General features: G+C 42.1%; 2 protein-coding genes and 1 long non-coding RNA gene across 6 annotated transcripts; 1 reads left to right on the top strand and 2 right to left on the bottom strand.

The window, feature by feature from the left end:
- Positions 1–2059: 2059 nt before the first annotated feature.
- On the bottom strand, positions 2060–34315 carry LOC113946189. The gene is made up of 3 exons (XR_003527337.1): positions 33818–34315; positions 33136–33247; positions 2060–3320 (listed from the first exon to the last, which is right to left on the bottom strand). It is a non-coding gene; the product is annotated as an uncharacterized LOC113946189 (long non-coding RNA).
- Positions 34316–34994: 679 nt separating this feature from the next.
- On the top strand, positions 34995–44161 carry TMEM14A (transmembrane protein 14A). Of its 3 annotated transcripts, XM_027641172.1 has the most exons (6): positions 35043–35048; positions 35479–35493; positions 36300–36385; positions 38063–38164; positions 42493–42580; positions 43571–44161. In XM_027641172.1, exons 3-6 carry the CDS (start codon positions 36310–36312, stop codon positions 43608–43610), a joined length of 306 nt encoding a protein of 101 aa, XP_027496973.1. In that variant the 5' UTR covers positions 35043–35048; positions 35479–35493; positions 36300–36309; the 3' UTR covers positions 43611–44161. The 3 variants fall into 3 exon arrangements, with proteins under 3 accessions (XP_027496974.1, XP_027496973.1, XP_027496972.1); XM_027641173.1 differs by lacking the exon at positions 35479–35493 and having other exon boundaries at positions 34995–35104; XM_027641171.1 differs by lacking the exons at positions 35043–35048; positions 35479–35493 and adding an exon at positions 35711–35733.
- A 2140-nt stretch (positions 44162–46301) lies between these two features.
- On the bottom strand, positions 46302–58432 carry LOC113946187 (glutathione S-transferase). 2 transcript variants are annotated; one of them, XM_027641169.1, is made up of 9 exons: positions 58344–58432; positions 57943–58023; positions 57174–57271; positions 55381–55487; positions 53958–54009; positions 52063–52195; positions 50820–50961; positions 47374–47505; positions 46302–46635 (listed from the first exon to the last, which is right to left on the bottom strand). In XM_027641169.1, the coding sequence occupies exons 4-9, from the start codon at positions 55468–55470 to the stop codon at positions 46513–46515; spliced, it is 672 nt and encodes a 223-aa protein (XP_027496970.1). In that variant the 5' UTR covers positions 55471–55487; positions 57174–57271; positions 57943–58023; positions 58344–58432; the 3' UTR covers positions 46302–46512. The 2 variants fall into 2 exon arrangements, with proteins under 2 accessions (XP_027496970.1, XP_027496969.1); XM_027641168.1 differs by lacking the exon at positions 57174–57271 and having other exon boundaries at positions 58344–58430.
- Between the last annotated feature and the right edge of the window lie 837 nt (positions 58433–59269).

The following is a 59269-nucleotide window of genomic DNA, read 5'->3' as shown; positions in this document are numbered from 1 at the left end:
AGACTAGACGTACCCCTGAAAAATAGTGACTTGTTCCTGGGTCGTATTTGTGATGTGAAAGTTCAGTTAGTTATGCCTGTACAAACTATTTCACAGCCATTCTGCCTGTGAAGGACATTCTGATGCCTCTGTTTGTGTTCTCTGGGTGACTTATTGGAACCAGAGCCTTTTCAACCTGTTTGCCCGACTGGCCCAGAGAACCTACAGAGGATGCTGATGTTCAGGGGCAGAAGTTGCTGCCAGTTCTCTTGGCCATGCAGTGGCCGACAGAGCTGCTGGTCTGAGCTGCCAGGCTCCCCACAAAGCCTCTGCAGAAAACAGGCCCCTCAAGTCCCAGTCCCACCACTACAGACTAAGACAGGCATCACCATCACTGGGCTGCCAGTACCAAGGGGTTTGGAGAATGGTAGATCCTAAAACACTCTTGGTTTGTTTGCAAAGTATACAGGATATGGTGTTCTCTCCATAAGATGGGCTGGGGCTCATTGGTTCTTTGAAACATGGATGAGGAACAGGTTGGAGGGTTATGCCTACTTTGGGCATCAAAGCACAGTCACTGGAATGGGAAGTAGGACATATGGTCTCAAACAACTCCTGGCCTGAGAAAGACCAGAGCTGTTTTACTTTCCCCAGCACTCCATATCCTCAGGGCATCCCCAGTGCTGCTTTTCACCTCACAAGGTTGGAAACGATTTTAAGATTTGTAGGGCCAGCATGACTGTAACTGGTGCCAAAGACACTGGCTGGGTGTATGAATTTCTGCATTCAGCTTCAGCCCTGGGACATTTCTGAACTGCCCTATGAACAAGGTGGAACCAGAGATGGCCCACAGCTCACACCAGTGTGCAGGCAGCTGTAGCCTCCAGGCTGTGCTTATAGAAAGAGGAAAATGGGAAGGGTTCCACCCTAAAATGCCATATATTTGAAGTGTCTTTCTATGTTAGGAGTGAGCCTGACACTTCATGGGCACTAGCAGACCTTGTCACCACTATGGCTGTTGTGGTCCCACACTCCACACCAAGGCCCTCCTTCCCTGCCTCCTTCAGAGACACGAAGGCTGAAATTGCCAAAGCAGTTTTCAATTTTTGGATATAGCTGGCCCCTGGCCTTACTCAGCTGTGCAAAACTTTCATCCATTTGGGACCACAGAGGAAACAGCTACAGAGAATTTAATTTGCAGTTGGCCAAGATGGGAGAGTTGACACTGTAATGATCCCAAAAGTATCAAATGCTGTTCAACATTGTTAGGCACAAATAGAAGAATATGCAGAGTACTCAAGGCTGAAACCTGAACTGGAGGTATTAAGTTAAATTACTTTTCATGCTGTATGCATAACAGTCCCTCGTTAAGGTTGTCACTTATGGTTTAACAGGGATTTGCATTTCCTATAGTATCCTATTGCACTTTTAGCATAAACACTGTAGGTTCAGAAAATGACATTGCCTTTATGCTACTTTGCACCCAAGTTTTTTAAAGTCTTGTGTGATAAAGAGACTATAAAGATTTGCCTCTAGTCTGTAGAGTCTGTGAACATTATTTGGCTTCTGTAAATGAAGAAGTCATCACTTCTTGTTGTGCAAGGTATAAAAAAAGTTGGTTTGACATCAAGGTGCTTTAATAAATTCCTGTTGATTGCAAAGGATTGCATTAGTATGGTCACATACTGACAAGTGTTGAAAAGACTTTTAAAAAACACACACTGTTTTTACAGCCAGGGAAGTTAAATTATAATGCAGAAATACTTCTTTGTGGAACCACGCACTTGTAGCTAGGACTTGGTTGTAGTCATAGGTGAATAACCTGATTCACACAACTGTTTAAAGACAGAGAAGTAGAAGCTGCTGGAGAAATAGTGTTTTTATTATCCAGAAAAGGAAAGGTATTTCAAAGAGCTGACAAATAATTTTGCATAGCCCTTAGTAGTCCTGTTGGCACAGGATACAGTATTGTTTTCTAAGTTTAAACAGTAATAAGAGATTGTGCGTACATATCCTGATATGTCAATTGTATTCCTGACAAAACCACAAGAGATTCAAGAAGTCAAAATACTTAGAACACATCCCCTTTTGCACCACAGGATTGGAAATGCCAAGTGGCTGCTGTCACTAGCTCATCCTGTGCATCCCTTTGGAATGCCTGTTGCTGCTTTCAGCGCCGGTTTAAAACTAACAATTATTCTTGACAGCACAACATGTATGAAAGCAAAGGTGTGAACTGGGACATGTACCATCACTGAGGATGCTGGAGACAGTGATAAAGCCTAGGTGGTTCATCAACCAGCTCTGCAGAAGCCAGGAAAGGGAACTCAAGGCAAACCAGGGAGCTGCAGTCACAATGAGACCACAAAGTGCCTGTTTGAAGACAGAATCTCAGCGCAAGCAGTGGGCACTGGCAGTGCCACAGGGTTACAGCATGTGCATGGCAGAGGCAGCGGCTCCAGGGGCCACACCACGCTCAGCTGAAGTAAATGGGGACTTCAGATTCCTTTTTTGATAGGACAAATTCGAAGCCTTAAAAGAAAAACTCTCTCGAAATTATATGACATCCTGGAAAGGAAGGACTGCTCCTGAACCCTCAAAGTCTGGAGTAACTTTAGTATCAAATGATGCCATAGAATAATTGGGTAAGGGTCTGCCACGCTGCAGATTCTCATCCCTCCCCTCTTCCTCAGCTCAGGCCAAATCTTTCCTCATGCACGGAGGTGAAGTTTTGCATCCCTTATTCCTTAGATGCCTGACCTAAATAAAGCATAGCTAACAGAAGAATTTAGGACTTGCAGCTGCTGTAGAAGGCAACAGGAACATATAAAGAACATGCATACACCACTGTACAGCAGTCTCCTCGTACAACAAATGTACTTCGTGGATTGAATAATCAGGAAATAGTTCCAGGCTCTGGTTTTCTGTTTGTAATATGATGGCAATGCTGTTCCTTGCATTTTAGGGGTGTTCAAGAAATACTTTATTTTGTGAAGTTTTGGTGCTTTTTTTATAATGTTCACCATGACAGTGTCAGAAGGAAAGGGAAGGCCTTCTGAGTGAGCTCAAGTGTTCTTAAGTGAGCTCAGAATAATGTGCAAAGAGAGGCTAAAATTAGTTCCTTCACATCCTTTCCCCATATGCCACTTCCCAGTTGCCTTCGTTCTTTGCTGTGCTTCAGTCTCCTCATCATCCTTTGATTTCCACCCCAGTCTTCACATACTCCGTGTCCCCCCAGCTCTCTGCCAGGGTTCCTTTTGTCTGTTCCAAAGTCTACTTTTCCAAGTTATCTCCTCCTCTTCCATGTCTCGTCTCCTCTGAATGCAGTCACTTCATGTAGCCTGGAAACAAACAGTTTGAAAAAACAACTAAAAATCCATACTTTCAAGTATCTGGATTTAGAGTTGCTCTGGCCCGAAGCAGTTAGAAAATGCAAGTTCTAGGGAAGTCCCACTCCAGGCCCTAGAGCATATCCCATGCTCATGAACTCACCAGAGAACGAAGCCTGCAATCTCTAGCTGGCTTCTGATGAGCACATGTGAACTGCAGCTGGCTTGGTTTTTATCCAAAGCCCTGTGAATTGGCCAAATTTTCAGAGAGACTAGAAAAAGTCTATTTCAGCAGTAAGGTTACTGTTTTGTCCAGTTCCAAGTCCCTCTTCCAATAAAAAAAAAAAAGCACCACAGCTTTTCAAAGATTGCTGGAGTATTGGGAGGGGGATGTGGGCTTTTGCTTGTCTTGAACCTGGCCATGATTACATTAAGGAAAAAAGGTGCTCTTAGACACATGAACTGTTTTGGCTGAAAACTTTGAAGAAAACCTAGCCTGCAAGACACACCTGGCAAGCAAAGCTCTGGCTTTTTGCTAATTGGGCAATTAGTTTTTTGCTAACTAGCTTTTTGCTAATTGGGCAAAGGTAAAAATTAATAAAAATAAATATGTATAAATGATAAATAAACCCAGGATTGAGACGGCAAGATGCATTAGGCAGTCCAAAAACTTATGTTGCACTACCAACTACGTATGTAGCTTGCATCTTTCCTTCCCTCAGCCTTGAACTCTGAGAAAATTTAGACTCAAGGATCAACGTGGGACTGGTTGTGGTTTGGATGAGTCTTTTTTTTTAACTGGGTGACTTCTGTGAATCTGTTTTATGGCTGCACATATCTCAGATTTGCTTTCTGTGTAATAAAGTTTGGCTACTTGAGCCAAACCCCAGTAATATGCCAAGACAGCTTGGCTATACAAATGAGGTTACAAAGGTTTAACTGAATTGGAGGGCTAAAGCAGAGAGTAGCTAAGACATGTACAGAATATCTTAAGTGTTTTGTTTCCTCGTGTAAGCAAAGACTGTGTTTTGTTCACTCAGTATCAGTTTCTAACAGCAGCTCCTGAGTATCATCCAACACCAATGTGCTTCTAAAGTGCTCAGAACTGGTCCTGCCACCCAAGTGAAGTCAGTATTGCTATAACCAAACTGGCTGGCTGATATTACTAACTTCTGCCTGGAAGAATTTTGACAGTTTGATTATAAAATGCATTAGAAAAGAAACATGAGATTTGATGCTGCAGGAAAGAATGCAGGCTTTAATTTAAAAGAGAAATGATTCTTTTCATGAAGCAGACACAGCAGCACACAGTTCCTCAGTCATACCGTATGTCAGTATTACGTGTTAGCAACAGCCACGTAGCTTGCATGTTCAGGCTCATTTCTGGGGGGTTTCAGTATCCCCTGTAGCCCCTCAGACAAGCTGGCCTGCCAGGGCAGCTGAAATTTGCATCTTCCTGCTGTGCAAGTCAGTTGTGAGAGGCAGGGCTGTAAGACCCCAGTGCTCTGCCAAGCCTCCTGTCCTTCTCTGTTCTGGATCCAGGAGTTCCTCTTACACCACCTGCCACCTAAGTCACTCTGTTGAGTTTGCACAGGAGCAGAGCCAAGGAGCAGCTCCACACAAACAGCAGAGATCTCGGTCAGGAGGCAACTATGAGCTGAGAGGCTTGTCCGGTGTTGGTTAAGATCTAATTTGTTCACAACAGCAGCAGCTCAGTCAGCATCTTGGATTAAACCCCAGAATTTGGGCCCAGCTGACACGGGTGGTGTGCATGCTGTCTTACAGGTTGCCTGACGCAAGCCTCCCCTTGCTCATATCCACTCCCAAGGCACTTGGCTACCACAGTCCTGTGGGGTTCCCTCCTTTGTGTACTTTGCCTTTGGGTCATCTCTGATGTCATCACTGAGCAGACTGCAGTGATGAGCATTGGGGTACCAGCTACTCTTCTCTGTGCAAATGAACTCAAACTCACCTGTCCTCTCAGCAAACCACAGTCACTAGCAGGTGACACCCTGTCCCTGCAAGCTCAGCCTCCTTTGGAGGCAGGAACCTGGGGGTGGATGTCCCATCTGATCCTGCTCTCCATCCCCAGGACCCCTGCAGTGATATGGGTTATCTGATTCTTTTGGAAACATTTCACACCAAATTCTTACCTGGGAGAAGCTCTTGCATTGAACTACATTGAAGAATAGGAAGAGATATTACAGTTTATAAGCCATTGGGTCGGGGTTGTAAGGGGTAGTTACTATCCAGCAGCAAGCACATGCTGGTGCCGAGCACACTCCAGGACTCTGACAGTGCATCTCCTGGCATCTGCCCTGGCGCTCTGGCCAGTGCATGCCTGGCATGCCCACAGGAAGCACACCAACATACAGGGGAATGAATATGTGTTTGGGTATAAGAATGGTAGCTTTTTCTTTCCATTATCTAATGTTTTTCCACATTGAACTGCAAATACAGAAGGAACATACTGGTTTTCATTGCAGAGAAAAAGTCAATCCTAGATCTTTCTGTGTGGTTTATAATGAAGCCTCAAACCTGAGCTGTCCTGCTTGCACAGCTTTTGTAATGTGGTAGCTACCCTGAGGAAGCCAATGCATATTAAGAAGGCACTTTCTGTAGGACAGATGTTCCCTAAGGAGTCCTGTGCCAGAGCACTGGGCAGCCTGGGGTGTGAGACGGACTCTCTCTGCCTGCCCTTTGCAGATAATCCTGCTTTGCCCAAACAAGTCCCATGAGCAGCGGCTGGCTCGGGGAGGGCAGGGCTGGGATACGGCTTGGGATATGTCTGGCTCGGGGAAGGAAGGGCAGCGGGCGCTCGCAGGCAGCTCCAGCCCAACGCTTTGCATCTACCACCATCTCGTGGAGAACCAGCAGATCCCAGCGCCGGGCTGTTCCCACCATCGACAGGAAGGGAAAGGGGCAGAGAGCTGATCCTCACGTTTTACAGTCAGTGCTGCCCCTGTCAACCCCGGCGCAAAGGAGATGCCGCGAACTCACTGAACGGGATTGACCAAGAGTGAGGGAAAGCATCAGCAGGTTCATTCCCCGGAGATCACATGTGATGTGCAATACGTGCCTTCCAAAGAGCCCTTGGCCCTGAGGGATGCTGCAAGAGGACATGATGCTTCTCCTGCAACACTGGCACAAATGCTCTATATTTGCAGGGAGGAAAAAAACATCCTGCCTGCTCCCTTTCACCGTGGGATGGTCAAATATATGAAATCAGCGACGGTAGCAAGACAGATTCTCAGTGAAAGGAATTATGGAAATCAGCTTAGAAGACTGAATTTCATGGGAGGGCAGAGAAGGAAGAGGCCTGCCAAAATGATGGGGAAGATTTATGATTTCCTACTGAAAATATGTGAAGTGGTTTTGAGATTTGGTTAAGCTGCTTTTAGAAACCAGTGACACAGTAAAAAGCCTTAATGCACCATGTTTTATGTAGGAAACTGACTTAATGCACCATGGACTAATTTCTACATTTCAGATTCTCCCCAGCCTGATAATGAATCAGAAGAGGCCTTGGGGTGTGTGTGATGTAGGGGTTAGCGAGCTACAGTCTAAGCCAGACAGAAGGGAGCTGAGGACTAAGGCAATGCAAACTCAGTGATGCTTACTGTGTCCTCAGAAAACAAAGTAAGTATCCAAACAAATGCTGGTTGTTTCACATGTGATTTACCCCTACAGAGCTTAGTCAGCTGGGCTTCAGGTTCAGTGTATTGACTAACCTGTGGCCTACAGAAATAAACTCCTTTTTTTTCCCCTCTATCTCCTACTTTGCTGCAAAACTAGGGAGAGGAAGAGAGATCCCTGTGCTTTGATTTCCATATCCTCCAGAAAAAAACAAAGACTCTCTCATTTTTTGAGGAATTCCTAGTGTGGACTGTTTTAAGCCTGTGGATCCTGTGCCAAGCCCTCTGCATTCCTTTGCTCAATTCTTGGCTGTCACAGCTACAAAAAGGGTGTCTGATTTAAATCTGTGCGTGGTCATCAGGAGGTCCTTAAGCTATAGCTGTGCAGGCAAAGCATTTGGCATCACACTTGTCTCAGATATCTTGAGACACCCACAATATACACAGCTACAGCTGACCTGAACTCCCTTATAGGGGACAGAGGAGCCCAGACCCTTTTACTTCTCTTTAATGTCAGTCAAGAAATAAATACATGTCCAGTGTTTCCTTCTTCTGAACAATTTTAGGCATTGATTCCAGGATGAGATGAAAGAGAGCCTAGCTTGATTAGTTATATTGACTGTATGTCTGCAGGCTGCAAGGAGAGCCCAGCCTGAGCAGCTCAGGCGCAGACGCCCATGCTGGAGGTCGACTCCACTGATCCAGGTGGATGCTGGCCCTTTTCCCTCTCCCTCCATCGAGGCACTGGACATACCTCAGCACCTGCAGCTCAGGGGGAAGGGCTGCAGGCAGTGTAGCCACCCCTGAGCAGAGGGGTCATCTCCTGCCATTCTCTGCCCCTCGCCTGGGACAGAGAGGTTGACATGGGGATGCCACCCTCCCGGGAGTTGTTAAAAATTGAGCTGCCAAAACACCTGCAATGAGTGTGTGGTTTGGCTTCTGTATCTTGATATACTCTCACAGGGTGTCCCACTCTCTTCCCTTTTGGGGATAGGCCTGGAGAGAGATATGCTCTCTTGTCAGGTCTGCTTTCTCTGCCTCTTTGGTTTTTTTGATATCCAGCTCTTATTGAGCTACCTGTGTTGTCCTGTGGAGACCAACAGAAGCTGAGTTATATTTAGCAATGTTGCCATACAAAAGATCAGTCTTGTTAGGCAATGTTGGATGTACTGCATCTAGTGAACTACATGGCTAAATGCCATAGTTTGATCCAGAAATTTCTATTGCTCAAGGAAACAGGAAGCGCAGAACGTGCAATTATGTGCCTACTTTTAGAAGAAAAAATCTAAACCATGGTTAGATCTATTTCTACCTTACTTCAGAAACTTCTAAAATGCGTTTCAGGGCAGTCAGTGTTGCACTTAGAGGATGACCAAGAAAACAACCTCCAAAGCTTAGCACCGTTATTTATACTGAGAGCTCAGCACAGTGAGATGGTTTGGGCTGTAGATCCTACACAGGCTTCAGCTGTGACATGTCATTCCCACTGGGTTCAGAGTAGATTGCTCCTATTCCATTCTCAACAAAGTTGCATTAAAATCACTGGATTGTTACAAGTTTTATTTCTCCTCTCAGGCAAGAACACTTGCTCTTTGGTGTTAATGATCTCCTAAGGTTCCTGTTGTCTAACTCTTCATGCGGGGTAATGCACAACGAAAGCAGAGTTGTATATTATATTATATTATATTATATTATATTATATTATATTAAGTGTTTCTCAGACTGCTATAATAAAATACCTGCAGCAGGGCCAGAATGTCCGAGGTATCCTAGCGTATATTCAACATCATACCGTACAGAGCTGTGCATGTTTCTACCTGTGCAGCCCACAGTTAAAGAGAACTAAAGAGCAAAAAACGGAGGAATTGTTTTGGTCTGACATTAGAGGACACGGCTCTACAGGAAACCCGGGTTTATTTGCAGGCCTCCTTGGGGCCTGTCTTCTTGATGAACTGTGGAAGGACAGACAAACAGGAATCACTTCTGTAGAAACAGGCCATCATTGTGTAGCTTCTGTCCTTGCTAATATACTCACTGTAATTTACAAGCTCCCTCACCTCCACATTGTCCCCCTTATTGTCAGGATAAACCACAGGCTTTTACTGCTCACACAGAACATAACTCATATCGCCAACAGCTCAGTTTATATTTAGTCATTATTAAAGTGGGGGAAGCAAATGAAAGACACTATTGGCTCTGAGAAGCTCTCTGCTCTGTAGGCAGTCAGATGAGATGACCTTGAGAGCTCCTCCATTGCTGGTTTCTGCAGCAATCAATGCTGCTGAGAAAATGAGCCTGAACAGGATGAATTCAGCACACACTTTTATTACAATTTACTTTTTTTTTTTTTTTTTTTGGAAAAGCCTCCCAGATTCTCAGCTTTCAACTTTGTTTCTCTGTTGTTCACTTGTCCTAAAAGTTTCTATCCTCCCTGCTTCATGCTGTCTTCCCTCTTTTTGTTCCCTTTCTTATGGTTTCTAGAACATTTCTCTCTTAGTCAGATACACAGTTTTTCTCTTTGTGTGTTGTTTTGTTGTATCTTTGTTACTTCTGTTACTTTATCTTGGCCCTTCCCTTTGTCTGTTACCTCTCTTCACTTTGAGGTACTATTTTCCCCATCAATTTTGCCTTGTGCTTTTTGTATCCTGGATTACAAACTGTTACTTGGACTGGATCTTTATTGTTGCATGTAAAACCCATTGCATTTCTTTAATCTTCTCTATAACAACCTCACCATCACTTATACTACATTGACCTCATTGATTTCAGGTGTACTGGAAAGAATAAGAGGATAATCCAATTTGGAAGAGATCAGGAGCCAGATAGAACAAAGTGGTAAAATGAGGAAGAGAAAGCTTAAGTTAGATGTTCCTGTGTTGCAAAGAGAAAACTCTGCCAGGTGTCTGGATCTGCTAGACCCAGGAGCAGACCTGCTGGCATGTGCAGTGTGCAGGCTGGGCATGCCATAAACTCATTTGAGCTTTCCAGAGCCAGGTAAATGCAGCATCAGGTCCCACACGTGACTTCCCAGCATTCATATGGAAAAGCAATGTATTCATGCACTAGGCACAGTCCCACATTAGAAATGAATTTTGGCCTACAGATGTGTGGGGAAACACACATTATGCAACCTGTGTTTGATCGTCTTTTTCCCCCACATCAGTGATAGAGACCTCTTCTTTTTCCTACTATATCTGTCTCTGGGCTACGAAACACAAAGAACATCTCTCCCTTTGTCCAAAGAATCTGCAGATACAATTTGTTAAAGACAGAGAAGTATTGGGATTAGGGGGAGTATTTCTATTCATGAAAACAGTGCTCTCAGCCCAGTCCCTGGCATGAGGCAGTTATACAGCTCAGCAGCACCTTATATTGCTGTAGTTTATGCCTTGGCTTGTACTTGGCTCAGCAGGACAGCAGCTTAATTGCCAGACTGTGTGAGAGAAAATGTAAGAGCAAAATTAAAGGATCAGATCTAATAGCAATGAGTGTCTGAGCCAGGCTGTCAGTTATTTCCATCACCTTCCTGATGACTGAGCTCTCAGGGCTGGCAATGCTGCCAGCAGCGTGACTGCAAGTAGGGTGAGGCTTCTATGGCAAACAGCAGTTTATTAGTATGCATCCATAAAAGGTTGCATCTAATCCAGCCTAATATAGTCACAATGTTTTAATATCTCAAACATGTGTATCCTATATAGTTCCCATTATGTTTAAAACTCCTTATGTCATTCAGAGCCCCTTCAACATCCCCAAGACATCATGATAAGCATATCCTCTCACTGTTGCTGCAGAGTAAGGCTCTTCTTTTTTGGCCTCAGTCAAAGAACAATTTTCAAGTGTTCTAATGCTCTCTCCAACATAGTGATTGAAAAATCAAAACAAAACCAGAAGGAAAAGAACAACATAAACTAGTAGGCAGGCCCTGTAGATGGTAATAGCCTGAGGTGGTCCCGCTCAGCCCAATGGATGCTGGCCATGCCATGGGTCTCCATCAGCTTCTGATCCCCACAAATGCAGAGCACAACCCACCCCAGTGGTGACAGGAACTAGCAGTGATCACACTCTGTATTTCACATTGCTGCTAACACAATCAGAATGGCTGTCAACACTGAAATTGCTATAAAGTTGAAAAGTGGATAAAGTGGATAAAGCTAAGGAAGTGGATACAATGTGGAAGTATATTAAATCATGTCTTTTGTAATTGCATGGTATTACAAATTTCTCAAAATAGCTGCACTAAAAGTTGTCTTGACAATATTCCCAGTAAAAATGCAGTAATTTTATCTACTTTACCTAGAGTAGATTATAATGGGGAATATACCATCCCTCAGACAGAATTGCCAGCTCTTTTACTAAAATAAATTGCTCCTTTGCACTTTACAATGGATATATTTTTCATAGCAGGCATGTTCAAGGGCTAATTTTCCTAACAAACACAGACAGCAGTATGGCTTTCCCATGCTGCCCTGGAAATGCAGTATTGACTTATATTTTGCTGTCTAAAGCTGTCAGAATTGCATGTGCTGGCGGAACTGGAATTTTGCTTTCAGCTTTTCACCCATCCTCATGCATGTCCCCATCATTTCCCATCTTTCCATCAGTTCACAAAATTTCTCCTGCTGCCCAGGTGCAAAATGGTGCTGGGAGCTGTCCTTGGCCAAGTGCATAAGGGAAAGTAATATTTTCTCCTATCTGCCTTTTCTCAAAGGAAAAATAGACCAAGGTCTGCAGAGAGGCTTCATTTAGGCACCAAATATGCTCAAGGGGTTAAAAAACAGGTTTTACAATCAGTGACACAGTTCAAACTCTACCTCTACAACTCTCAACTTAAGTTTCTTAACTCCTCTTGCCTCTCTCACAACAGAGCTCAGTGCTTACAAATTCACAGAAAAGTTGAGGTGGGAAGGTACCTCAGAAGATAATCCAGTCCAAGCCCAGGGTCAGCTACAAGGGGTAGCCTACAGCAGGTTTCCCAGGACCCTGTCCAGTCAGGTTTTTAATATCTCCAGTGCTGGTTCATGGGGTGCTAAGGTTTCGTGTACTGCTTTGGTGGCAGTTCCTGTGCTGGGTGTCTGAGTTGCTCGGTGAGCCCCTGCATGCAGGCCAGCAGCTGACAGACCCCTGTTCTCCACCCTGCTTCTGTGGCAGGAGGGCACTGACATTGCAGCTGCTCCTGAGTCTGGCTGCAGAAGGTATGAGGCAGAAAAAGTAGGAAACATGGATTGATGTGGGAAAAAATAAGGGCAGAGACAGGTGAGATAAGGGATCTCACTGGTGAAGCAAGAGGGGGAGGTTGAGGTATGTTAGGAATTCCAGAGTAGCAGGTAGGAGATTATGATCCTGGACTGAGAGGGGGTTGCTAATAAGAGAGGGGTATATGGGTTTTATGTTCTAGTGTAGTGGGATAACATTATATTAAAGAAAAGGTAGGATTGGAAGGATGTCTTCTTTAGTGCTTTTCTGCAGCCCATCCAAGGCATATTTGGAGAAAAGACATTTTCTTTCCTCCCCTTGGGCTTCCTCTGAAGCCTGTGCATGCCTAAACGACAAGGTCCCAGGGTTAGGACTCTTTTGTGTTGCCTCACTTTTCCTTCCTGGGATCTGTTTTCTTCTAAGTTTTTTACTTTCAGATATTTTAGCTGTAACAATTTTTATCATGCTCATATCATGCAGAAAGCCTGACAGTGCATCAACCTTTCAACCACCAGCTGTTTGATCAGGTGCACAAAGGTAGCAGAGAGAATTCAAATAACTCTCTGTCTGTACAATAGCTATTTTTTCCTCTATCTCCCAACCCCAGAGCTAGAAAAGAAAGATGTTGTTTCCCATCTTTGCTTCTAAAAGCCAGGGTTTTCAACCAACCTTTTGATCTGACTTTCACTGACTGTCAAGGCAACCAGTTCCTGTCTTGCATACAAAGAGCGCTTGCTCTCCCTTGCCTACTTGGGTCATTAAACTTCAGGGCCTAATTCGCTGCTGTTGTTTGCTTTAAGTTGAGAAACTACTGCTGCGAGGTAGGTTTATAAGGCTACTGTGTCATCTTTATAAAGTTTCATTTCTGCTTTTCAAAGCAACACATAAATCCATAGAGAGCTGTACCTCAAGTATTAATCAGAGATTAGCTCAGTTGGTTAGAGCATGGTTCTAATAATGCCAACATTGTGGGTTTGATCCCTGTAGAGGCCATTCACTGAAGAGCTGGGCTCGATTCTTATGGGTCCCTTCCACCTCAGAATGCTCTGTGACTCTGTAATTTCCTAGTCAATGAATTGCATCAACAAAACCATCTCTCCATCATTTCAATGTGACATAAAGTATGTCTCAAGAAAACCAAAGCATTGGTCATGAGAGCAAAGAATAAGGAAGAGTGGACAGATAAAATAGTGTGGCCTTGATGGTTTTAAAACTCCAAGAATGTGAGAAGTCTGCATCTGATTAAGAAATCCATTCCTCTCATCTTCTCTCTCCTTTGCTCAGCTTATGGCAAAGGAGAAAATTCATCCCTGCTGTAAGCCAACTGAAGTCATTCTGATCTCGCTGTTTTTAATGCTTACTGCTGTGCTTTTTGTATTTATATGCAGAAATAGCATAAAGAAAGGAAAGAGAGAGAATAATTCTGTAAAGTTACAATAACAACTGAGACACCAAGCAATGATTAAAGCAAGAAACAAAATGTTAGAGCTCAGCATGGAGTCAAACACAGAGATCTTTAACTCTCATCTCTCCTCTCTGTCTACACATTGTCTTATTAGACTGTCATCATCTTGCCATCTCACATAGGCCTGGTGTATTTTACATTTTAAAAATGGAAAATGACAGAAGGATGAAACTTTGCTTTTAAATAAGCATATATTTCACATAGAATACACAAATTCCAAATAACCTTAAAGTGTTTGTGTCAAATACAAGAGTTTCTCAAGAAAACTACTCTTTGGTGTTTGGTGCAAGAAGCCATGCTAGAGAATGCTGTGAGAATCCACACTGAAGGTGGAGTGGAAGGGACTCTCACTTTCCATTCCCATTCCTTTTGAACCAAATATGATGCTGTTCAAGTTTGTAAAGTCTTTGCACATGTATCTCTTTATACACATATATATGTATCTGGGTTTGTAGGCACACACATTGTACATCTGCCTGTGTATAGGTAGTGCTTTGGAATTAATAAAGCTATAATCCTGTTGAATCTTCCAAATTTAGGGGCAAGGAAAGAGTAATTTTCAAAATTGTAGCTTCACATAGGCACACCTAAATCTTGTTTATATCTTCTCTATGCCCAAATCTCTATGCCTTAGAATCCAAGGTATTTATATTACATGGTAACATTGCTTTGGAGGAAAGCCTGAGATAAAAGAGAATTTTTCCCTCATCCTCCTGATCCTTTCTTTTTAGGGAAGAATAAAATTAAAAGGTTAACTGGCAATGCAAAATCTTACACAATTGACAATGGAAAACTGCAGTGTTTTGGGGGCTCATTCTGTTAATGACTAGCAATAAATAGTATCTTTCATCTCCCTATGTATTTATTTTGGATAAGCCAGCATTGCTATATACTCTTCCAACAGCAAAGCAGTCTCACTGTGTAATGCAGACCCTGGCCAACAGTAAGGGCATGCTGTCTGCACACCTGGGGATATCTGCTGGATGCAGTGTAATAAAGAGGTATCCATGGAAACCTGGGTTTTAGACACAACCAGGTGAGATAACTCCATATACTGAGTTTGCAAAGCTTATGTAACAAGACAGCTAAATTAGCAATACTGCACTCATGGCTTGGGTACCACTGCAATGGCAAGTCAAGGTGTTTGCAGCACAGATCTGCTCTGAACAAGCACAGAGTAGCAGTCAGAGACAGGTGTAAACTGAGGAGTCCACAGCTGTCACAGGCACACCAAAAATTTCTGTTTTCTCCTTTGGGTAAAATTCATGTTGACTGGTTAGAGCTGTGTTCAAGAGCTCAGCTAAGGGCATCTGCCCAGATAAATGCATCAAAGCTGAACAAGAAGATATGGTTGTATAAGCACAGCACTTGTCTTTGAACATAAGGTAGCCATCTAGTCATCTAACACACTTGCTTAGGAGTATTCTGCCCTGCTGAGACATTTTAAAGAAGACACTGGTGGATGGCAGCTATGATTTCATCCACATATACCTCAAGAAGCACCCAATTCTAGTGCAAGGAAATCCTCATAAAAGTGTATTTACATAGAGCACTGTAATATTGGTGACATCAAAAACCATGGCTGACAGCTCCCTTCTTTGTCAGGCACATTTTTGAACCTCTAGAGAGGCTCAGCAGTTTAACATGAATAGTCCTATCATTTTAATTTTATTTTATATTTACTAATATTGCTATTTCACAGAATCACAGAGTTTTTGAGGTTCAAGGGGACCTCTGGAAGTCGTATGGTCCAATCTGCTTGCTCCAGCAGGGTGACCTGGAGCTGGCTGCTGAGACACACGTCCAGCTGGCTTTTGAATATCTCCAAGAATGAAGACTAACCTCCCTGGGCAACCTGTGCCAGTGCTCTGTCACCTTCACAGCAACAAAAGTGTTTCCTTATGTTCTGATGGCACCCCTTGTGTTTCATATTTAGTGATATTTTAATGCTAATAACCCCCACAGAAGATTAAAAAAGACAAATTTTACAGATAGGGATCATGAGGTACAAAAAGTAAAAAGATAATTTCTAGTCTCAAGCTACCCAGCACCGCAAGTCAATACCATGAGAGGTCTCCTAAGTCCCAGCCTTTCTCTCACATTGCTTCCTTTTCTTTCAGAGCTTGTGGTGCCTTTCCCTTAATTTGCCCATTTCATCCACCCTCATCAGGGAGCAGGAACAGGCTATGGTCACTGCTGGTGAGGCAGTAATGAGAGCTGTCAGACTGGCCAAGGACTCTCCTCTGTGGTGAACAGCAGCAGGTGCAGAGGGGCACAACCAAGGCCATGCATATCCTAAACTTTCTCCTGACATGGTCTCTTGGCCTTCAGCAAACAGCCATTTAGGAACTTCCTGAGGTGACAGTTTCATCCAAATCCCTGTGTACCAATGGATACATTTGCCATTAACTCATCTAACCACTTCTTGAATCTACTTGTGCTTTTGGCCTTCTCAAAATCTTTCACAATATTATTATATATTCATGAACAAGTCTTGTTTGTTTTTAAACTTGCTGCCTAACCACTGTTGAGTGCTCTCTACTTGTATTCCTAGAAACAGTGACTAATCATTCCCTTTTTAGCATCTCTTCAATAATCATCACTTCCTGGGTCAGTAGTACATCCAGACCCCGCACATCTCTTCAAGCTGCACAGCCTAGCCTATTTAGTCTTTCCTCACAGTCTCTTTTCTGTATCTTTTTTGGTTTTCCTACACCTATTCTGTCGTGTGGTGAGTGGAATTAAGCAGAGCATTCAGTAATCCAGGGACAATGTAAATTAGGAGGGTGATGTAATGGTATTCAGTTTTGTTCTCAGCTCCCCGTAACATCTAACATTGCATGAAAGTCCGAGTGCATGGTCAGCTGAGAGTCACAGACTTGTTCATGTTGGAAGGGACCCCAGGAGGTCTCTAGTACAAACTTCCTCTCAAAGCAGGGTCAGCCATGGGGTCAGACCAGTTGCTCAGGTGGTTCTTGAAAATCTCAAGGATGGACAGTGCACAGCCTCTCTGGCCTACCTGTTCCACAGCTGGGCTGTTGTTGTGGGGGCAAGATTTCTCCTCATACTGAGTGTGAACCACTTTCATTTTGACTTGAGACATTGTCTTTCATCCTGTCACCATGCACCACTGTGAAGAGCCTGGTTCCATCCCTTGACACCCTCCCTGTAGGCACTGGAACTTCTTGTTAGGTCCCCCTGGAGCAATCTCTTCTGCAGACTGAACAAGAACAGATCCCTTAGTGTCTCCTCACATGTACTTTAGCCCTGACCACCTTGGAAGCCTCCACAAAAGTTCCTTCAGTTGCAAGGGGGGAACTGGGGTCAAAACCTTCCATTTTGGCTTCCCATACAGTCAGTAGAGAGATAGAGCAAGAGTCTTATCACAGGATCACCCTTTCTACCCACTCTAATACCGATTTTTAAGACAGATGGGATAAATCACTGAGGGCTGTCTTTCTCCTCTAGGGAAGGAGCTTAAGCAAATAGTTCAGTATAAAGCACCTAACTTGCACAGAGCTCAGGTCACGGAGATGAGCCATACATCTTTTATTTTAATTCCCTATCTGTAAAATGAGGATGCTAGTGCTTCCTTGTTTCTCCCATCTATTTGAACTGTATGTAACTACTAAGTTAGACTGAAAGGTGTCTTGCCTGAAGTCTGAATAATGATAACTGACATCTTTTTGAGCTTGATTGGCTTCATGCTGCCACTATTAACAATGAGGGGATGGAAGACGAAGCTTCTAGAGCAAATAAATTTTGAGCATTTGCAGACAAACTAAAAAGCTGACATAGAAGAGGCATGAAGGGGAAAATAAGGCAGTGAATTTCCACAATTTCTCATTCTCTCAAACTTCTGAACTGCTGCCAACTTCAAATCTAAACTGGTATATTTCTTATTTTGCTGTTTTAACAGGAGATAATTATAGTTCATTGTTCTACAGCTTACTGTGTAAAATGCTGAGCAGTATTTCTGTCTATTCTTCTTAGCTTTGAGGAACTCTAACTACTTTTGATTCTTGTGCCCCAGATAACCACCATTTAGCAGTTAAAAGTTCATTAAAAATGAGGCCAAACATAGATGAAAATGCCAACAAAAACATGCCTGAAAAGACAGATGAATAAAATGGCAGTGCCCTTAGAAACAGGTTTTCTCAGACAGTCTTTTTAAACATTACTAAAGAACATTTTGTAAATTTAATTACATTTGATGTAATTAAACTTCTTCAAAGTAATTGTCCTAAGGATATGAAAATTTAAAATGGAAACGATACTCTGAAGTAGCACTCAATGAGAGCACTTTCTGCAAATATCCATGTGTATTCCTTTCATGACCTAGAGTTCAAATTTATCTAGTATTTTCCACACTATGGAAATAAGTTTAAACTATAATGTACAATTAAAATTAGGATGGTAAAAGCATGTTTGAGTTGCACTCCTGCACTTTTCCACAATTAGGAAGGCAATAGTTCCCTTGGGTTTTCCTTCTTTAGCTGTGAAGGAAAATGGCTGGTTAGTATTTCCAAAACATTTCTGTGATATTCTACAACATCAATAGCTCAACAAAAGGAGGTTCCTCCTGCTGTTCTTTTAATCCAAAATCTAACTTTAAAATACATAATAAGAAAATATTCTTTTAGAGGCATCTCCATTTTTCTTTTTTTTTTTTTAATTTGAATTTTTCCACATTGAAATGCTGCTCAGATAATCCCTTCTCTCAGTCTGAACTTTGCTATTGAGAAGGTCGTCGGCATTTTGTCTTCTTTGTGGAAGGGTAGGGAACAACCAGTGCTCTTCTTGTTAGCAGATAAATAGGGTGGATGAACAGGGCACCACAAGCTTAGATTAGGACAGAGATTCATCACTGACAGAGAGGAAAAAGGTAAATAATTTCTTACTAGAAAATATCTAAAACAGTGAAGCACACTTGGAAGCACAAGTATTTGCAACCACAATTCCTGGCAACGTCACAGCACTCAAATCTGTTTTCCTACATTTGAAACTAACTCTATACCACTAAACAATTACTAGCAAACTTTGTGTTTTGCAACACCAATTGAAGAAGAGTAAGGAGCTGCCAGAGCCATCGCTGGCAAAGAGGCAGCAAGGCAGGATGCTAATCTGAATGGGGCAATAAAAGCACGCCTCTGTGTCAGCCGGCACACTTCACAGGCCAGGTGTTTGTGGAAATACATATCTGCTAGAGCCTGAAATAATTGTTCAGAGCACAAAGTAGGGCAGTTCTAGTAGAGATATCGGCTCAGTAGCAACTACTGTTGCTAGGGCAATGGCTGGCAGGAAGAAGATACAGATAACCAGCAATATGACCATCTGTTATGACAGGAACAACTTTTTATTTGCCAGAGACAGCAAATATCCCCATGAAAACTGTTGTTCTCTCATTCCTAACAATTTACAGCATTGTTTGCAATGTATTCCAAGGAGAACCTGGTGGTCATACAGAGATACAAAATGAGCCTCTCTGTTGGTTCATATTATGGGCTGGTAAATATGAGAAAAACGTAAAGGCCTTGTTAAAGAATAAAACAATGTTTCTGCACGAGCTTCTTAACTGCTGCACAACTTGAAGAATAATGATGCAAGTCCAAACTGCTGTGCTCACATGAACCAAAAGAGAAAAATAAAAAACTCAGTGAATGTGCACTGTCAAAGAGAAAAGAAATAAATTCATAAAAGTTACATAAGATATAAAAAAATGAGGCCAGATGTGATTAGCTTGATAACTTAAACAAAGAGCCTTTCCAGATTGGTTTTGAGCCAATCTAGTGTTTTTCTCTTATTAAATAACTTCAGTGATTTGTAGTCCTGTTTGTATGTGATTTCCTCCTACTTTAATCTTCACAGGATCAGTGAAATGTTAGCTCAGGGATACCTTCTCTCTGAAGCACAAGAGGCTTAGTCAACCTGTTTTGTATAAATGTCTAAAAATACATAGATCAATTAATTTACAAAAGGCAATACAGTATCTACCTTGCCCACTCCTTCCAATTATGAGACAGCAAAAACTAGAGACGCGAGATGTATTTATTATGTTTTTCCTATGCTTGAACAATTGTTATGAAAATGCAGTCCTGCTGGAGCAGGTCCAGAGAAGAGCAACAAGGCTGGTGAAGGGACTCAAGCACAAGTCCTATGAGGAGAGGCTGAGGGAGCTGGGGTTGTTCAGCCTGGAGAAGAGGAGGCTCAGGGGAGACCTCATCACTCTCTACAACTCCCTGAAAGAAGGTTGTAGCCAGGTGGGGGTTGGTCTCTTCTCCCAGGCAACTATCAGCAAGACAAGCGGGCATGGTCTTAAGCTGTGCCAGGGGAGGTTTAGGTTAGACGTTAGGAGGAAATTCTTTACAGAAAGGCTAATCAGGCATTGGAATGGGCTGCCCAGGGAAGTGGTGGATTCTCCGGCTCTGGAGGTTTTTAAGATAAGACTGGATGTGGCACTCAGTGCCATGGTCTAGTAACCACGGTGGTAGTGGATCAAGGGTTGGACTTGATGATCTCAGAGGTCTCTTCCAACCCAGATGATTCTATGATTCTATGATTCTATACTTTGAATCCCTGTGTTTTGCCATCACAACAGGTCTTTACATTTTGAAAGCTGATAAGGTAAGCAGTAAAGTCCCATGAGGCTTCCTTCCTCACATTTCTGATGGACAGTAAGCATGTAATGTGTAATGTGAGATTGAAATAAAATGGGTGGTTCCAAATTTGGTAAAGTAAGCCAGTCCTGTTCCTTTTTTAGGGTCTGAAATATTTATAAAATATAAGTAGCTTTCCTTGATACTTCTGTATGGCACCTTCCATCCAAAAGAATCATGGAGACAGGTGAATGCTTTCACATACTGCTGAGAGCCTGAAGCTCCCCGGGGGGAGTTCTGGGGCCGTAATCTGAGTCAGGCATAAGGACTAACATATACGGAGCTGCATGCAGCAGAAACAGGCTGTTCTTAACTAAATCAGTGCTAGACACATACCAAAGATCTACTCCTGATTTAAAACAAAGCCTGTGACATCTTAAACCACTGCACTTTGTCAGGACGATCTCCAAGCCAGCGTTTCCAGTGCCACTTGGAAAACTGATGCACTTCATGCACCATTTAAAGAAAATTTTTTAGCCTCCAGTGTCCCAGACTGTGCAGTCCAGACAGTCTCCCACCTCTGTCTGGTTGGGCAAACAGCACCAGGAATGTATCTGATTTGAAACAACCATTCAAAATGTGTATCTTTGTCCTCCTTGTGCCCTGGTCTCCCTAACACCAGACCACCACTATGACCAACAAATTCGATCATTCACAGGTGAATCAGACTGAGCAAAGGACTGACCTCTATCTGACAGTTTTAAAAGCTCTCGTTCAAGGAAAAATACATGTCAACATGGATTTGAGCTGAAAGGAGATCTTTTCCCACGCTGTGTACTCCAAAGGAGGAAAAATCTGCAGACCATGAATACAGCTGAAACAGGCACATCTGTATCTCTGCCTGAACACTACACTGAGTCCCTATTTTTACCCACTGTTATAGCTAAGATGGCTGAATTACAAGGTCACGTATTTTGCTGAAGGCGATATCGTGAGTCATTTGATTAAAACTCTGCCCTTCCTGGCTCTCAGTCCTTTTCTCTACTCATTAGTACACACAATGTAATAAAATGTCGGAATATCCCCAGAAGGGAGTCTTGCTTAGACCACTTCCTCTGTAGTTCACTACCACAGACCTCAATTCCTGGCTTAGGCAGCTTTCCAGATGAACTATAGATGCAAAATAACATTTTCAGTTAAATTTCAAGCGGGATAATGTGCAGCTACAGAACTTCAACATTGTTCTAAATTTAAACAAAATTGCAAGAGGAATTTTAGAGAGTATTCAAGAGAGTAAACAGAATAGAGGCTAAGCAAATACATAGTGGACACTATTCACCCTTCTAATTATCCATCCTGACAAGGGTTCTTTGATGCATTTGGTAACTTTTGACCTTCCTCCCTTCCTTTCCTTCCCCCCCCCAATTTTTAGCAAAAAGCCTTTACCCAACCCTCTAATCTAGGATAATTGAAAACTGAAAAGTTGATAAAATTAACCAGCTGTGGTAACTGATAAGAAATCACTGATAATATTAGATATTTTATTAAAGTTGAATTAACACTCTTCTATTTTATAACACAGTTTAAGGAAGGGTTCATTTTATAAACTCATAGGGTGTTGGAATGAAAGATGTGATAGTTCCCATGTAACCTCATAAATTCTCTTGCTAGTCAGTTTTGAGTCTACAAGCTCTAATAAAATTCTCATGAGAACACAGTATTCATCCATAAAAACTCCTGAACCTCCCATGGGAATTGGCTGGTTTAGAAGGGTTCAGAGGTTCAAGCCTGTGGTTTATTTATTAAAATTTTCTCAGTAAATATATCATAGTATAATAGATAACAAGCACACTGTTCTGTGCTAATAACATCCATCTTCCACAGTACACATGCACAGTAATCTTCAAAAATAGGAGGGAAGAACCTTAAGTTACATTTGAATGTGAGTGCACTGAACCTTTTCTCAAAAAGAGGTTGAAATCACAAATAAGAGTGCGAATTTGCTTCCTTATTTTTCCCCTCACAAAACCGCTGTCATCAAGCGCAGCTAAGATGTTGCTCTGTGCAAAGCTGTAAAAAGGGAATTCAGATCACCTGAGCTTTTAATAGACTGAGCTGAGGTTAGACACCTCTAGACCCCGAAGATGATGGTGACTTGGAGACAACAGTAGTAGAGCATCAAAAGTTGTAGAAGTACATTCCTTCTCTGTAGTATTAGAAGTATGAATCTGCCCAGGAGCACCATATCCATGCTGGAAATACAAGTATTTTGTATAGTCTGAGGCTGGAGGCTCTGAATCGATTTTACCTCCTCCCTCTATAAAGCCTCCAAACCAACCCTGAAAAAGTGCAAATTCCTTCCTTCCCTTGGAGACAGTAAACAGCAGCAGGAATGTGATAGGCAGCAGTAGCTTCTGTGAGACAATATGGTACCCAAGAATAGCTCAGATACTCACACCAGGGATGAGTTTGATAGTTAGTTCATGTCAGACTAATTATTCTAACACAGGATCCACACAGTCATTTCCACCTCAAAAGGCTTCTGAGGGAAGAAAAGTATCACTAAAATCCATATAGATTTTTTTTTTTCTGTTGGAAAGAAAAATCAGTTGCTCTATATCCTCTGGTGGTGGAGAAGAACACTTTGACTCTAAGACAAAGTCAATCTTTCACAGATACTTTTTGGCAGCTCATTTCAGGCCTTTAGAGGCAGGCTCTGAGGTGGCAGGAACAGGGAGGTGACAAAGTCACCTTTCTTCCAGCACTACAACCAGCTGCCAGCTTCCAGCTCTGAAGATGAACAGGCAGATGGTCACATCTCTCCTGGTCCAAATCTCACTGCTTTACACAGGTGTGCAGAGCACTGCAGCACCAGCCCACTGTGGGACCCAGGGCTGTCAACACCACCTCGCCTCTAACGTGCTGGGGATGAGCATGCCAATGACAGTCTCTACATTCTCTACTCAGCAGCTCCCATATCCTCCACTCTTCTCCTAGCACTTCTGTGTAAAGATCAAACAGGAGAGGAAGATGCTCCACGGAAAGGGTAGAACACCCTTGTGTATTCCCTGCCTTGCCTCCCTGGGACACAAATACATAGCTTTCATAGTCAGCTGCTCTGTGCTCCATATTGCATCCCATATTCAACTCCCCATTGCCTAACACTGATGGAGTGTTTGCCTATAAAGAGCACAAGGCTGCATAGCAAACAAGCCATTAGTCTCCTTTCTCTGTGGTCTGCATGCATGCAGATCCTGCCCAGAAAAACAGACTGTATTCTGATTTCTGACAACCATCTGCTGAAACTTAAATGTATTTTACTTTTTATTCTCAAACAACTCCAAGCAACTTCACAGGTTTCCTTCATTTATCATAACAGCACCTTGAATATGTTCAGAAAATTTGCTTAGCTTTGATAATAAAGTTCTGGCTTTGTATTTCAAAACAGTGTACTTCAAATCCTGCTGGGACTGCATTTTTATTTAAAATTCGCTGTATCTTTCCTTTCTCTCCATGTGAGCTCGGCACCTGTACAGTATTTGAGTGCCTGCGTGAGAGAGATAATTAACAAAAATATTCAAACAACCTTTTTTTTTTCCCGGAAGAAAGCAAACTTACTCTGTCTGTGTGCATATGATAGAGCTAGTTTCCTTCAGACTGACACACCCAATAAATATTTAAATAAAATTCCACTGTTCAACATGTAAAGTAAGCACTACAAATCTTCTTAATTTCTTGATAAAATCAAGTGTTTGATCCTACAAGTAGTGTACATTATTATATACTATTAACCAGCTATAGCTGTGCACACACAGGAAGTATGCAGGCACAGTACTTTTACACATCTACACATCTTTTCTCTGGAATAGAGCTGGCATTTGTCAAATCATTTACACCATATGGACAAGAGAGAGCAATGGAATATAGTAATCATTGACTTTCACAAAGAAGAAACTAGATCTGAATTCCACTTTAGCCCACTCAAATCCTAAGGCTCTAGGGAAAGATTCTTGCTAGCTCCAACAATAACAGTGACCTGTAATTTACATAGCACATCTTTTGAAAGATTCTCAAACTTAAAAAGATTTAGAGGGGTCTCTTCAGCCAACAGTGAACTGCAGAGACGGGGGAAATAAGTTTGTGACATAAAGAGATAGGCCACAGAAGTGAAAGACAAGAGACCAAGAATAATGTATTCCTTTGAAAAATGTAGAGGATAATAGGTAGACACACTATAAATTATAACACTACATTATCTTTCAGCTTGTAAAAACTATCAGGAGACCTTAAATACCTACAGATGGTCAGTGCCTCCATTTTCAATTACTTCTGACAGATGGCCCTTCCCCATGGCTCAGTGCTGATACGCCAAGAACAGTGATTAGAGATTGACTCAGAGGCAAGAGTGGTGCCATACTTTGCAATATGTATTTATAGTCAGACCCAGAGTTTTCTTTACCTCTATATCTGCAATTCAAAAATGCTGCCTGAAGACATATTGAAACAATAGCAGTCCCATGGTTCTATCCCCCGTCTTGATTTACCACCATAAATCATACTGAATTGAGAGACAAGGCTATTCATCAGTTACTTGAAGACCCCAGAATATATCAGTATCCTTTCTAGCAGCTAACAGCTCTGTGTATACTTAATGCATTTCATAATCACTGCAACTCTCTTTCATTCCCAAAAGTTGAGGATTCTGTTATAGATCAAATCATCAGTTAAACTATTGGCCAGTAATCACAAAACCCAAGCCAACTGCTGACAAACCAAATCCATAACTTGCATTTATACTAAATTAATCACATAACACGTGGCATTTGTTAGCACTTTACCACATTGTATTCAGTCTGGTTATTTCCTGACTCCAGTTCCAGTTTCAATCATGGTTTTTCATTTTATGTAAAACATCCAAAAAATAAAATGATCCAAATGTCTTTATCACCTCGGAAAATGTAAACTGTGGGAGTGTGAAATGTAAATTCTTCACCATCTAGTAAAGCACCAGGCCCAGATGGTCTCTCTGCAGAGTTTTTCCAGTGATCCAATTTCCTCTTTCTGTCTCATTTATGATGCCTTTATTGAGAATTATAATAGGTATTCAGAAGACATTTAGTAAAGCAACTGTTAATTTCATTTTTGGATTTTGGAGCCTGAAGGACGTCAGGAAATAGGTTTGCTTGCCCACTTATCATTACCTTCAACTGTGTGGGATGCATCCAGAACATCACAACTCACTCTGGTTTCAGTAGTGTCAGCCACATGGCTGCAAGCAGCTTCTTGGCCAAGCCCCTTGCTCTCCCTGCTCCAGTGGCCCAGGTGCATCCCAAGGAGGGCTCTCCCTCACTATGGACCTGTCAGGCATGTACAGCACCCCTCTTGGCAGATGGCATAGATAATGTCATGTATGAAGATAAAGATGTTCCAAAGTGTGTATCTGTGTGTGTCCGTGTACAAAACACACCAAACTGCCTTGTCAGCATTGGCCCAAACTGATCATGTTAGAGAAGATGATTACCAACCAGATTAAACTGGGGAATTACAAAAACACTTGATACAAAGCAGGAGCCAGACTGAAAAGAAGTATAAAAGATGCGTGAAAACTCATAACAGAAGGGATAGACCCTGGAGGGGAAACAACTGCCTCAAGGGTGGGTGATTCAGCCCATGACTTGTAGAGAGCTGCAGGGCTCTGCAAAAAGGTAGAGGATCCATATCTCCTGCAGGAGTCATGTGTAAACAGGGAAGTCTGCAATCTTTGGGGAAGGGGTGTTTTTGTAACCCATACTGCCCATGAGTGGGGGGTGCACCCAGCTCTGTGCACACGTGGCCCTGAGTGTTTGTGTGTGTGCATATGTGTACACTAACAAGGCTTTGGGATTAGTTATAGGAGACTGTTTAGAAATTTCTAGCATGGTTTGCCTATTTGTATTACTGGTCTTGTATGGACAGTTCACTGATTGTTGGTTAATTACACACTGCCAATAATGTAATAAACTGCTTCTATCCATACTTATTTTAAACTATGTGAACTCAGCAGTTTTTCCCTGCAACATCTAGCAAGGTGCTTAAGCAACCAGAGATATCTGTAGCACAAAGATTTCATGTTTTCTTCCAGTGCACTGATGCAGAATAAATTCATGTTTAGTGAATCACATCTAACTACAGGTGAGATCCCCTAAGTGCAAGTAATATTTGTCTCAAAATAATAATTCTTAACTAAGACATTACACACACAGTTATTTCAGACCTATTTCCCAGGAGTTCATATGCAGATGTTACATGGTTAGCATTTGTAATTAATCATGCTGTTATACTTCAGTTTGGAGATCAGCAGTCACAGTTGGCCCCATATTTTCCCTTTGAGTTATCTGTGAAAAAGCAAACTGGGCTGGATTTGGATCTCAATTACCACAGTCTCACAGAGAATAACCTTAGCTAAGCCCCACCAAAGAATTCGAATCATAACTGTACAATGGTTGCTGCAGAGTTTCACTAATCCTACAGGTTTTGGCTGGGGGGGTTGGGGGTGGTTTGTAACATCAACTCAGAATCTCTGTAAGACAGACAAGTCTCTTCAATTTTACCCACTTAATCAGTCTGGCCAATTCTCCCTCCTTCCATAGCTGTAATAACATACTCTAGTGATCCCTAACGCACATTTTGCTGTGCATGTCTGGGTATGCCAGCCAGTGCTAATTTCCTATAATCCTTCTGTCCTGACTTTTCCAAACAACACCGATACAAACATAGGCAGTTTGGTCCAAAGTGTGGACTCTGATTGCCTCACAGTCCTGAACGTTGCCCAGCACTGAGGCATTACCAGAGACAGCAAACTCTTTCAACACATACTCGCAGCATAGATAAGACACAAGCAGATAAGCAATCAGAAAGGTTCTAACATTTACCAAACAATGAACTTTGAACAACTTGGTAAAGGAAACAACACACAAACACACAGCCCAGTTTCTGGGCTGAGATTGTAGCTGAATATCCCAGCCAAAGATAATTGTATTTCACAAAATTGCAAACCTCACATGAGAGTTTATAGTGGAAAAACACTGACAGGCCATTGTCTGCAGCATTGTATTCACAAGGCTGTAATTATAACTTTACCATAATGAGTGTAACTCTGTGGTCAGAAAGATAGCAAGAATATGATATTTTCCATGGACATTTGGCTTGAAATCTGGATTTTAAGTTGCAGAACTGTTGCCATTATTTTTCTCACACTTTCATTTTTTGAGGTTGATCTATATAAGTGCTTTAACTTGGCTTCTCCTTTTAGGTGTACAAATAAAAACTACTTCATTTTTTTCCAATGCATATAGCAGTAGACATGTAAACAAGTTCTATAATTTGATGTTTATAATCCTCCCTTGGCACTCACAGTGGTACTCCTTTGAGTATCATCAGCCACAAAAAAATGAAGATAGCTTTTTTCTCTTTTTTTTTTTTCCATTTAGGTTACTGCTGTTATTAGGCAAGATCTCTGAGGTCTCACTAAGCTGTGTTCCTCCTGCCTGGCTTGGCAAGAGACATATTCCTAACCCACGCTGCCTCATGACAACCACCATGAGATACCAGTCTTACCACCCACTGGGGGCTCATCCAGCACATGGTTGTGGAAGGTTTCTGGCTTGTCTGCACTGGAGGAGCAGCAAAAAAACCCTCAGCAGAGACAAAAGATCTGGCTCCATAATCAACCAAGCATGAAATACAGTACTCGTGTATCTAAGTGTGGGAAGAGCTTAGGAAGGGGAAGGAAAACATCATCTGAACTGTTAAAAATGTTACTTTTAATAGATGTAAAAGATTGGTCGGTGACCATTATTGGGGGTTCCTAAGTAGTGGGTGGTCCTCCTTACTGGACGTACCAACTCTAATGAGCTCTGATGAGGAAACAAGGTCAGAACCTCACTAGGAAAGTGCTGGAACAAGAACATTGCTTTGAGGACCCAAGCCTGCTCACCACTTTTTCTCAGTAGTACTTGTATAAGCAATACTCCTGATGTTAATGTGATTATCTAAAGGCAGAAGGAATACTCATACAAATAAAGGCTGGGATTTATGCCTAGTAATCTGTCTAATCTGGCACTCTCTCTCCTTCAGCTGCACTAGATGTTTTCCAGCAGAAGACTCTTAAATAATATTTCCATAATACACTGATATCCTGGGGGAAATTCTCTCATAGCTTACAAAATCAGTTTCCTGAGACATGAGTATTCATCAAGTTCTGTGCAGAAGGAGCAGAAGGATCCCAGGGGAAAAGTGCACCATCAGGAGGGTTGTAGTTTAGTCTAAGGGGTCCCTTTCTAAGTGCCAATACTATGAGGATTGTCCTAAACCTGTATGTATATCCTCAGTAGGGTACAATGCAGTGTTAGGGATCTAAGGTTCAGGTTTCACTGAAGTAAGAGAACCCTGAGACATCACCTTCAAAAAATAAAATATAAACTCCTACCAACATCGCATTTACCCCTGCATACCTGCAGACACAAAATTAGAGCCCTGAAAAGAACACAAGGGATGTCCTGTGGGTTAGGCCAACATCCAGCTCTCCCCAGTATCCTTTCTTTAATAACAAAAGATACTATTTAAAGAGAACATGCAAGCCAGGCATATACATTTCCTATATTCACCTCCAGCACCCACAATCACTGTATTAGGGCTGCTAAGGAGCATATCGCTACTCATTCTTTCTAGCATCTCTTTATGAACATGCAGCCCATTTAATTTTTTTGTCTCCTTTCCAATGTGCTGACCTATTTGCTTCCCAAACCTCTGCTGGCAGAGAATTTCACAGGTTCATTATACCTGCTACATAAAAAAAAGAGTATATTCCCTTTTATCTTTTCTAAGCCAATCCCCTGCTGGTTTCAACGACTGCCCCTAGTTCTAGCTCTGAACAACCTTTATTCATTCTACCCACTGCCTTGATTTTATAAATACTGATCACATTCACTGTCTCCAAACTGAGGTTCATGCTGTGGGCAGCCTCACTCCCTTCTATCTGACCACTGAGAATATGGGATGTGGGTTTGAGTGGGACTGTCCCTCCACCTTTCACTTCCCTCGTCAACATGTGAGCAAGAATCAGCTCTAAGGATCAGAGTTCAGACTGCAGTTCCAGAACAGAAATGTCAGCAGTAGCTAAATTTTCTGATGATTTATCATCATGGTTCAGTACACAGTTCACTGAATGCCAGACATGGTTCAAGGAAGTGACTGAGAATGGGGAGATCAGCAGTTGAAATCAGTTATTGCAAAATCACAGCCTGAACCACCCTCTGTGTACCCCATAAAAGCTAGGATCTCACAGACCTCTTCCTTCTGGGAGGGATTTTGTATCTTACTTTCCCTTCTTTTTAGTGTGAGACTGATCTGAAGGATGCCTATGATGTGGATACTCCTGTCCACAAGCTTGCCCATACTTGACCTGAACAAGGTCCAGCCAGCTCATGCTCCTGTGTCAATCAACAGCCATGGGCAAAAGAGAAAGAGCAAGAACAGTGGGCATGAATTGGTATCTAGGAAAGAGTAAGGACAGGGCACATATATATGAACTTCCATCCTAAAACTTCCCTAGCTTCAAACTATTTTTCAGCCCAGGAAGCTGCTTTGAGGCATATATAGGTTTTAGGTAAGACTCAATGCATCTGGAAAACCTGGAGAGGGCAAGAGATCCTGTGCCTCTGTCCTTCAGTGAGCTGTTGTCTGGAAAACTCTTGTCTCTCAGTATGTGCAGCAGAAAAGAAATCCTTCTGTACCAAGCACATAGTAGTGAGAGGTATAAGAGATCTGATATCTTTCATACGATGACAAATATCAGTGAAAGGGTCTGAAAATATATACACACAAAAATTCCTCTTTCGACCCAAGAAACTTTCATTCTCATGAGTTATTTTCAATCAGCTGAAAACACCACACAATGACAAACAAGCCACTCCAAATATCTTTGAAATCCCCTGGGATTTCACTCTAAATTCCTGAACCACTTTAAAATCCACATATTCACTAAAAAGATGGGAAATTTGGGATATCTCAGAAGCAGAGCACAGCTAGTGGTCCTAATCTGGATTTAGTTAGACCGAGGGCTCCCGGGATACTGAAGAGGAAAACCTCCATTTCTTCAGAAGATGAAGTCTATCAGCTTTTGAGAACTTAGCTAGGAAAACCAAATCACTACACTGAGCAGAACCCAAGGCAGTTTAATCACTCGCTCTTAACACCAGTTACAGCCTTTTGACTATGCCTGATGGGCAGAAACAGTTTTACATATGCTCTCCCAAATCACTGCATATCACAACCCAATTCTTGCATTTAGTTCCTATTAATCTCTTCACTATTACATGTAGCTAGAACTTAATTCCTCTGAAGACCTCAGGCTAAAATTGTGGATATTGTCAGTTCCCAAGGCCCACAGCAAGGTTTCTGTGGGCATGTACCTTTTTCAGTGTTCGCTGGACTCAGTGTCAGGGAAGATTCCTGAGATACCACTGACCAGCCATAACTCTGAGTTGCATTTCACTGAATTTACCAAGAATTTCAGACGGTGCCATACCATAATGCTTTCTTGCATTTCAGGCAAAGTTCCCTGACAAGTCAAAGAAAATGCACAGCTCCAGGTAATCTCACCCTTTTTTGCAGATGCCTGCAGAGGCTCTCCCCAGCCTCCCATCCAGTCATGCAATCCCAGCTCTTCCTTTGTGCCCTGACGCTTTGTAGGCCCTCCTGAATTAGCTAATTGAAACAAATGACTGATTGAATGAATTCAGCAGAAAGTGATGCATTTTTCTGCCTGGTTATGTTTTTGCTGGGCTACTGAGTTGACTCAGTCGATGAGGACTGGGAGAGAAGGAGCAAAACTCAAAAATTACTGCACCAAATAAGGGACCGAAAAGCAAAACTGGAAATTAAGAGGACCTTTTGGCAGCAGTGAGCTTTTAAATTTGAGCACTATCTCCCATGAAATCACTGCCCAAGGACCCATCTCTTTTTCCTTTGCAGGCTTTGCAGTCCCTGTTCATATGTTTAGTTCATATAAAAGGTCTTAGTTTATGTGGCTGCCGGTCAGATTACTTTATGGTTATTATAAAAAGCAGTATCTCTGCCTTTTACTATTTGATTGATGATTCTGAATCCAAGTTTTCATAATAAATTTTCAAGCAAGTGACACCTCAGGACTCCAGGGTAAAGTCAGTCCAACAGGTTGTACATTGCTCTCCTTACCCTTTGAAAACAACCTTCTGTTCCTTTAACACCACTATCCTCATTGCTTCTCTACCTATGTGTGTGCAGATACAAAAGCTTGCAGAATTTAACAGTCACTGTTTTGTACTGGAAGGTAACTGACTTCTTCCTTAATTAACTACAGATTATTAAACCTGAAGCCTCTGAATCTGCATTTTAGAAACTATATTTTGTCTCCTCTTCCTTTTCCATGGTCAAACCCAAGGAAGATAACAATCTTTGCATTTAAATCTTCTGGAACTACAGCTGTCTCAGGGTGCTTAGCTGCTCCTTTTCCCTACCCTCAGGATCTTTTCTTCTGTGTCTGCGATTTCAGAGACACCCTCCCGTTTCACATTATGTTCTGAGATAGCAGTTAGCACTAACTCCTAACTGGAGCTTACAACTCTGAGCAGCCTTTAGCGTTAATAAAGGAAGACTAACAAAAAAACACAGACAGCTTACAGCAGAGAGAGGTCTTTGATATGTTTCACTCTGCCAAGGTCCTGTCCAATCACAGGTAGCCTCAGCAAAAATGTCTCAGGGGAGGGAGACGGGCTGCGTTACAACTCCCTTAGAGGCTTCTTATTCTAGACACAGTATAAGCAAAGCAAGGCACAAGCTCAGCCTTTCTCAGGAGAGAGTGCATACATTCAGATGTAATGTAAGTGGGGCTAACACAAGGTCACACACGATCAACATATGTGGAAATTTCTGGGGACTGGGCTGTGCAATTTTAAGAAGCCTCCGCTTAACATTTCTAGCCTTTTTCTCTTCAGGTCACATTTTCATGAAGATGAAAAAACATATCCCTGAAACTTAAGCAATTTGCTTGCCAAATTTGAAAGCTGTTTTTGCAAAGCAGAGAGATGCTAGAGGCTGTTCAGTGAGATGCTTATGTTTATAATGGACAAAACTGTGTATTCTCCCCTAAATTCATCCTTGTAGTTGGCTCGATTGTTGCAAATGGAACTTTCCAAAACCAAAGCAAACAAATCATAATACAAAACAAAATAACCAAAACAAACTAAAACAAAACAGCTGGAAGTAGACACCCAACAGGGAAATTTCAGTTCAGATCGGCAGTTACAAGCAAACGAAAACTAGACTCGAAAGCACATAGCAACAGTAACACTAGCTTTGCTGCTAGCTCTCTTACATTTCACTGTTAGGACTGAGGGGTTTGATTTGTCATGCTACCAACAAACTAATTTAATGAATTCTCCTACAGTTAAAATCTTCCCACCTCTGCTGTTAAATACAGCAACCATTTCACATCAGAGAATAGTTAAGTAACAGCTTATGGAGAACAGTACCAAATATCTTCATAACTGAAAATGGAAGAGAACATAACAAGCAGCATATAATTATGTGAATTCCAATTTAGCTCAGACTTCAGGGTTATCCAGTCTACTTAAGTGAGAGTATCACTGAATCAGTAACCACAGCTGGTCACTATCCTAGAGGTGCCAAAAGACACAGTATTTCTTCTGCTTTGGAACCCTCTCAAATAGAGTTGCATGGTTCTACTCCATCTAATCCACTATTTATTTTACTGTGCTTTTTAAGAGCCGCAAGTCTCGGAATACTTCATAAAGAAATACAAGATTGCTGGATTTCAGCTTATGAATCCACTTTCTGTTAGCATTTTGGAGCTGTCCTGCCCTCAAGTGTCCTGTATTTGTTTTCCAGAGTTGCTTTACCTTCAGTGTTCCTTCTCACAAACACTAGTCAGATGAGAAGGGTTCTGTTTTCCACCAAGCAGACAGACTTGGAAGCTCACGTGCAGTGGGTTTGTATCAGAGCAGTTAAACACTAACAGGAAAAAAACAAATGGAACGTTAGGACTGGAAATTAAATGCATTAACCCTAATGAGAACACTAATTTGCTTTCCAGCTACCTCTTTGGAGCGGAAAACTCCCACACCTTTAAGCAAAGAAACCTAAAGGAAACACAGGATTTTGGCAGAGATTTTCAAATGACCCCTGAAGAAGGCAGGTATCCAAGTCCCATCACAAGGCATTGTAAGTCTCTCCCTGTTGTGGCCATGTTTATGCTCAATCTGTTTGTGGGAACAAGGGAAGTGTGGGGCATGTCACAGATAGGCACCCCTGAATTACTGCTGAAGAACACGTCCTGCAGGGGTCAAGAATGGCTCACTTGAGAGAAACCTAAAGAAACACTGCGGAGAGTGACAAAATATGGACAAAAATAGCTTGTAGTGGAACAGGTCCAGCAAACAGGGCTAGCAGACAAGAAGTCAGGGTGTTAAAAAAACTACGTCAAGCAATTTCATAAACTAGCTACGTGTATAGTATCAGGGGCTGTGCCTGCTGTTTCCCCTGATAAACACGTACCAGCATTCAGCCTATGTGCCTGCTCACCTGACTTCATGCAGACAGCTCTCAGAGTTTCAAAAGATGCAGGTGAGGAGAGAGAGAGGAACCTGTGAGGGTCAGAGGGGTGCCTGGCACAGCAGTGAGTGCTCATCACTGGGTCACAGGGTGTCTGTGACGTGCTGCAGGCAGCACACCCTCACCCTGGTCTCCATGGGATGGGTGCCCTTTGGAGACAAGCAGCTCTGCAGACATAACTCTTCCATCCCAAACATCCATCATGAGTTCTTCCATCCCAAACATGGCAAGGGGGGGGGGGGGGGGGTGTTGGGCTTCAAAGAGTAAAATAAGCCTCAGATCTTTCCGTTGCCTGAAGGGCTGGATCAGGAGTGTCAACAGGCAGGAGATGCCCCCCATGAGCAGAGGAGCCCCAGCAATCACAGTGCACAGCCACACTGCCCTGCGCCAGCACAGCCCCATCTCACAGAATCATAGAATTGTTAGGGTTGGAAGGGACCTCTGGAGTTCATCTAGTCCAAGGCAGGGTCACCTAGAGCAGGTGACACAGGAATGTGTTCAGCTTGGTTTTGAATGTTTCCAAAAAGGGAAACTGCACAACCTTCCCGGGCAGCCTGTTCCAGTGGTCTGCCACCCTCAATGCAAAGAAGTTCTTCCTCAATATTGAGGTGAAACTTCTTGTGTTTTAGTTTATTGCTATTTAGTTTATTGCAATTGTTCCTTGTCCTGTTGCTGGGCACCACCGAAAACAGTCTGGCACCATCCTCTTGGCACCCGCCTTTGAGATATTTATATGCATTAGTGAGATCCCCTCTGTTTTCTCTTCTCTAGATTCAACAGGCCCAGCTCCAGCAGCCTCTTCTCATAAGAGAGATGCTCCAGGCCCCTCATCATCTTCGTGGCCTCCGCTGGACCCTCTCCTTGTCTTTCTTGTACTAAGGAGCCCAGAACTCCTGATGAAGCCTCACTAGGGCTGAGTAGAGGTCGAGGATCACTTCCCTCGACCTGCTGGCCACGCTCTTCCCAATGCACCCGAGGATACCATTTGCTTCCCGGCCGCGAGGGCACACTGCCGGCTCACCGACAACTTTTCACCCACCACTCGTCTCCCCGCGGCCCGGCCTCGCCAAGCGCCACCAGCCTCCGCTCCGCCAGCGGCGCTGCGGGCGGGCCGGGCCGCGGCGCCGCCATAACGGCGGCAGCGCCTCCCGAGGGACCGAGCCGGGGCTGGGCCAGCCAGACGGGACCGCGGCGCCACACGGTGCCCGCCGGGCGCGGGAGGCGGGGCTGGGGCAGGTCGGAGGGCGGCGGGACGAGGTACGGCGGGCGGCGGGGAGGATGAGCAGCGGCGGGGGCGGCCGAGGGCGAGCGGGGCATCGGCCTTGTCCCGGGGTCTCCACCGCGGAGAGCGGGAGAGCGAACGCGGGGCCAGGCGGGAGATGGAGGGGCCCGGCCGCGCTCTGCCGAGGGCCGTCTGCCCAGGTCCCGAAGGCCGGGCCGTGAACCTGGCCCCTGCCGCGTCAGACCTCGTTCTCGGGGGCGCCGTGGTCCCCGAACCCACCTTTTGCCCTGAGGGGGTTACAGCCGGCGGGGAGGGGGCTCGTTTCGAGTTGCTCGCTTTAATATTAAAGGCTGGAGGTGAAATGCTGAGTGTGCACTCTTTGCTGCCACCCTTTAACACTGTGATCAAGGACACACCTGCTCAGGTATAAAGAAAGATGCGCTTAATTAAGCGTACACTTTATCTGGGAGAAGGGGGGGAAAGATGCGCCCCAGACTGGTGGGAGAGGTCGGGGGCTGTCGGGCTGCAGTGCACTGCCCGGCACTGATGCCACTGATGCCTTCGCCCAGCTCAGCCGGAGGAGTAGGGACCGACGTCACAAGAGAAATTTAAATGCTTTATGGAGGACAGGAGCCTAACTTCTGACAGTCGTTAAAATGGAAAGGTGAAACAAAAGGGGCATAGACACAGAAAGGATAAAGATACTGTACGTATAGCTTCCCAAAACAGCCTAAGTTTCTGCCTGGAAACTTTGGGTAGACTGTGAAAATTCCTGGGTTTGCCTAGTGTTGCAGGGTCTATGACGTCCTGCTTGAAATGCACCAGGTGCAGTGTGCCTGAAAGGGCACTGAGCTGTGCACTCAGAAGACCTATATGTATCCGTAGTGTATGCCCAGATCGACCATGTGGCACAAGTGCAACAAAACCAATGCTTTGGATGATATCAAGCTTTTTGTTTCCATACATTTATTTTTGACTGGGAAAAATGCACGCCACACACATCCCAAAAAATCCCCTAATGGAAATACCAGGATAGTGGGGTGTAAGGAAGGGCAGCAGTCAGTGAAAAGATGGTACAATAGCCAACAGACATACCTTCTGAATGTTTTGGCATAGTAGTCAAACACGACTTAGATGAGTGTGTTGTTATTTAGAAACCTTTAAGTAATGATTTCATTTCTACCAGGAGGAAGGAATTTGTTTGCCTTCAGAATGTGTTTTCTCTTCCAGAGTTGGGACCATGGCTATTGACTGGATTGGTTTTGCATATGCTTCGTTGCTGGCTTTTGGAGGTGTTGTAGCATACACTCGTAAAGGTAAATGTTGAGGCAGCAGGATTTGGAAATGAAGCGTTTGAATTTCCTCTATGCAATGTGAGACATGAAAGTTTTGCTGTAATTAACACAACTGCGTGTTAAATCCGTGCTGCACTGCTGTAAATGCACTGAATCTCACAAGATGTTCTTGGGTCAGCTTAAGCATTTAAGTGGTAACTGATGAGTTTGTTTTCAGGGCAAAGAGGGGCTGTCATGTTATCTTTGACTTTGGTGTGTTTTGGACCTTCTCATTTCCTGTAGCTATTCCTGTGTTGAGCACAGTAGATGATCTTTGATTACAGCTTATTTTCTACGGGGACATCCAGGCTTGATTCTGACATTCCCAGAAAAACACTGGAAAGGACCGCTTTTACTTGCATACTCTGATTTGGTGGTTAATTCTCTCGTACTGTTAGAACTGTGTCTTTTCACTCTAAGATAAGGAGGCCGGTTTTACTATAAAGCGCGTTTTCGGTATTTCAGTGATTTTTGCAGTCCCCCAGGTGGCAGCGCCGTTCCCGAGCCCAGCACCCGGCAGAGGTCGCAGCGGTACCGAGGACGGGCAGGCGGGAGCTCCGGGCTGGTCCCGTCAGCTCTCCCACAAAGCCCCAGCAGCGCAGCGCTCTCCTTCCCTGTGGCCATAATCCGTCCCGATTCTTGTGATTTAAGAGTCACTGTTTCCCTACGTAGCGTGCGCATGCTTTGCTCTTAGAGACATGGCTTCACTCTGAAAACATTTGCTGTATTTTTGTGTTTACACCCAGCTGCACTCACTAACTATCCCATTCACCTGTTTTCTTCACTCTTGGTTGGTCAGGCCTTGTGACAGATTATTTTTTTATTGGTGATGATTTCCATTTTCCTGCAAAGTCTTGATTAAAAATATCCAAAATAACAGAATTGGGAGCTAAGTGACACCTGGGGGTCTGGATTCTTTATTTACAAACATTTTGGGATCAGCTTAATCCAAATAATGCCTGCTGATTCTATGCTTTTATAATATGGTACCAAGACAAATGTGTGCTCAGAAACCTAAATATATTACTGAAACTCTGGGATTTATGAACCCCTTTTGCAATAACACTGATAGAAGATGTCATGTTACTTTTGGAAGCTCTATTTTCATCCTCACTACCATCTAATTGGGTTTTTATTTTTTATTAATTAAATGTGATGTTGGTGATACCATTTTATTGTCCAGGACTGATGTCAGACTGAAAGGCCTTATGATGTTGGACATGTGTTGTCCAATTTACTCTTTATATATATTGACACATTTCTACCATTTTTGTAGGCTCCCAGGTGCTGTAAGATATAGTTAAAATGAACAGACAGTTCAGATAAATTACAAAAATCCTTCTAAAGGTATGTATGATAGAGATAATAGCTAAATTTAGGTTTGTACTTCAAGTATTATTTTTCCCAAATCACAGGTATTACTGGATCCTGATCATCTTACTCTAACTTAGTTGACTTTGCCCCTACTACCACACAGGAGAATGACCCAGTTACAGAAGTAATATTCTCTATTCACAGTGGGTGAGCTAGCTGGACTGTGGCAAAATCAGTTCTTTTTTTGAAATATTTGGATAATACTGTATATAGAGAGAACTGCTGTATAAAGATTGAGCTTAAAGACATTGTATTGAGAAATAACACTTGAATGGTTTCTTGCAGGTAGCAAAATCTCTTTAGCTGCTGGCCTCACCTTTGGTTCTGTGGCTGGTTATGGAGCTTACTGCGTAACATGTGATCCGAGAAATGTGAAGATATCATTGTGTAAGTGTTTTACTACAGTAAACAAACAAACAAACCAACAAGCAGTATCCTGAACTGCATGTAAAATTCTCTCTTCAGTAAATTTTGAGTATTGCTTTGGTTTAAATATTGGGTTTTAAATAGAGTTTGACACTTCAACTTAGCTTGCAAAATTCCAGACTTTAACTAGAACCATTTTCAAGGTAAGGCAGATCATTTACACAAAGCCAGCAGGTGTGTACCACCTGGCAGCACCTCCTTTTATTAGATGGTTACCTAACATTGCACATATTGTGAAATCCAGCTGAGAAACATGGGAAAGTACTGCAATTGAATCATTAGCTTTACAGATTAGAAAGTAATTTCAGCAGTAAAGTAGGTGTGGGATCCTGTCTTGCATAATGTAACCTATCCTCAGCCTCCAGTGAAACAAATACTTTGATTTAGTGTTTTTCCTTTGCTGCTAAGAAAGACAGAATACAAACTATGCAATAATTGTCATGTTAGCTAGTTTGCCATGAAACCCTCATGGACGCAAGAAACTACAGTTCCTAAAGGGGACATTGACCTTGCACAAGTGATCTGCAATAAGAGTGATTGGGAGCTTGTTGCACTCGTCGTTTTAGCAAAGGTGGCTTGGGCTGTGGTTTCACATGCAGAAATGCATTTAAAATTCATTTAATCCAGATTGTGTGAGTACACAATTGTTTTTTCTGAACTTAGAATTTATGGTATCCTGTTCATACTGGCTTTGTGCTTTACACCAATCACAGTTATAAAAATTTCCATTTCAAAAAAATGTTGAGTAGCATTGTTAGCAAATTGTTCCCACCAAGTTCTTTAATAAAAGTGATAGTGGTGTATCTGATCTGCTCCTAGATGACCTAAAACTGGATTTTTGGTTTTGCCACCATGACCCAGCCCAGATTAAGTTATGCCACTCTTAAAAAAAAAATAAATTTTTTTTGAATGAAGACATAGCCTGAAGTATGTGTAAATTTGTAATCATTCAGTGTGAGATGCTTTTAACTAGCATATGGAATTGTACTTTTATGGGTCAATTAAATCACTAATTTAGATACAGAAATTGTGGAAGAGGAGACTAATTAAAACTTACTAAATTTTGCCTGTTTCCCAATTCTTTGGTTTTGAAAGGACTAATACAAAATTTCCATTAATGTGCTTGTGAACATCAGATATACTGAAATAGTCGGTGTTCTGCATTTCATGTAGCTGTAGGCATGTGAGGACTTTCTCTCAGCTGAAGAAATGTATATTTTTATTTAGTAGAAATTATGGCAATACAGATGAGATAGAGTTCACTACACCTGCCTTAGAAAGTTTTTTTTATGTAGAGTAAAAGGAAAAAAGACTTTTTAAAACAGTCTTAGTTTAGAATGTTTACAGAGAGATCATGTTCTAATTGCTTAAAACCTAAACATATATTTAACCTTGGCTATGAATGGGTGCCCTGTTCAGTATCCACTTTTGCTGCATGTAACAAAGAAGGTTGTCATTTTGCCTCAAATGAGTTAGGAAGTGTTTGTACAAAGTACTCTCCCAGGACCAACCATTCAGGCTGCTCTTAATCTCTTCCAGCCTGGTGTATCTCAGTCTTTGGGTTGCTAGAAACATAGATATCTGAAATGAATGAAGAACTCAGTAGGAAAACTTCAGAGGAAAGAAAAATTAAGACACATTCCCATACCTTAACAACCTTTGGTGGTTACTCTATATGATAGTTTCAGAATAGTATGGGCTTTCTGTAATAAATGTGCATTGTTTCTGTAGAAAATCAGAATGCTTTCACTTATGCCTAACCTGCCAAAGTGTGAAAAGCAGAGCACAAATGAAAGATGGAAATTAAGTGCATGAATTAAAGTGACCACTCTGAACTTAGAAAGCAGTACAGTAAATTACAATGTAAAATGAAGCAAGTACCCAAACTTTTAAAAGGTTAGTAAATCTAAAAGAAAAACTACCCCTCCAAACCCATAATTATCTATAGTATTTATCACCTAGGCAAGAGTCTCCTACAGTAATGTAGGTAATGTTTTAGTACAAGACCTTGAAAGTAGGATTCTTGTAACTTGTCCTACATACAAAGAGTATGCAGCATATGGATACCTCAGGCAAATTCTCTTAGTTGTTCTGTAAATTATTATTTCAGGCATTTTCCTACTCACCTTGAAATTAGCTCTGTGCTTTCTTGAATACTTCAATGCAATTTTATGTGTTTGAAGTAGGTGTGGAAAGTCAGACTTCAGTATGCAAAGAGTGCTGGTATGCAAGTGTGCTATGCACAGTGCAAGTTGATTCTGCCCTGAATATGATTCACTCAATTGAATTTGTTGTGATTTACTGAATTTCTTTGACTGATTTAAGGTGAAACTGAATGTACAGCACTTTAGAAAATCAGGTCAAAAAGTTGAACATCTTAAAAAGTCAATGGCACATGTGAAAAGCCAGATAGTAGCAACTGGAAAAAAATAACATTGCAGAGTGAACATGCTTTGTAGCTTGTAATAAAATGTGAAAATACTCAGAGTTATGGCAAGACAACTACTGTGGAATAGTAGTTCAGACATTCCTGAGCGGATCAAGGCTATGGGACTAGAAAATAAGAGCAATGGATAATGGAATGTAATAGGGGTTTTTTGCAGGGTATCTTTAATGAATGCACAAAGCTGGTAGAATTCTGCAAGATACTTGTAACTGTCAGAGCTTGTTTTATAATGCTGGAGAGAGTTTAAAACTAATTTTTGACACCTGTTAACACAGGACTGTTCACAGGAATAGACAGTGGAGTTTGAAGAGAATTAGCCAGATGGTTTTTAACTGCTCCATAAAAAGAAGAGATTTGTGTAACTGGCGTTACTTTGGCTGCAAGAGTGATAAAGCCCAGCTGCCCATGAGAAGTCCTGCCTCTCTGCCCACTTCTAGGAAGCATTTCAGGTGACAGTTGTTTGATGAAGCCAGCTATCTTTGCAGTTTAATGTATTCTCTGCATTGCCAGCCAGTCAAAGGAGGTGATTGTCCTGCTCTGCTCTGCTCTCGTGCAGTCTCACGTTTAGTACTGCATGCAGTTTTGGGCACCATAGTATAAAAAGACATTAAGCTATTAGAGAGCATCTAAAGGAGAGCAACGAAGATGGTGAAGGGCCTTGAGGGGAAGCTGTGTGAGGAGCACCTGAGGTCACTTGGTTTGTTCAGTCTGGAGGAGACTGAAGAGAGACCTCATTGCAGTCTACAACTTCCTGGTGAGGGGCTGGCACTGATCTTTTCTCTGTGGTGACTAGTGACAGGACTCAAGGAAACAGCATGAAGCTGAGTTGGGGGAGGTTTAGGTTGGATATCAGGAAAAGGTTCTTCACCCAGAGGGTGGTTGAACACTGGAACAAGCTCCCCAGGGAAGTGGTCACAGCACCAAGCCTGTCTGAGTTCAAGATGAGTGTCGACAATACTCTAAGGCACATGGTGTGACTCTTGGGGTGTCCTATGCAGGGCCAGTAGGTGGACTCAGTGATCCTGATGGGTCCCTTCCAACTCAATATATTCTATGATTCTCTGATTCTCATTTACATAGTGCTCTGCAGCCATAGTTCGAGATGAAATCCCCCTGCCTGATGAGTTTACTGCTGCCTCCATTTTTAGGTAAAACTTCCAGAAAGAAGATGCAATTTCTTTCACGATGTTTGTTTTCTGCTGCTTGTGCTGTTATTTGTTCCCTCTTGGGCTGCCCAACTCTTGTCACAGACATGGATGGTTCCCTTGTAACAAAAGGATACAAGTGAACTTGTGGTCATGATGAAGAAGACGTTGATAGCCATATTCTGTAGCAAAAACAAGTGGCAAACCTTCCAATCTAGTTTTTAAGGCTCAACAAATAAAGAGCTAATATTCTAAAAATAAAACAGAAAAAAAGTTGATTGAACTAGCTCCTTGAATAGTTAGAAAACAGCTATTGTGATCTGGAGTGGTGGGATTTATGAGAAACTATTCCTGTAATTCAGCATACATGTTACTGTTACTACAAAGATTCTTCCTCCTTTATTTGTATCCCTATGAATGTAGTAACAGGGGGAGTAGAATTCACTGTCTGACAAACTTACTTAGTATCCATGGAATAAGATTTAGCATTCTGCTGGACATAGAAACCTTATTGTAGCTGAAAGAAATCGTGGTGTATTTTGGAAAAGCAAGAATGTTTTTACAGACCCTATATCTGATCTAATTTTATTAAACTGCAGTTCATAGCAAAACAGCATTGACCTTTGATAACTCTCCATGTTCCTGAATGGTCCACTAGGAGAAGTGAGAGCATTAATATATTGAATTGTCTTTTACAGTTTCATCTTTTCTTTTGACCCTTATAATGGGAATGAGGTTCAAGAGGTCCAAGAAATTAATGCCAGCCGGACTAGTAGCAGGCCTGAGGTAAATGTTGAGGATCTTAATGTAAAGATTTTGCTGATTTTCAAATAGTTGCCATTTGACACCTGATTCAAAGCCGTATCAGTGGTAGTCACTATCATTTAGCAACTACACAGCTTAAGTGAAATTAGTTTGGAGGTCACAGTCCTGTTTATGGTGAACAGCTTTTTAATCTCACTAGCCAGATACAGCTGATAAGAAGTGACTTCTGCAGCACAGAAAGGAGAGGTCTGCAATTAAATATTAATATATATTGATAAGGCTCTTAGAAGAACCTGGATAAGCCTCAGGGGTTTTGAACACATATGCATATAATTAGTCTAATTTCACACAACACAATCATCTTAAATAAGGGTCAAGACTTTGGTTTAGAAGTGCTGCATTCAAAACTACAGGAAGCACAGCACCATTGAAAACCACAACATTGTTGACCTGACCTAAGGACTTTGGTCAGTATTTCTGCAAATTATGATGTTTCTAACCATTCCAACTGCTTTATTGCTGCTGTTGGACATTCTGCAAAATGTCATTTTCTGTATGTCTTATTTTGGAATTAAATTATGGAGTAAGTAAAAACTTTTTTTTCCCAATGAGTCTGTAACTCAAAACATTTTTCAGCTGTAGGTCAGAATCTCTATCTTCTGAAGAAATAATAACTGTTGCTTCATTGTTACCAGATTTAATATAGCACCATTCTGTTTTACTCCAGGATTTTTATACAGGGAGATAAAAATCAGATGCAAATTGTCAAGACGCAAAATTTAAGAATCAGGACTTACACCAGAAAACATTGTCCATTGTGGATCACTCTTCCAGCCTAGGTGGGCTGTGTGTTTCAACAGGCACTGAGTCTGTAGATTTAGACACTTCAAAAGATTGCTTAATAGAGGCTTTAAGCGTCAGTTATTTATGAATGCCCTGTTATTTAATGATGACTTTCACTGGTTTTGTTCATGCACAGCCATAATTATATTTTTTTTGGTTTTTTTGCAGTCTTTTGATGATTTTGAGGCTTGTTTTTATGCTGCTGTAGCAGAATTTAGCAACTCAAGACATGAGTATGACTGCTGTGCCCACCGAACAAACAGACATGCTCTCCGTATTTTAAACCAAGTCTGAACACAAATCTTACATTGCATTTATATTTTCTGTAAAAGATCTGTACCTGTTATTTGATTGACATGGGCTGATATTTTGCAAGCTTTTTTTAAAAACTAAAACAAATGTTTCATTGATATATTTTGATCTACTTCCATTTAAGCAGTCTGTTAACTCAAGGAATCTTTCTCTGTAAGTTTGATCTCTTTTCAGGGTGCTGAGCACCCCAGGAAATTGAATTAGTCTTGCACTGTATCTCTGAGAGAAGAATATATATAAATACATCTTTATGCTAAAAAGGTATCTTGTATTGAAGCATAATTTTGTAGTTTGTCTATTAAATAATCAGTTCTAAATCAATAAAGTCTCAGGCCTGTACTGTGTTGCACTAAAAAACCCTAACCCTTCCTTTCAAACACATGTTCTTATTCCACTGAGTCCAAATCTAAAACCTATTATCAGTGTTCAAATAAAATGTAAAATGTTCGAAACTTCTCAAGTTTTTATGCAGTGAGACTGTTCAATGAAGAGCCTGGTGATCTGCTTTGTACTCTAGTGATTTAAAACATATATCATGCTGTAAATTGCCACTGACATGAACCACAGCTGAGGAATGTTTGCCATCCTGCAGAAAGACGTTCCAAACTCTCAGTACTCTTGAACAGGTTTGCTGTTCCAGTCTTATCGAAGCAAAGGAGACTGTTCAGTCGTAAACTATTCAGGATTAAAGTTGCTTTGTTTTACATACAAAATAAATATTTCCTGGGTCTCAAAGCTTGGCCAAGACTGTCTTCTGGTGTAGAGGAAGTGTACAGCCAAACCATTAGTAAATTGAGTATGGGTGAGTGCAATATTGAAGACAGAAATTTTGTTTCATTTTTTTCAGGCTATCGTGTATCAGATCTCAGTGCACAAATCCACTAGGGGAATACCAAGGTTATTATTCTTGGCAGGGGCTTAGGTGGTGACAAGGTGGTGTGAGCAGCTCAGATGTCTAAGGCATAACTGACAAAAAAAAGCAGGGGGAAAACACACAACACAAAAAAATTCTTACCAACCCCAAAGCACAGCCTACAGCTCTGGAATCTTTTGCTGACAGATGTTGGTATCGGTCACCTCCAGGTGTTGCCAGGTTTACAGGTGATTGAGCTGGTGTTACAGATTTCAGATTGGGATGACAGCTGCACAAATACAATGTGCTTCATTTCACCATGAAGCAGAACTTGAAAGCGTATCAGGCATATAAGCAGGCTTTGGTGACATGCAGATCTGGATACTTGCAATGTAGACACAGTGAACACCTTAGATTAAGCTGCAGTGAAAAGCTAAGGCAACCTAGTGCTGAAATGCAAAGGCAATCTGCAGTTGCTGCTACCCTAGATCCTAAATGCAGTTTAAGATGTTGCATTTTAGAGCATGTCCAGAGTTGATCCTTCTGTGTGTTCTCTGAATTAGCCATGGGGGCAGGGGGCTGGGGCTGGCCTCCAAGCTCCACTGTAATCCAGAAGCTAGTGCTGGAATTCCTGAGCAGCCAAAACGGGTAGCGTTCTCAGCAAGTCCAACATATTGTACGGGACTAAAAGCTCACAGAACACAACAGTGATGTTCTGTACCAGTCTCTGTGATGGTTCCCAAATCATAGCACTTGTTTGTAACAGAGAAATAGCTCAATGAAACAAGTACTACGGTGGGCATGGCAAACTATTGCTTCCAGCTAATGACGTAATTTAACGTTAAACTCTTCGGAACTCAGCAGTGCCCACGTGAGTGGGATGCTTGTCGTTTGTATCTCTGAGATGCATGTGGTTTTTCTTAGGCACAAGTCAGAAAAGGAGTTAACTTTGCTGGGCAGCAATTCTATATTTCCACTGTTTGTTTGCCTAATCAGTTTGAGTCCTACTGAGAAAAAGAACTAACTGCAAAGAAGGATAGTTTATGGCACTGCTCTTAAAGGGAACAGTGGTGGTTCCTGTGAAATCAGGGTAAAGAATCTGAAATAGTAGTGAGCGCTTTAAGCACTGTTGAGGTAAAACTAACTCTTTCACTGAAAAGGTAAGCAGTCAGTGCAGTTCTCTTTATAACTACTTGGGAAGTGACTGGAGAAGGTAAAACCTTACCAAAAAAATGTTCAAGGGGCATTTGCCTCACTGCCCATCCAGTCAAGAGCAAAAAGAAGAGCAAGGGAATAGGTACTTTCAATGGATGAAAACCACAGCAGGCCAATTAAGCACAAGTACTTTGATCTTTCATGAAAAAAATAGCTTCTAAGAGATTCATGTGGGGATTAAAAAATTTCCTACTTTTGCCCAGTAACTTACAAGGATCATGAGTTTTAATTTTATTTTCTTTTAAATGTTTTTATTTATTTTATTTTTAAACTGCAGTTCTGAAAGTACAGAGACAGCAGTGAAATACAGCAGGGGACAGTGAACTTTGGTCTAGGAGAGACCCAACCCAAAAGATTTGAGGCCTGAATCTAAATGACTTCTCCATTTTTATGGAACGTCTCCTCTCTCCTGGAATGTATAAAGAGGAAGATGGGGAGTAGGGTAGCTTTCTACAGTACTGTGGAAGCTACAGTTGAAACATTTTATCCTACCAAGCATGTACCGTAATTGAACACACACAAAGTATCAGTATATTTTATTTCATGTAACTGCTTAATGAAATACCATTTTCTGCACTCAACAGGTCCAAATTAGTCTTTTACTCTAATTTAAAAGTGTATTTTTTTTCAACACTGACTACGTGATGCAAGTTACGGAGCACATGTACGCAATTTACACTTACAAGGCACAGCTCTGGTAACATACTATAGTTGTGCTATCTTCAGCAGATTACATATTGAATATTTTCCTCACAACAGCAACAAACTTCTCATCTGTTGGTGGCTTCCTCTGGCTGCCAGGCTGCAAGAATTTTTTGATTGTTGGAATGTTGCTGATTCTTCTTTTAAAAGCCTGTAAGAAGCAGCAGTAAAGCCAATGAGTGTAATGAAATTATAACTCCATCCTTTATAGCTAAATAATCAGGTGAGTTAGATTTTTCTTTGTCAGATACAGTACTAAACAGAGAAAGGTAGTAGCCTTTTCTGATCTGTGATGCTGATGCTATAAAGTTTACCTTCGTTTCCCAGATGGGGATGGGATAAATTAAAGAGTTAAGATTCATCCAGTAAAAAGTGGAAGAAAAAAAAAAGCAAAAAGCCCACAACAGATATATTTGGGGGGGGGGGGGGAAGAGGTAAGGACAGGAATATTTCAGTGCAAAGTACCACAGAAGTCATGACATAAGAAACTTAACTGCTCTTTTTATATGATTTCTTCAAAATACAATTTTGCTAGCAAAAAGAAAAGGACAGGAACTGTACATACACCAGGCTGCAGACTTCCCTTCCTGATGCTCACTGCTGTGTTTGAAGACATGAAAGTAGCAGTTAAAGGACCAAACTGGTAGCATCAGTAAGCGACTTCCTGCCAGCTGAGAACAGCTGGGAAAAGTAAAGCTGGAGAAAGGTAAGGCCCCAGCAGCTCTGGGGGCAAGGCAGTGCAAGTGAGTTCAGGGTTTTGTAGTCAACAGAAATAGACCAGAGAACCATCAGTACAATGGCTCAAAAGATGTAAATATCAAATAACTTTTAAGACTGGTCAGTGATATTTCTATGTTACGTTCCATATTGAGATCAGATGATTACTAACCTGTAGCAGAGGAAATGCAGACAGTATATCAGGCTTACATTCTTCTGACATTAAAATGGCTTCCAGCAGATGGATGTCTGCCCAGCTTAATTTGTTGCCAACAAGATAATCCTGTCCATGATCTTTTAAGGCCTATAAAATATGAACAAATACAGAAAAATTCAAAAAGTCATACAGGATGTAACAATTTTATCTAGATATTTCATTACAGGCAGATATCTACAAAAACACACAGCAGGGAAAAGCCATTCAAGAACCTATGAAGTTAGAAAGTGATAGATATTCTTTATATAAAAAATTAAATCAGAACTCATGTTTCAGCAGCATGTGTGGCCCTATCTCTCATTCTAACCTACTGCACCAAGTAGCTGTATATCAAGTCCAGTACCCCAATGAAGACTTAATCATGCAAAAGAAACAGGACTGAAGTAATTGAAAGAAGTAGTCAGGACAGTTTATGTGTAAGTACGCCTAGAATTTTTTAAGAAAATGGTCAAATGGATGTTTCAGCAAAATTTGAGATTGATGATTATAGTTTGAAATACATTCAGAATGAAGGAACACAGCCTTTCCACCCTTCATCCTGTAAGAAGGATTCTTTTGCGGCAAACTGCTGATGGAAGAATCACAGCCTGCCAAAGCTACAAACAACTGTAGTAGACAAGTTTTGGTGAATATTGCAGAACAGTTTCAGAGCAGTTACCAGCTCTGCAGCCTACCTTTTTCCTAAAGACTATCATCCTCATAGCAGAACCAAGGGAGGGACATGTGTCTGTGCCTAAGCTACGCTAATGCTACACTTAAACAAGTAACAAATGTGCAGTAAAACTAACACCTCAGTCTGACTTTGGAAGCCAAGTCCTTCTCCAGTCCCATCTGCCAATTTTACAACAGAGGCAGTAATTCCTGGCAGAGGCAAAGCTGATACCTTCATGTAGTTATTTCCTACACTGTTCCAACAAAGTCCACCACAGCTTTTTATCAAAACTGTATGGAAACTCCCAAACAGAGCATCAGAACCAGATTGCCTGCAGGGCTTTATATTGCCTTTTGCTGCTCTATCTGGGTGCTGAGTGCTTAAGTGAGCACTTACAGCTAGGGATGTTTTCTGTCAGACTGCAAACCCTGGTAAGCTGAATCAATGGACATTTAAATAACTGGTAGAGAAAGAAAATTATTAACCATTCTAACTAGGCTAAAATCACAGAAGAGTTTTAGCTGTGTCTTTACCGTAAGAGAACATGGATTATTTTAAAGACTCCCCTCCAGGGAGCATACACACTAAAACATATCACAGCAGTAGTTTATGCAACCTAGGCACAGGTTTAGAGAATGTTGGTGTGTACATTTCCTTTTTTATTTTTTAATAACTTGAATACTTATCAGACTTCAAATCTTTGAAAGAATAATGTGTGCAATCAATCTCTCTCAGCACAGCTCTCCCTTGGTATGGCAGTGGATATACATGAACTCTGATTACAGAGTATTGAGGCCATGTTGCTGAGAACACAGCTGTGCTGGGCAGAGCATGTCTCAAGGATGAAGGACCACCGCCTCCCTAAGATCTTGCTTTATGGTGAACTTGCCCTTGGCTGCTGCATGAGAGGAGCCCCGAAGAGAAGATACAAGGACTCCCTGAAACAACATCTCAGCCTTGGCCATATTGATCACCATAACTGGTCTACTCTGGTCTCCAATCGGGAGGCCTGGAGACATGCCATCTATAACGCTGCTGATGCTTTTGAGAACACACGCAGGATCACCCTTGAGGAGAAAAGACAACACAGAAAGAATCGTGTCTTGCAGAATATACCATCTAAGGAGTCTTTCTGCTGTGCCTTTTGCAACTGGTCATGTCTATCTCATATTGGCCTTTTTAGCCACCAACACACTTGCAACAAACATGGGTAGAGCCCTTCCCAAATCTTCATTAGCGAAGCCCAGCCATGATGATGATGATGATGATGATGATTACAGAAGTGCTGGATTATGTCGTTTACATCATTATTTTACAGGGCAGCCTCTGTGGGCTTCACCTCTGCAATTTAAGGCTCTGATAAAGAGGGACATGAAATTGCATGAAGTCCTGTATTTTTCTGAATGGACTTCAGCTGCCTGGTAACCAAGAATTCAAGCTGGAAACCCAACTCAGCTCGGAAACAACACAGCTTTGTACAGACTTCCAAGGAGATCACTATGCTCTGAAAAAGTGCTGTGAGAAAGTCTGTACAGTACAACCATACAACGCACAAAAGGTAAAGCTACAAACAGAAGTAGAGTCATGAGATGAGGATCAAACAGAAAAATGGTAACACACAAAAAAATTAAAATATCCTTACAGGAGAAATGAAACAACAGAACAAACAGCAAGCTGGTAGAAAATGGCAATGTTCCACGGAGAAGCAAAGAACAACCCATCCCCTCCTGACCAACTCTTCCCTAGCCAAGACTCTTCATGTGTTCTATGGGGGTGACAAGCATACCAATGCCTTCCCTCACAGCTCATTAGAGACAAACTCTTTAGCGCACGCTAGCCAGTAAATAATTGCTTTATGCTTTTTAAGCTAGATACATCCTGTTTGCAGAGCCTTTTTGTGCCCACTTAAGGATGCCCAAAGAGCAATTCAGAGAAAGACAGTCATAGTCTCTCAGTACAATACATTTAGGCAATGGATTTAAGAAAGGTCATAGAATTAAATCCTTAACTGTAAAGGACAATTATATTTAACTTTGAACAACAAGAATAAAAAGGAGACTGAGAGGAGACATCACTCTACAACTCCCTGAAAGGAGGTTGTAGTGAGGTGGGGTTGGCCTATTTTTCCAGGTAACAAGTAACAGGACAAGAGAAAATGGAGTCAAGTTGTGCCATGGGAGGTTTATATTAGATCTTAGGTAATTTTTTTTTAATGCAAAGGGTTGTAAATCCCTGGAACAGACTGCTAGGGAAGTGGTGGACTCACCATCCCTGGAAGTGATCAAGAAACATGTGAATATGGCACCTGAGGACATGGTTTAATGGTAAACGTGGTGGTGGTGCTGGGTTGATGGCTGGACTTGATGATCTTAAAGGTCTTTTCCAACTTTAAGGATTCTATGATAACCTAATACACTTTCAGGCAATAAGTTCTGAAGGCTGGCACAAGTATTTAAATGGCGCATTTATGCAAAATGCTAAGAAGCCATCGTCCACTACGCTAGCTTTAAAAAGAAGGATCTGTTCTTTGAGGAGTCTTAAAGAAGACAGCAAAGAGACTCAGTGCTGAAACCAGAAAAAAATTATTTTGTGGCTCTCTTTTCACATTGCTGAATACTGGCTCCATCATACGTTTCCAGAGTTGTACTGTCACTTGCCTTCTGAAAAGTATATGCGTGAGGAGAGGGAAGTGGGCTGGAAGGGGGAACCACTTTACATCTTTGTAAACTACTGGTGATTTATCACTTACCTTTTCATAAACAGGAAAGTACCTGGTTGTAGCTCGTTCAATGATTAAGGCAAGATTCTTTTCTTTTGTATCAGCTGGTTGAAAAGGGAGATACATGATCATTCCCATCAGGTCTGTAGTTCCTTCCACGTACATATCAATCCTGAAACAAATATTTTTGTTTCATATTTATAATTCGAACATTCCATTTTGGTTATTTTCCTGAAATACAATGCTGAAGTGATCACTGAGTAAAATTAGTGAATGTAACATAAGACACTGGTTTATTTTCTTGTTCTTCCACTTTGAAAAAAACCCTTTCAGTTTTTTTCAAAACACACATTTTATAAGCAGGCTCACAGTGTCTGCAATAAGCAATGTATAAATAAAAAGGCTGCAACTAATGTATTTAAAGTGGAGTTCATGCTGTTTTCCATTGACAGTGTATTAGGTTATGCTGTGGGAGAAAACACCACATATGCAAACCACGCTAGGAAAGAAAAATAATTTTGAGGTCTAATCATGAAAGGATGCTGGTTACCAATTGCCAGTCTGTAGTAATCCCCACAATCTCTGGAGTTGCAAAATAAAAGCCTCTATAGTAAGTGACAGTCTGTTAGGTTAAGGACTTAACTAAACTTTTACTTTTAAACCTACATTGGTAGGTTTATTTCATTATTTAAGAAAAAGCAAATAAGGATTTTTTTTCTTTTGTACTAACCCTTTAAGTATGAGAATGGAAAGTAGCCATTCTTACAAAAGCTTACAGAGTAAGGCTTACATAGTAAAGTAATATGGGGAAATATTGGTTTAACTTTTGGTAGCATTATATCTATAGCCACATATCTTTTTTTAAACCAGCTATGAAAGATTCTTTACATGTAGAAGAAAGAAAATTAGAACACTTAACAACACTTCATTTTTTACAGGCAGCTGTAATTTTTTCCTTCTGTTTTCCCATTTAAAGACAAAAAAAGGCATACTTAGCCTTTATTATTGTATTACTCTCCCCCAGAAACTTAATGCAGTTCTCATCTGTGAAATCAAATGAGTCTGAAGGTAGCCCTAATTTTCTCAGAATGCTGACAGTTAATAATTTATCAATCACAAAGTCCAATCACCCAATCCATGGGTCCGAGGAGCAAAAGCCCTGGCAGGTGTACATGCACGTGACATGCAGATATTTCACAGCAACTTTTTTTTTTGGTAAATATTAAAAATCGTGGAAGAGTGTTAGTGAGCACAGTATGCATTGCTACCCTACCAGGCTCTCTCCTTCAAGTCTTTTCCATAGAGGTTGTACTTTGCTGCTATGTAGCTGAGGATGGCTCTGCTCTGCACCATCCTCATCCCATCAATCTCCACCATGGGCACTTGCTGAAACAGCAGAACTCCATCTAGGGAAGAAAAAGAACCACTCAGATTGCTGAAGCACTACACTGAAACTAAGGAAGAGACCTGGTAACAGACCAAGACATTCTTAAATCTGAGGGATGAATGCATCCATAAGGAAGCAGGTCTTCTTTACAGGTCACATCATATTGAAGCAGTATTTATACTCGGTATTATATGCGTGTAAAGAATTCTTGTCTTAATAGTCTCTGAAAAATATTACAGTTATTTATTTCCCTCTCAGCTTCTGCTATTTGGAGGCATCATAGAAGCCAGATTTATTTTTGTAGCGCCATGACTATAAATTGCATGTGATGGGACTGTTCCTCAAAGACACCTCTCTCTCAAAGTAGCCTTGCATAACCTGAAACACCACGCTCTCACCACCACAAGAGCTAGTAAACATACCACTGTTTTTCCTGCAAATACTTGTGCTTCCAGCATGGGAGCTAATTCAGGCTTTCCTCTACCTCCTGTAACAAATACTAGCACTGCCATCCTCGTTGGACTCAATGATCCTTGTGGATCCCTTCCAACTCCACAGGTGCTATGATTCTATGATTAGGGATACTAATGCTCGTCCTTCCTTGTTAGGAACTGTGATGCAAAAATTCTTTCACTGCAAAAATTTAATCTCTGCTAAAATTTAGGAGTGCTTTGAGTACTAGTATCAGTCTATAGAAGCTTACCCTCTGGATTTACACTCAGTTTTTTTCAGGGGAGGATCAGTGTTGGGCCCAGTTCTGTTTAATATCTTAACTGATGATTTAGATGAGGGGATTGAGTCCACCATCAGCAAATTTGCAGATGACACTAAGTTGCGGGGGAGTGTTGATCAGCTGGAAGGCAGGAGGGCTCTACAGAGGGACCTGGACAGGCTGGAGACTTGGACTAATTCCAACAAGATGAGGTTCAACAAGGCCAAGTGCTGGGTCCTCCACTTTGGCCACAACAACCCCATGCAGCGCTACAGGCTGGGGACAGAGTGCCTGGAGAGCAGCCAGGCAGAGAGGGACCTGGAAGTTTGGATTGACAGGAAGCTGAACATGAGCCAACAGTGTGCCCAGGTGGCCCAGAAGGCCAATGGCATCCTGGCCTGGATCAGGAACAGTGTGGCCAACAGGTCCAGGGAAGTGATTCTCCCTCTGTACTCAGCGCTGGTGAGGCCACACCTGAAGTACTGTGTCCAGTTCTGGGCCCATCAGTTCAAGAAGGATACTGAGGTGCTGGAGCAGGTCCAAAGAAGAGCAACAAGGCTGGTGAAGGGACTCAAGCATAAGCCCTATGAGGAGAGGCTGAGGGAGCTGGGGTTGTTTAGCCTGGAGAAGAGGAGGCTCAGGGGAGACCTCATCACTCTCTACAACTCCCTGAAAGGAGGTCGTAGCCAGGTGGGGGTTGGTCTCTTTTCCCAGGCAGCCTTCAGTAAGACAAGAGGGCATGGTCTTAAGCTGTGCCAGGGGAGGTTTAGGTTAGATATTAGGAAGAAATTCTTTACAGAGGGGGTAATCAGGCATTGGAAGGGGTTGCCCAGGGAGGTGATGGATTCACTATCCCTGGAGGTTTTTAAGATGAGACTGGATGTGGCACTTAGTGCCATGGTCTAGTAACCACAGCAGTGTTGGACCAAGGGTTGGACTTGATGATCTCAGAGGTCTTTTCCAACCTGGCTGATTCTATGATTCTATGAAGGTTTTACAAAAATATCACCTGTTGTCCTTTTATTATGTTGGTGTGAATTTATGTTTAGGGTACAGTTTACAGACTCACCATTGCGTAATTTTTCTAGGTCTTCTTTTGTTTCTATGAACTGTTCCTCAAACTGAAAAGTAGCAATAAAAAACAACACTGTGTCACTCCAAAGGCAATAGAGAAGTGGAAGGAAGTCTGGACATCAGACTCCACCTCTCCACATTATTCTCTATACTTCTTCCATTGTGTTGACCCTGTTGAGGAATACATTCAGTGCAGGTAGATGGGTGAGCAGCTGCAGTATGAGCTGCAGGGTGAGCTCTGGGTGGTGGAAGTGGAGGCAAGAGACCATGAACTGCCAACACTTTGTGTAACAAAAGGGGCAGGGACCTGTGGCACCAGCCAGCTGAGACACAGCAGGAGCAGGTGACCCCAGGCTTTTGAACTCTTAGACTGTGAGAGTATAAAAGCCATGGGTTTCCTTCGTTTGGGGTCCCTCTTTGAAGGCATCAGCTCAAGTTGTTATTCTGTTGTTGCACCATGATTAAATTATTTTAAGGACTGCTGGAGTGGCTCCTGCAAATAATGAAGGACTATAGTGTCCCCAACACCACGGTATTGTACACTGCATTATGCTCCAAATAAAGCTTCCCCAACATAAAGACCAGTCTACTTGCCTGTATAAACTGTTAACAGCTACCAAATCATTCACTTAAAAGCAGCCAATGCCACATGAAATATTGAGAATTTTTTTGGAAGTTATGCATGCCTCTGTTACACAGCATTTATCTCCCTCTTTCCCTCGCTGGCTTTTTTTTGTAAGTGAGGACATTTCAATGAGGACAAGATCTTTGTCTTCTCAGCACTCATGCTGTGCAGCTTCTCTGTCAGCAAAACTGACAAGTGAGTTAAAAAAGCTTTTTATTTCTAATGGAATATAAATAGTTTCAAAGAACCATACTCAAACAAAAACCTAATGTAGAAATTAAGATGCCTTAGGATGGTCTTTACCTGATGTTAATCTAGATAAATCCCCTACTGCCGCCTTTAGAGCAGATCTGCTGATTTATTCTACTCAGATCCTGACACAAAGAATGAAAAGCACTTTGTTTGGAGATAATGTTCTAAAGTTTTCATGTGGCATGCATGGTCTTTCAGTGGAGAAGAATCATGAGACACAGGGAATTTATAAGCATTGAGAAAAAGTCAGAGATACACAGTTTTGTCTGTAGCAACAATTTAAGATCTCATCTTAAAGTATGTTTCAAAAATGACACTTATTAATTCTCTTTGTATGTTAAAATCCTTTTACTGCACAACTATTGCTCAAGGCATACATGAAGTACAACATGAGAGTGTATCACTGAATCTAAGCATTCTGCATCACAATATGTAATGTTGTGCATATCCCTAAGCACAGATGCAATTAGGAAACATTTCCGGAGAACACCTATTTTAATCACAGATTAATCTGATCACTTTATAAAAAAAAGGTACAAACCTCAACCCCAGCTGCTGCTAACAGCCATCGGATTGACTCCATCTTCCCCCTTCCCTTGGTGTAGTGCAGCTTGGGTTTCCCTGCCATCATTTCAGAGCTCTTCTTTCCTAATAAATTCAAGATGATGATTTTACAGGAAAAATGTTTTAAATTAGCATTTAAAATGTTCCACTCCAGGTTACTCAAAACAGTTGAATGAATGTGAAAGTAGAAGAACAACCAAGGCCTAGATACTTGAGCTTGATGCAGCTATGTTTTCTGTGGATTAATGCAATAAAAGAAAAAGTACACACTACCAGAATATGCAGCAATTCAAAATCACATCATGACAGACTATAACAAGCATCTACTAAACCATATACATATCTTCAAAAATAATAATGTAGTTTTTACAGCTCATTAGAGTTTTACAACAAAAGCAGAACTGTAGGATATTCCTGAATAAACACATTTTTAGCCTTGCAGTGATGCAATATCTTTAGTAGGTGTTGGGTTTTGTGACAGCACCCATGTCACATCGAACTTGAAAATGTATGTCAAATGAATTGCTTCCAAAGAACACCAACACAGCAACGTCAGGTTTCACCTCTCTCACAGGACAATTCAGAGCCCCATGTTTCTGTGTCTTTACAAATATGAGCTTTTAAAAGCAATGTATTTCACCAGGTCTGCTCGCTTCTCTATTTAGCTAGTTCTATTACAGTTAAACTGTAACAGGGATTTATATCCTATTTGCCCTGAAAACTAAACTTGAAAATCAAAACCAAACAAATGGGACTGGGACCTCTGCTGGGCAGATAAGGCCTGGGCAATGCCCCCGCAGCAGGGGGGCTGAAGTCAGCCCACCAGATGATGGCAGTGGGATAAAACACTTTGTCCTTTCAAATTTCCCCAACATGTGCAGTCACATGCCATAGTATGACATCAGCAGCTGATGTGAGCTTGCCCGGTGCTGGAAACAATGCTATCACTGTATTCTTATCACTAATAGGTCCCAGATGAATGAGGCAGATTTTGTAAGAAGAGAGAGTCACAGACTAACAGAATGCTTCATTGTTAAGCCAAGGTTTTATCTATTTACAGGCAGGGTTATTTATTTTTGTATAGACTTCACAATACATAACTGAGCCACAAAGTGGAAATTTTGGCCATGATCCTGAAGGCGTCAATAAAGAGGCACAAACAAACAGCACAACAGCGAGAGAGGAGACCACATCCCTCTCCACTGAAGTCCTTTGTGTTGAGTGGTATCTTCAGGCCCTATAGCAAACAGGGACTGGACTCACAGGAGAAATGTGGTGCCCCTGTCCAAACTACAGGTCTTCAAAACCAATGCTCAGCTCCCACCTAGCCTTGGCAATGTCTATATCCCCAGACACCTCAGTCTCTTGTAACAAAGTTCTCCTAATACAAAAATATATGATTGATAATAAGGACTTGATTACGGTTTGACTGGATTTGGCATCTAGTCTAGAACTGCTGGATGTCTAGCTAGATTCCTGACATCTGAACAGCAATAATGCATTCAGAGAAGTGACTTGCCACAGCTCCCTTACCAGCCCTACCCACAGAAGACCACGACTTATGCTCCATTTCTAGTTCCTGTATGTGTGTGAATTATGCTATACCAAGTAAGAGAGCTCTCAGTCTTCCATATTTCAAAAATACTTAAGAACTGCACTTGGACCTTCACAGACTGGACAAGCATTCTAACCTCCAGCATGTGGGATCAAGCCTGGGAAACACACTATAAGGACAGGCTAGCATTAGCAGAAAGAGCAAATTTCCCTGACCTCTCCCCAAAGCAGATGTGGAGCTGATAAAATTCAGCCCAGCCAGAGCCCTGCTTGCCACTTTCAGCCCAGTGCTCTGCTCAACACAGCTGGGAAAGCTGAAGAGCAAAACAAGTGTCAGTGAAAAAAATTTCAGGTATCAACATCACCCATCTTTCTTCATCACAGTTTCTTTTGGGGATTGGCCAAGGGTTGAGTCTTTTTGTTCAAATAAGAAAAACCTTTTATCTTCTTGGAAATGCACTGCCTAAGGTCTGAATTTGGGGGTTAGGCTGAACACATACATAGGATTGCAAGGTATTTTGGTGACCTAGTTATGGCTCTGTAGTGAATATTCCTTTGTAAAATAGTAAGTCATGAAAGTACCAAAATTGGTAAATTACGTTTCTTGAATAGCAATAATGGACCTGAAAATTAATCACAAATTTTCCTGATGTTTAGAATTAGACCTTCCTTGGACCTCACCCAGGCAGGTACTGCTACTGCTGTGACCACTGTATTAAAAAAAAAATCATGCTATTTTGTCCATATCAATTCAGGCACTGGCCTTCCAGTGAGAAACAAGTAAGTGAATTTAACAGTAAGCTCATAATCTGCTGCAAAGTCTTAAATTTTCTCCCTAACTGGATATGGACCCCAAAGTAGTTCTCTGCAGCAATGTTACTCTAACTCAGCCCGCACACGGCTTTTCCAGCAGAACGACCTGACACACAATGCTGCATCGAGCCAGGCTCGGTCTCCGGACCATCTTAAAACTGTAACTGCTCACCGGCGTGTGGTTTTCACTGGGATTCAGGCCAAGCCTGGATTCAAAATACGTTCCTTCCACCGCCCCAGCCAGGAGGACTGTCTGGACGAGATGAAAGGCAAATTACCCCCAGATATTGCAAAATCTGGACTCCAATGAGCAGTTCCTCTTTAGGATACCTGCTGAACCTACTCTGGCGCGAACACGAACACCCTCTATGCACACCCACCCGCCTGTCGGAGCTCCATGCTGCAGGAGAGACGCTGGGGAATAACCCCTGGACAAACCCCCTGGAGCAGCACGGCCGACACTCAAGCCCGTTTCTCGAGTGCCCACCCGTCCGTCGCGCACCTTCCCTTTGCCCTCCCGGCAGGGTCCCTAATCCCGGCAACATTCACACCCCCCGCCCGCCGCCTCAGTACCGTGCGCTCGGGCCGCTCCGCCGCCGCACCGCCCTCCCCGCCTGCCCAGCGCCGCGACACTGCCCACCCGGCCCCCGGGAGGCGGCCGCTCCTCCCCTCGGCCGCCTCCGCGCCCGAGTTGTGCCCACTGCCCGCCCCGGAATTTGCGGACGTGGCGGCCGCAGCTGATGCGCTTTCCCGCTGTCAAACTCCATCCCTAAGCCCTACGACTAGGGCTGATGGAAAAGCCATCTCGGCCTTGTCCCTGGAGTCTTGTGGAGCAGATGTTTCTGTTGCAAAATGGGGAATATGTAAAAAATTTTCCTAAGAAAGGATGTTCTCTGATGTTTGATCTTTGTACACTTTCAAGCCTAACCAACAGGAAAGGAGATTTAATCCATGAAACAGAAGGCAGCTAAGAAGCGAGCTCTGAGTGAAAGAAAAATTATTTGTCGGTAGAATTGCCTTGTAAAGCTTTAGGGCTCAACAGGTTTCAATGATCTCAGACCTGGCAGGGGGGGTGTTAACAAAGCTTGGAAAGAAGTTCGTGTCCACTGCTGGAATGCAGAATTTCTGGGCCACAAGGACATTTGGCAAGAACTCCCAAGATACGGAAGAAACTAAGAGAGACAGCTCAGCAGCTGTGATGAATCAGCTCCAACTGGGTGAAAGGTAATTGTGGCAGGGGGAGATCACGACCATCAACTCAGGGTCCACTGAGCCAAGAAACCCACCGACCCAAAAGAAGAGAAAGACTGAACATCTGGACTAATTAGCAAGAGAAGTGAGGGAATCATTAACCAGTAGAAGATAGAATAATAAGTAATAAGAGAACCATGTCACCTGTAGCCAAGGAACATTAATGCCTTTGTTTGCAAAAATGTATACAGAGTAAAAAGTTTTGATAGTGGGTGTACTTGCTTTGTGGAATACCAGCGAGCACCCAG

This window comes from Corapipo altera, unplaced genomic scaffold, assembly GCF_003945725.1.
Source record: "Corapipo altera isolate COAL_440 unplaced genomic scaffold, ASM394572v1 46, whole genome shotgun sequence".
In the NCBI taxonomy this organism is placed as follows: Eukaryota; Metazoa; Chordata; class Aves; order Passeriformes; family Pipridae; genus Corapipo; species Corapipo altera.
This window is presented reverse-complemented; position numbering and strand designations above follow the sequence as displayed.

Coding starts and splice junctions, on each gene's coding strand:
- LOC113946187 (XM_027641169.1), bottom strand. CDS start 55,470: ATGATGGCAGGGAAACCCAAGCTGCACTACACCAAGGGAAGGGGGAAG. Junction 50,962..52,062: donor GACTTGAAGGAGAGAGCCTG/GTAGGGTAGCAA, acceptor TATTTGTTTCAG/GATTGATATGTACGTGGAAG. Junction 47,506..50,819: donor ACTTTCCTGTTTATGAAAAG/GTAAGTGATAAA, acceptor CATATTTTATAG/GCCTTAAAAGATCATGGACA.
- TMEM14A (XM_027641171.1), top strand. Junction 36,386..38,062: donor TGTAGCATACACTCGTAAAG/GTAAATGTTGAG, acceptor GGTTTCTTGCAG/GTAGCAAAATCTCTTTAGCT. Junction 42,581..43,570: donor GGACTAGTAGCAGGCCTGAG/GTAAATGTTGAG, acceptor GTTTTTTTGCAG/TCTTTTGATGATTTTGAGGC.